Raw genomic sequence first — 72,089 nt, forward strand, 5'->3', positions numbered from 1 at the left:
CTCATCAAATTTGATGCTCATAAATGTCATTAAAAACTCTTGAACTGATGAGATAAAGGCACATATGTTCATCTATATTGTATTCTCAGCTTACGAACTGGGTGCAAGTTTCTGTGGTGCCAGTGGAGTTAACAATTGCATTTTAATTTATCTGGTCTTCCCACATTGTTCTTTTCAATCTCTTCCACCCTCATTTCTCATCAAGAAGTGAATAGGTGAACCCCAGGAAAACTGACTTAAATAATGGGATATTCAGTATTACTTTCTATCGCATTTCAAAACACTGGAGCCAGTGGGTGACACGTTGATTCATTTTATCACTTTGAAAGTAAAGTCACCTGGGACCCAAGTAAATTTGGCAAATTGGCTCCAGAATTGGCTGAGTGGCAGGAAGCAGTGGGTGATGGTCGAGGGGTTTTATTCTGACTGGAAGCTGTTTGTGTTTTTTTTATTCGTTCATGGGATGTGGGCATTGCTGGCTGGGCCAGCATCTATTGCCCATCCCTGAGGGTATTTAAGAGTCACCCACATTTATTATATGAACAATTTAGACATGAATGTAGGAGGGTTGATCAGTAAGTTTGGGGATGATGTGAAAATTGGTGGGGTGGTAAATAGTGAGGAAGATAGTCTGAGATTGCAGGAAAATATAGACTGGCTGGTCAGATGGGCAAATGGAATTCAATGGAAATAGTGTGGGGTGATGCGTTTGGGCAGGACAAACAAGGGAAGAGAATAGGTGATAAACGGCAGGGCCCTGGGAACCACTGAGGATCAGAGGGACTTGATGCATGTACACCGGTCCCTTAAGGTCGCAGGGCAGGTGGATAAAGTGGTTAAAAGGCATGTGGTATACTTGCCTTTACTAGCCAAGGCATAGAGTTTAAGAGCAGAGAGGTTTTGCTGGAACCGTGTAAGGCGTTGGTTAGGCCACAGCTAGAGTATTGTGTGCACTTCTGGATTTCACATTTTAGGAAGGATGTGATAGCACTGGAAAGGATGCAGAGGAGGTTTACCAGAATGTTGCCTGAACAGAAGAGTGTAATATTCCTCTAAATTGAAAATCCAATCGAAAGAGCCAAGGCCCAATGTATGTGACATCACAAATTTTGCAATGAATAAGATAAACCATAAAACAGTGATTTAGCAATGGTAAACTTGAATCGGAAAAGCTGAGAACAAACCTGCGGAGTTGATCAGAGCCTGAAAAGCACAGAACCAAACCACCGATGGCCAAAAATAGAAGCATGGATTCTTATTGTATCAAAGGACACAATCGCTAGGCTTGTATTTTTTAAATCGTATAAAGATTACTGGCAAAATCTAATGGAGATTGTTGATTTGAATATTTGTTCTTGGAATTTGTGAAATAAAGAAAGAATTCATTAGCCAAAGCGCTGTGTACTTCAGTGTTCATAACAATAGATAAACAAAATAAAATTGTTAAGCTACCGTCATGTTCCATTTATCGGCAAAATGAAAAAGAAAACAAACTTTTAAGTAACAAATTGTTTATGTTAAAAATCATTAGTGCCTCAACAGAAAATTGTTGATGTGCTTTGAAAGGCTAAATTCTTGGTAAATATGAAACAGGCTTCTTTTTTAAAAAAAAAATGGCTCTTGCTCTGAATGCACACTTTCCATTTATCTATCCCTGCGAGATAATTATTACCAGACATCGCTTCACAAATATTTCTGTTCATCGAGGCAAATTAACAGAAATATACTTGTCCTCCGATGTGTTTTCTTGGCCACTGTGTGGTGCTGTTGGATTACAATGGTACAATGATGTGTGCTGCTTACTCAAGTTAAGATACGGAGCAGAATGTTATGTGGCCGCGTGGGCAGGCGAGCCCCCAACTTGGAAGCACGTGAAATACCGTGTGATGATGTTGGGCGCGTATCCCGACATCCCCACGCACCCGCATGATATTTCAGCGGGCGCAGGTACAGCTCGGTTCCCTGTCCACCGGCAATTATGGGGCCACTTGAAAGGAGTATCTCTCCAATTGACCACGATATTATGTTGCCTGTGGGATTTTTAAGTTCGAATACCCGCCAATCCGTTCTTGCGGTTTTCTCATCCAACGGCCCGATAAAAGGGGGCTGGAGCAAAGGCTGGCTGAAGAGTTAAAGGTTTTTGAGAGTGAGGTGAAGGTTTGGTTTGGAGCATTTTCAGTGTTGGCTCTGCGTTCTGTGGAGGGTTCAGCAAATAGTCTGGAGCTTTCAGACATTGCTGTCCTCTGACGTCGAGACTTAGGTCCCTCTGTCGCCCTCCATGCACGGGTCTGCCTCATTTGCAGGTGGGTCTAGTCTACTTAACAGAGAGCACCTCCTCTGAGGAAGTGAATGGGACAAAGGGAGATGTGGCCAGGTGGTCGCAGGCATCACCTCAGAACAGAGGTTCAGGCACAGCGTGCCCAGGGCCAGCAGGGAGGACCAGGAAGATGTCCCCATTGAGGCGCGACGACTGCTGCTAGGGTATACAGGCAGTGAGCTAACTACCTGGACATAACCGAGGTCCAGTGCCCAGGAGGCTTCAGCTTTCAAGGGATGCCGTCACAATCAGATGATTGGGCCTCCAATTGAGTGGGTGGACACCAAATGCCCGTGGCTCTCAAGGTTACCATGGCACTGAATTTTGATGCCACCAGATCCGTCCAGGGCTCAGTGGCTGATCTTTGCAGAGTCTCGCAGTCAGCTGCACACAGCTGAATCAAGCTGGTGCCTGACACTCTGTTCAGGCGGGTGAGAACATTCATCCATTTCAGGATGGATCAAGTCAGCCAGGCTGAGCGGGCCAGACGCTTTGCTGCAATTACTGAGTTCCACCACATTGAGCGTGCCATCAATTGCACCCAGGTGGTCATCAAGGTGCCAGCCGACTAGCCGGGCGCCTTTGTCAACAGGAAAGGGTTGCACTCCATGAACGTTTGGATAGTTTGTGGCCACAAGACCCAGATTGTACAGGTCTGTGCAAGGTACCCTGGCAGCTCCCACAATGCCTATATTCTACATCACTCACAAGTGCCAAGGTTGGTTGTGGTTCCAGCTCACCTCAACAGTTGGTTGATTGGTGACAGGAGTTACCCCCCCCCCCCCCACTGGAAAGGTGGCCAATGATGCCTCTCAGCCACTTAAGATAGAGGCAAAGGAGAGATTCAATCGCTGTCATGTGTCCACAAGGGTGGTAGTGGAGAGGACCATTGTTCTGCTGAACATAAGGAAGATAAATGCCTGGACCGATCTGGGGGCGCCCTGCAGTATCCGCCCGAGAGAGTGTTGCGCATTGTCGTTATCTGATCTTCATAATATCGTCATCTTGAGGGGGAAACCACTGGGACTAGGAAGACGCTGAGACTATTGCTCCTGCCTCAGATGAGGAAAGCGATGCTGAGTCGGATGCAGGGGTCGGGCAGCCAAAGGCGAGGACAAAGAGGCTGAAATCGGAAACATCCAGGGAGTCAGGGACACCAGTGAAGCCTTGAACTTTTTTCTCAGCTAGGTTGGTGTGCCTTGCCTTCAGTCTGAGTCCATAGGCACCACTTCCACCCCAAACACCTCACATTTAACCATTCCATTCAACCAATGCAGCATCACAGCCTTGGTAATAAAGTTTGATACCACAGACATCTATCACCAAGCGTTGATGAGGCCGAAAGCAATTAAGCACACACGACATTATGGCTTGTGAGCAAGTAACATTTTATGAGAATAACATTGGCTTAAAACAAAGCAAAAGCATCCAATCGGATCATTTTTAAACTCAAGTGTTATGAAAGGAAAACATAAGCTTCCGGGGAAAACGCTTGGATGTGTTCACTATGTCTTAAAGCTTATGTTTGCAGGTGCTAAGTCTCGGTGCCCCCGCAACCCACCCCCCACCCACACTTGCTGACAGCAGCATTAGAGACAGGCTACTGACTGTGGTGCCCTGATCGCATAGATGACCTTGGTAGTTGTCCTCTGGCCGGAGGGGCATGAGCAAGCTCCGCCTTGGAGAGTGTGCTCAGTGACATGGTCGGACTCTCCTCAGTTGCAATGGACTCGGAGAATGGTGTGGCAGAGAAGCTGAGGAACCGCTGCATTCGTGCCGGATGCTGTGAGACGAGACCACAGAGACGACAGCCAGCTCTTCCGCCATTATGAGATGTGTCCTCACCTCCAAGCTCACCAAGAAAGGATGGGCACACATCTGGGAGATGTGTGCCCATCTCCCAACACTGGCAATGACCTCCTGAGGTCGGTGCCTGTGAGAGGGTTTGTAGGTGCCAGAGCAAATCCATAAATCCCTCATTGTATTGCTGGAGCTGCCTCTCCATGAGAGTCAACACTCTCTCAATGTATGAGGCTGTGTGCTTGAAACTAAGGGTCAACACAGTGCTGGCAAGAGGATACGAAGGGTCATGGGAGATGTGCATGTGTGTGTGGCATAGGCTGGCATTTTCTCATTGAATCCCGACAGAACAGAAGGCCATTTGGCCCACCGAGTCTGCACCCACCCTCCAAAAGAGCACCCTACCTAGGGCCAATCCCTCGGCTTATCCCCGTAACCCCACTTAGCCTTTGGACACTAAGGGGCAATTTATGGGTGTCCAGTCCACCTAACCTGCATGCCTTTGGATTGATGAGGCTTGTGGAGTGTATGGGTGGGGAGGTTGAATGGTGTGAGGGCGTGTGGGCTAGAGGGTGTCTTTTCTTTTAATTTTTGTTTTTGCAGTTGGGGCAAAGTGCCAGAGCACTGGGATCAGATTTTGCCCAACACTTCTGTGCCCCTAGCAGTCCCTGCGATGCCTGTGATCTTTCTGTGAGTGAAGGATCCTGACTCCCATAGAGCATGACTTCCAGGCCCCTGGAATTCAAATCTAGACTTCTGGGTCACTTTTTGGGAATCGGGTTCACGGAACTGGGAATTGTACAGACCCGGCAGGAGAGCAAAAATTCAGGCCCAGGTTCCATTAATTTATTAACCTGGTGCTCTTTAATCTCATGTTTGCGTGTTTAAAACCCTCCCTGTCTCTATTGCTTCCTCAAGTTCTATAACCCCAGCCCCATTTCTCCACCACCATCACGCCAACATCCCTCCTTTCCACTGACCCTGTACCTTCTCCGTTCACCCCATCAGTGTTTGTTTAGTTGTCCAAGTCCAGGTTCTGGAATTCTCTCCATTATCTCCAGCCGGCGGCCATCTTTCTTTCTCAGTGATGTCGCTGTGAAGATCTTGGGATATTTTTCCAAATTAAAGTCTCCATTAAAATGTAAATTATTGTTGAAATATTGTAATGATGAGCATTGTGGTGAATGTATTACTGCGACCATTCACCTTTGTGTTACATTACATTACTGTATTATGTTGATGCCCTTGTGGGCTCCCACCTATGGCCCACCATTGTATTACATTACATTGTATTATGTTGGTGCCCTTGTGGGCTCCGCCAATGGCTCGGCCCCCTCGGGCAAGGTATATAGATCTGTAGCCTGTACAAAGAACAAAGAACAAAGAAATGTACAGCACAGGAACAGGCCCTTCGGCCCTCCAAGCCCGTGCCGACCATACTGCCCGACTAAACTACAATCTTCTACACTTCCTGGGTCCGTATCCTTCTATTCCCATCCTATTCATATATTTGTCAAGATGCCCCTTAAATGTCCCTATCGTCCCTGCTTCCACTACCTCCTCCGGTAGTGAGTTCCAGGCACCCACTACCCTCTGCGTAAAAAACTTGCCTCGTACATCTACTCTAAACCTTGCCCTTCTCACCTTAAACCTATGCCCCCTAGTAATTGACCCCTCTACCCTGGGGAAAAGCCTCTGACTATCCACTCTGTCTATGCCCCTCATAATTTTGTATACCTCTATCAGGTCGCCCCTCAACCTCCTTCGTTCCAGTGAGAACAAACCAAGTTTATTCAATCGCTCCTCATAGCTTATGCCCTCCATACCAGGCAACATTCTGGTAAATCTCTTCTGCACCCTCTCTAAAGCCTCCACATCCTTCTGGTAGTGTGGCGACCAGAATTGAACACTATACTCCAAGTGTGGCCTAACTAAGGTTCTATACAGCTGCAACATGACTTGCCAATTCTTATACTCAATGCCCCGGCCAATGAAGGCAAGCATGCCGTATGCCTTCTTGACTACCTTCTCCACCTGTGTTGCCCCTTTCAATGACCTGTGGACCTGTACTCCTAGATCTCTTTGACTTTCAATACTCTTGAGGGTTCTACCATTCACTGTATATTCCCTACCTGCATTAGCCCTTCCAAAATGCATTACCTCACATTTGTCCGGATTAAACTCCATCTGCCATCTCTCCGCCCAAGTCTCCAGACAATCTAAATCCTGCTGTATCCTCAGACAGTCCTCATCGCTATCCGCAATTCCACCAACCTTTGTGTCGTCTGCAAACTTACTAATCAGACCAGTTACATTTTCCTCCAAATCATTTATATATACTACAACGAGCAAAGGTCCCAGCACTGATCCCTGTGGAACACCACTGGTCACAGCCCTCCAATTAGAAAAGCATCCCTCCATTGCTACTCTCTGCCTTCTATGGCCTAGCCAGTTCTGTATCCACCTTGCCAGTTCACCCCTGATCCCGTGTGACTTCACCTTTTGTACTAGTCTACCATGAGGGACCTTGTCAAAGGCCTTACTGAAGTCCATATAGACAACATCTACTGCCCTACCTGCATCAATTATCTTAGTGACCTCCTCGAAAAACTCTATCAAGTTAGTGAGACACGACCTCCCCTTCACAAAACCGTGCTGCCTCTCACTAATACGTCCATTTGCTTCCAAATGGGAGTAGATCCTGTCTCGAAGAATTCGCTCCAGTAATTTCCCTACCACTGAAGTAAGGCTCACCGGCCTGTAGTTCCCGGGATTATCCTTGCTACCCTTCTTAAACAGAGGAACAACATTGGCTATTCTCCAGTCCTCCGGGACATCCCCTGAAGACAGCGAGGATCCAAAGATTTCTGTCAAGGCCTCAGCAATTTCCTCTCCAGCCTCCTTCAGTATTCTGGGGTAGATTCCATCCGGCCCTGGGGACTTATCTACCTTAATATTTTTTAAGACACCCAACACCTCGTCTTTTTGGATCACAATGTGACCCAGGCTATCTACACCCCCTTCTCCAGACTCAACATCTACCAATTCCTTCTCTTTGGTGAATATGTAGGCGGCACTCAGTACAGAGCAGTCGCAGGCAGGCACAGTTCTAACTGATTAAAACCACTGTTCACTTCAACTCTCCGTCTCGTGTGAATTGATGGTCACATCAATTTAATCAGCTACAATATCGCGATGGAAGCAGCCCTCAAACCTGATCGATTGGAACTCGACCCTCAGGCAGCAGAAGCCAAAGGAATTTTTTCACACTGGTTCCGCTGTTTTGAAGCTGACCTCGCCGCCTCCTCCTCGCCCTCCATCACCAAGGAATCCTCCACGCCCGGGTGAGCCACAGGATCTCCGTGCAGATCGAGGAAGCGACCCCATACGCAGACGCGGTCGCGATCCTGAAAAGGCAGTACGTGAGGCTGGTGAACGAAGTGTTCGCGCAGCCTCCCCTTACCATTCGTCGTCAACGCTCCGGGGAACCCCTGGAAGAATACCTGCGCGACCTGAAGGTACTAGCGCGAAACTGCAACGACAAGGATGTCACTGCCTCGCAACATATGGAACTCGCCATCCGGGACGCCTATGTGGCTGGAGTCCGGTCCAACTACATCAGACAGCGCCTGCTCGAAAAGGGCGCCCTCGACCCAGAAGAGACGGTGAAACTATCCACCTCCTTAGAAGTAGCTTTTCAGAGCCTCAATGCTTTCCCCTCTGACCATGCAATCCCCTCGTGGACACCAGACCAGAGGGTGCCCCAGGCCTGTGCCGCTTGGCTGCCCGCCCAACCCAGGGGCCTGCCCTGCTATTTCTGCGGCCAGAACCAGAACCTCAGGCAGCGCTGCCCGGCTCGGAACGCGACCTGTAGCGACTGCGGCCAAAGTCTGCCTGGCCAGATCCAAAGCTCCTAAATCACAGGCCCAACTTTCAGACTCACAGGCCCGCAGACGCCGCAGCGTGGCTGCATGCCTGCCGGTACCGCCCCCTTTGGACGCGTCATCAGCCTCGTGCTGTCCGTGGGGGCAGGCATCTTTAACCCGACCCGACACGTGCGACTCATGGGGGCCGCCATCTTCAACGCCGCCCGACACGTGCGACCGATGGGGGCCGCCAACTTGGCCGCCATCTCTAATACCACCCGACACGTGCGACCGACGAGGGAAGCCATCTTGGGACCACCCCACCACCTCCAACCACGCCGGCTTCCCGCAGCTCGGCGCTGTCACCCTCGACCAGTCACGGCCCAAGCACCTCAGGAACTCGATGATGACCGTCCAGGTCAATGGGCACGAAACGCCCTGCCTGTTTGACTCTGGGAGCACAGAGAGCTTTGTACATCCAGACACGGTAAGGCGCTGTTCTCTCCAAATTTCCCCCACATTCCAAACAATCTCCCTCGCTTCCGGATCACATTCGGTGCAGATCCGGGGGTACTGTGTTGTGAACCTTGCGATACTGGGCGCAGAGTACGCCAATTTCAAACTATATATCCTCCCCGACCTCTGCTCTCCTCTCCTGTTGGGAATGGACTTCCAGTGCAACTTCAGGAGCCTGACCCTGAAGTTCGGCGGACCCCTATCCCCTCTCACCGTATGTAGCCTCACGACTCTTAAGGTCGCTCCTCCCCCGCTCTTCGCGAACCTCATCGCCGACTGTAAACCCGTCGCCACCAGGAGCAGGCGATACAGTGCCCAGGACAGGACTTTTATCAAGTCAGAGTTCCAGCGGCTCTTGAGGGAGGGAGTCATCGAGGCCAGTAATAGCCCCTGGAGAGCTCAGGTGGTGGTCGTCAGGACCGGGGAAAAGAACCGGATGGTTGTAGACTACAGCCAAACCATAAACCGGTACACGCAACTCGATGCGTAGCCCCTTCCCTGGATAGCGGACATGGTGAATCAGATTGGACACTAACGGGTATTCTCCATGGTAGATCTGAAGTCCGCATACCACCAGCTTCCAATCCGCCCGGAAGATCGCCACCACATGGCCTTTGAGGCAGACAGCCGCCTCTTCCACTTCCTCCGGGTCCCTTTGGCGTCACCAATGGGGTCTCGGTCTTCCAAAGAATGATGGACCAAATGGTGGACAAGTACGGGCTGCGGGCCACATTTCCGTACTTGGACAACATCACCATCTGCGGCCATGATCAGCAGGACCACGACGCCAACCTTCAGAAGTTTCTCCAAACCGCCCAAGCCCTCAATCTCACCTATAACGAGGAGAAATGCATTTTCCACACAACCCGACTGGCCATCCTCAGCTATGTCGTGGAAAACGGAGTCCTAGGGTCCGACCCCGACAGCATGCGCCCCCTCCTGAAATTCCCCCTTCCCCACTGCCCCAAGGCCCTGAAAAGATGCCTCAGGTTCTTTTCGTATTATGCCCAGTGGGTCCCCAACTATGCGGACAAAGCCCGCCCACTGATCAAAGCCACCATCTTCCCCCTGACGACCGAGGCCCGCCAGGCCTTCAGCCGCATCAAGGCAGATATTACCACAGCCGCGATGCGCGCGGTGGACGGGTCCATCCCCTTCCAGGTGGAGAGCGACCAGTCAGGCAGGCCCATAGCATTTTCTTCCCGTACTCTCAACACCTCTGAGATTCGACACTCCTCAGTCGAAAATGAAGCTCAAGCCATTGTGGAAGCCATGCGGCATTGGAGGCACTACCTGGCTGGTAGGAGGTTCACCCTCGTCACCAATCAACAGCCGGTTGCCTTCATGTTCAACAATACACAGCGGGGCAAGATCAAGAATGATAAAATCTTGAGGTGGAGGATCGAACTCTCCACCTATAACTACAATATTGTATATCGTCCAGGGAAGCTCAACGAGCCCCCAGATGCCCTGTTCCGTGGCACATGCGCCAGCATGCAAGATGACCGACTCTGGGCCATACACAATGACCTCTGTCACCCGGGGGTCACCCGGCTTCTCCACTTCATCAAGGCCCGCAACCTGCCTTACTCCACTGAGGAGGTCAGGGCCATGACCAGGGACTGCCAAATCTGCATGGAGTGTAAGCCGCACTTCTATCAACCACATAAGGCCCACCTGGTGAAGGCATCCCGGCCCTTTGAGCGCCTCAGCATCGATTTCAAAGGGCCCTCCCCTCCACGGACCTCAACGCGTATTTTCTTAACGTCGTTGACGAGTACTCCCGTTTGCCCTTTGCAATCCCATGCCCCGACATGACCGCGGTCACTGTCATTAAGGCCCTGCATAGTATCTTCACCCTGTTCGGTTTCCCCACTTACGTCCACAGTGACCGGGGCTCCTCGTTTATGAGCGACGAACTGCATCAGTACCTGTTCGGTAAGGGCATCACCTCGAGCAGGACTACCAGTTACAATCCCCGGGGAAACGGGGAGGCAGAGAGGGAGAACGCGACGGTATGGAAGGCCATCCTTCTGGCCCTCAGGTCTAGGAGTCTCCCAGTTTCCCGCTGGCAGGAGGTCCTCCCCAACGCGCTCCACTCCATTAGTTCACTCCTTTACACAGCCACGAACGAGAACCCTCATTAACGCTTGTTTGTTTTCCCCAGGAAATCCACCTCCGGGGTCTCGCTTCCATCCTGGCTGATGACACCGGGGCCTGTCCTCCTCCGAAAGCACGTGAGGAGCCATAAGTCCGCCCCCCTGTTCGAGAGGGTCCAGCTCCTTCACGTCAACCCCCAATATGCCTACATGGCACCACGGCGGCCGACAAGACACAGTCTCCCTCCGGGACCTGGCACCCGCCGGTTCCCCTGCGACCGTCACCTACCCACCCACCCCCCCACCCTACACCGAACACCGCCCCTGCCCCTATATGGCCTACACCCCCCCCTCCCCCCATCGCCGACTTACAGGGATGAATCTCCAGAAGACATGCTCCCGGAGTCAACACCCGTGCCCGCAGTGACGAGTTCAACACTCGTGCCCGCAGGGAAATCAGAGCTCAGGCGATCGCAGCGAACGATCAAGGCGTCGGACAGACTCGACCTGTGAGCCCACTTCACCCCCGCTGAATTTTTAACCGGGGGTGAATGTGGTGAATGTATTACTGCGACCATTCACCATTGTGTTACATTACATTACTGTATTATGTTGTTGCCCTTGTGGGCTCCACCTATGGCCCACCATTGTGTTACATTACATTTCACTGTATTATGTCGGTGCCCTTGTGGGCTCCGCCCCCTCAGGGGAGGTATATAGATCTGTAGCCTGTAGGCGGCACTCAGTACAGAGCAGTCACAGGCAGGCACAGTTCTAGCTGATTAAAACCACTGTTCACTTCAACTCTCTGTTTTGTGTCAATTGATGGTCGCATCAAGCATGCTGTTTCTCTTGAAAATATTCACTTGGTTTGGAACTGAAAAGAGTGTTTGTGAACTTGAGTGCCCTCAAGGAACTTCTGCTTTTAATGATGAATGGTTTGTTCTGAAGGGTTGCGCATTTAAATTATGTGGTGCGTCTGAATGCTTACAGATGTTGTCTCACGAGAATATAAACACATACTTAGTTTGTCTTGCAGCTCTTTTCAAACAGCTGTCCATGACCGCGATGCTCATCTGTCTCATGTGGGGGGTGTTCAGTTTCAAAACTGCGCTCTCCACCACCAGCACCCCCACAGACTCCCCCACATTTCCCTCAGTGCCCCCCCACACCTTTCCCCCCACACTGCCACCACTACCCACTGCCCCAACACACAGTCCAGTCATGTGTCTTGTCCTGTGTATTGCAGGATCTGGAGATGAGGCAGGCCCCACCCCTGACCCCAACCACAAACCCAGGTGGAGAGCAGCAAGGAGGAGGAGGAGGAACTGGACACCAATGGAAGCCCTCGACCCGCAGTCCGGTGTTGGAGGTAGAGGGGGCCGTGTGCGGGGATGTGTAGATGGTGAAAAGGTGGTGATGGGTGTGAGGGTGGTGACACACTTGCCATGGGGAACCGCAATTCAGTGAGGTCTCGCTTGCTCGCCTGATGCTGACCTCCACCTCAGTGACTGTCCTCTCCCCAGGCCCACAGATACGGTCCAGTACTGTTGCTCTTTTTAACCTTAGTCTATTTGCTCTGAATACGTCACCTTTGCTCACGAGTCGCCAGGTATCTTTATGATACCGCCACGTGGTTCAAGTTCAGGTTATGATTAATAATACAGCACACCGCTTAGTAAGGATTAAAACAACGGTCATTTATTATATACAACAAGCAATATTAATACCCTAATACTACTTTCTATATAATAAACCTATCACTACTGGCCAATACTTAACTTAGGAAGAGCCCACCAGGTCAGGGAAACGAATGGCTTGTCCAATCAAATCTGGCCCGCGGGATTCAAAAGGGTGCTACAGGTCGGTGGCTAGGTGTCTCTGCCGGATAGCGATCGCTGGATTCAAACTTACTGTTGCCGGTTGCTGTTCTTGCGAAGGTCTCGAGAAGGCAAAGAGGAGAGAAATCTGAACTTGGACCCTCACTTTTATAGGGCCCAGGGGCTTCCCGCCTCCCGGGGCGACCCTTGACCCTGAGTCCCAAGTGATTGGACCTGTCCCCAATCTCTGGGGTCGATGTGTCCAATGGTGAGGCGATTCCTCGATCGGGGGTGGTCGCTCACCTGTCTTTGTTTCGGCCACTGCAGGCGCCGACAGGTCTGGCCCGGTATTCAATTGCTAATATGTTGCAATTGTTCCCGGGGATAGCCGATTTAACTGTGGATGTCTGAATAGATGGGCTGCAAACAGTCCTGAATGCAACTGCAAATACCTGGGTTGATGGGCTGTTGATAGCCCTGAGTATCGATCTGGGCTAACTTCCCAGAGCCGAATATGCAATACTGTCTGCAGCTGCCTGCTTGTGTCTTCTTAGATGCTTTTCCCAGCAGTCTTTCGGGTTAGCCATTTCAAACTGGGTTTTGGCCAGATTAATCGGAACGCAGCCATTTTACGTGGCTACAGTGCCCGCTGCTCAGCTGGGGTGATGGGCTTCAGGTCCAAGACACCCCAGAGTACCAGCCCGGGGACGACGCTGACTTTCCGTCATAGCTGTCTCCAACACCCTCCAGCATCCCAGAGACACTCACTTCAGTTGGGCACCTTAGGGAAGAGGCTCCTGGAGTAACATCGTGTGAGCACCACAATTGTGTCGCTGTTCAGCAGGTGGAGGTAGAAACTCCAGAGGAGGCAGACATTCGGAGGGTGGAGTCCCCCAGGGACTAGCTGGACGGGATTTGGGCTTCTGGAAAGGACGGTCTCATCGATAGTGGAGATGCAGTCGCAGAGCCAGGGACTGCATGAGGGGATGTCGCCAACCTTGCAGTGCATGCAGATGCAGTTGGAGGAGTCAATCCGCACGCAGAAGCAGAAGGCGGTGCTGACCATGTGTGCCACCCAGGCCAACGGCACACAGGTGGTGTCCATGGGTGGACGCCTTGGGGGCGAAGGTTGTGGCCATGGGTCAGGATGTCCAGGGCCTGGGCACTCTTGGGCGATGGCCGAAGCCCAGGACTTGGCTGCCCTATCACAGGCAGCCATGTACTAGATCTACCTGGAGTTTGCAGCGGAGCACCAGCGCATGGCCCAGTCACGGTGGGCCATGGCTGAGGGCGTCAGCTGCATTGCAATGTGGCACAGGCCCAGAGGAAATTGGTGGCACAGTTGCAGCGTGATATGGTGCAGTCCCAGAGAGAGGTGGTCCACTCCTTGTGCTCCATGACCATGAGTATCGAGACCCTGGTCGGGGTGGGCATGGACCTCCAGGACTGGCAATGCCAGGTGGTGGGGGAGCCTCAGGAGTTAGCTCTACTCGCACTCTGGTCCCATGGAGTAGCCCGGAACCATCGGGCATCCCGAGGGAGGAGGAGGTGATGGGGCCCATGCCAGTGACTCCCGCAGGGGAGGTATCGGAATAGCACAGCGCCACGGACTCCCCCCTCCCTGGCTCGTTGGTGGGCGGAAGGCAGCACAGGGTGGCCCCACACCACTGAGCAGCAACCAGGCCCATCCAGACCTGGTTACCCCAAAGGGGACCCAGGTCACAGGGCATGAATCGCCGCAGGCCACCTCCACTCTTGATGTACCACCTGCGGATCCAACTAGATGTAGCATTCGGGCCTGTAAAGCCAGAAAGGTAGACACCAATTAAGTTGGCATGGGTGCAGCACACATGATAGTGAGAGGGGCTAGGGCACAAAGCTGTATATATATGTTCACTTGTTCACATTAAACATATGTTCACATCTTTACAACCTGCCTCAGTGCTCTGTCAGAAGGGTGTAAAGGATGGGGTGGGCTGGTGTGGGCTAACCGCAAAGGGGGTGCAAGGGGCTGGAATGGGCGCACGTTAGAGGTAGGCTTAGCACAGAAACCCCAGTTCAGCCAGCGCTCACCGCTCGTGTCCCACACCCATCCCCCTCGCCTCCCCACCATTCCCACCTCCGCCACCCCAAAAATTCAATGGGACCATGTGATGGATTGGCCAACTTGCATTCAGGGATCACCCAGATGGATGGTGGAAAATGCTACCGTGGGCAGGAGTCAGACACTGTTGAACGATGCGGAGCACCAGAGCTCAACCCAGGGTGGGTCGTCATCATCCTCCATCCATGGGCCAGACCCGCTGTTACTTCCAATCCAGGGTCCACACCCCGTATTGAGGCAGGTAGGATTCATGGAGAGAGTTGCAAGAAGGGGAGTTGTGCAGAGAGGGTGATCATGGGAGGGGGTTCATGGGAGTTGGTGGTCTGCCGGGGGGTTGGAGGTTGGAATAGGATGTCTGTATTGCTGGCCAGGCCCCCTAGTCGGTGAACCTGCGGTCTCCAGTACCTGTCCAGTCTCCATGTCCTGCCCTTCCTCGCCCTCTCCCACATCCCCCTCGTCGGACGAGGACAGGCGTTCATCCCCCTCTGCTGTGCGATGTTGTGGAGGATGCAGCAGGCCACCACGATGTGGGAGGCCCTCCTAGCGCTATACTGGAGGGTCCCACCAGAACGGTCCAGACACCTGAAACGCATCTTCAGGATGCCGGCACCGCTCGATCACGCCCATGGTCATGTCATGGGTGCCGTTGTAGCAGGTCTCCGCATCAGTCTGTGGGCGTCATCAGCCACGGTTCCAGTGGATAACCACTGTCACCCAGAATCCAGCCTCATCCGGGGCAGGGGGTGGGGGGGAACCTCGAAGATGTCAAGAACCGTTGAGTGTACGAGGATGAAGGTGCAGTGCACACCGCCCGGGTAATGGGTGTGCAGACGTGCATGATGCACAGCTCATGGTCACACACCAGCTACACGTTCACCGAGTGAAACCCATTTCAGTTTGTGAGGACTGGCCTGGCATGGGCCAGTGCTCATAGGGCGACATGCATCCTGTCGATCAAGCTCTGGACCTGGGGCATCTTGGCGATGTCAGTGAACCCTGCTGCCTGGGCATCCTTGTGGGCTCGGTCCACATTGAATTTGATGTATTGAGGCGACCGGGCATATAGAGCCTCCGTGATGGCGTGGATGCACATGTTCACCAAATGTGTAATTATAAATTTCTATTTTCTGCAATATTATTAGAAATTATCTCCAAAAGTCATCAATAAGGTGAACCACGAAAGATTAATGTGCAACGAATCAAAGAGTGACAGAAGGGTCGGGGTGGGGGGAGTGTAATTTATCACCATAGATTGATTAATGGACAGCGAGCGCAGAGTGAGTATAAACGTGACATTTTCCAGTTGAAAGGCTGTGACTACTGGAATACTGCAGCATAGTTGCTGGGTTTCAGTCATTTAACATCCATACTGAAGACTTAGACAAAGAGACCAAGAGTAATATATCGAAGCTTGCTGATAATATGAAGTTAGGATTGAACACAAGCTGTGAGGACACAAAGAGACTCAAAAGAAATAGTAAGAGATATAGACAGGTTAAGTGAGTAGTCAACAAGGCAGCAACTGTATGTAATGTGGGGAAGGGGTGTGTAATGTGAGGCCATTCACTTTAAAAGGTGTGAAAAGTGCACATACTGATGTTCAGCAGGACTTGAGTTGCTCGTACAAGGAAGAGTTGGCTGTGTTGCACCTGGAGCACATTCCCCACTATTCTGGGAGAATAACCGGACATCTCTTAGATGGGATTTGAGTCGGGTGCCACCTGGATCACGATGCCCCCAGCCTGTTGCACCTGAGGCAATCTGGTTCACGTCTTCACGGGCTGTGAACCAGATTTGCATATTTAAATAAGAATTAAATATGCGTGATGAGTTTAAAGCCGGATTTCCCTGGCTCCTGGCATTCTCTGCTGCCCACCATCCCCGGTGGCATAGCTGGGGCTGCTGGGAATCACTATTGGTCGCCACCACCAGAGACCAGACGTCATTAACAGGCATGGGGAGGGAGGGGGCGGGGGGTGCACGGAGGCCATTGGAGTCCTCAAGTTGTCGATATACTGGCCCAGGCCAGTAAATAAAGGAATGTCCTGGCAATGTACCCAGCACTTCCCCTCGTCCTGGCACCCTGGCAGTGCTAGCCTGGCACATCCAGGGTTCCAGATTGGCCCTGCTCAGGGGCCATGGGACCAGAGGGTGGGGCCAAGAGGGGCCAGGGCCATAAAGGGTGCAGCATGAAAGGAGGGCATTGCAAGATATGAAGGGGGGCATGAAGGGGATGGGGCATTTGGCGATCTCATAGCAGGGTGTCACTCACCTAGTTGGGGAGTGAGGTGCTGGTACAGGCGATTGGGGTTGATCTGATGCCGGCGAGAAATGGTGTCTGATTAGAGACCCAATGGGAGGCCCCAATGTGTTGATGCCAGCAATCCCTGGCGGGGAGATTTTCTGGTCCCACTGGCAACGCTCCCCCGCCCGCACGTTTCCCGTGTTTTTGATTGCTTCCTATGTGATAACTTAATATCTCTTCACAGCAGAAAATTGAACTTTGCTCAATCCAACAAATAAAGTAGAATACCACAGATCGAATATATATAATAATCGCTTATTGTCACAAATAGGCTTCAATGAAGTTACTGTGAAAATGATTTAGAGTGTCATATTGTGGCAATAGCTTGCATTCTGTCAGAAAATTGTAAGTGCTCCTTTTAAGAAAGTTAAAAAATTTCTAATAATAATAATCTTTATTGTCAAAGTAGGCTTACATTAACACTGCAACAAAGTTACGGTGAAAATCCCCTAGTTGCCACACTCCGGCCCCTGTTTGGGTGCACAGAGGGAGAATTCAGAATGTCCAATTCACCTCACAAGCACGTCTCACGGGACTTGTGGGAGGAAACCGGAGCACCCTGAGGAAACCCACGCAGACACCGGGAGAACGTGCAGACATCGCACAGACAGTGACTCAAACCAGGATTTGAACCGGGGTCCCTGGCGCTCTGAAGCAAAAGTGCTAACCACTGTGCTACCGTGCTGCCCTTCCCAAATATTGCAATAAATTAATTTTGTATCAATGCCAAACTACATTGATTCGGAGTTTGTGGGATTTCTTGTTCAGGTAAGGAAATCTGAAACATTGGGTGGGATTTTCCAGTCGTGCCAGCGGGTGGGGAGCTTGGAGGGCGGGGGGATCTTAATTTGGCGTGACGCCAACAACCCGTATCCAGCTAGCGGGGTGAACTTTACCGTTTATGCTCCCAGGACATCAAAGGCAGGTTAAAGATGGATCGAGCTTCCAGACGAATCATGTTAGGATGTCCTTTTTGCGTGCAGAAGAATAAAAGGCCACCCCACTGTAATGAAGGTTCCTCACACAAATTAGGTTACCCATCAGTGAGAGGTTAGAGCGTTCACACTCACAATGGCGCACACATGGTGGGCACCGGATGAGGCTGGAGTCTTCCATGATTAACAGTGAGTTTCCGCTGCATTGTCATTATTGGGGAGCGACTCTGAGTGCCAGATTGTGCTTGAGAGTGGCCGGTGGCAGTGCAAGTTGCCTAAGTAATGGAGGAAGGGTTGGTGGGGAAAGGTGGAGCAGTTGTCAGGCAAAGCAGGGAGGGATAGTACAGGCTGTATAGTCCTTCAACTATGACATCAGAATTTCAGCCCCATAAGGTGATTTCCTGCTTCCAAGATTCAGTGAAATATTGGGGATGCATATGTAATGTAAAAGGTAAAGTCGCCATGGTCCCAGATGACCATAGGCTGCTTTCCCCTTTGAGGGGGAGAGATGACCGGTGTGAGTTAACCTGAAGATCACCACACCTCAAGCGAGAGGCAATGCTGAGAAAGCAGGGCCTTCGCGAATATGAAATGTAACAGCACAAGGGTCACGTATTGGCCAAACCAGATGTTTTTTTTTACAACAATCATTCGATTTTTAATGCCAACTGCTGTGGTAGGATTCGAACCTTAGTCATCAGAACACTCCCCTGGGTCTCTGGATTACTAGTCCAGTGACAATATTGCTACGCCACCTCGTCCCCTCCTCTCTCCAAAGGCACTGTCTTACTGTCTGCGCACTTCAAGCATTTTCTGTTCATAATTAAGATTTACAGCACCTGCAATGTTTCACTTCAGAATTACCGTGTGGGTTTGGCTCCAAACAAACAGGCCTACTATTTACATAAATGCTGTCCACATGGTTTTATTGTTAGTGCATGTAGCACTCGAAGCACATTTTAAAAAGTCAGTATTACCAGTTACTTGCATGTTTTCAATCCAGTTGATGTACTCGTTCAGTGACCTAAGGCATTTTCTGTGTCTGAGGCATGGGCTTAATCAACCACTTTGTTTCAAATGTCATATTTTTAAATCAGATGGAAATGAGATGAAAACTGTTGAATTGCAGCACAACATTTTGACTGATATAATTGTTGACCTGCATTCCTGTAAACATAGAACATAGAACATTACAGCGCAGTACAGGCCCTTCGGCCCTCGATGTTGCGCCGACCTGTGAAGCCACTCTAAAGCCCATCTACACTGTTCCCTTATCATCTATATGTCTATCCAATGACCATTTGAATACCCTTAGTGTTGGCGAGTCCACTACTGTTGCGGATGACACTCCACGCCCTTACTACTCTCTGAGTAAAGAACCTACCTCTGACATCTGTCCTATATCTATCTCCCCTCAATTTAAAGCTATGTCCCCTCGTGCTAGACATCACCATCCGAGGAAAAGGCTCTCACTGTCCACCCTATCTAATCCTCTGATCATCTTGTATACCTCAATTAAGTCACCTCTTAACCTTCTTCTCTCCAACGAAAACAGCCTCAAGTCCCTCAGCCTTTCCTCATAAGATCTTCCCTCTATACCAGGCAACATTCTGGTAAATCTCCTCTGCACCCTTTCCAATGCTTCCACATCCTTCCTATAATGCGGCGACCAGAATTGCACACAATACTCCAAATGCGGCCGCACCAGAGTTTTGTACAGCTGCAACATGACCTCATGGATCCGAAACTCAATCCCTCTGCCAATAAAAGCTAACACACCGTACACCTTCTTAACAACCCTCTCAACCTGGGTGGCAACTTTCAGGGATCTATGTACATGGACACCGAGATCTCTCTGCTCATCCACACTGCCAAAAATCTTACCATTAGCCCAGTACTCTGTCTTCCTGTTATTCCTTCCAAAATGAAACAGCTCACACTTTTCTGCATTAAACTCCATTTGCCACCTCTCAGCCCAGCGCTGCAGCTTATCTATGTCCCTCTGTAACTTGTAACATCCTTCCGCACTGTCCACAACTCCACCGACTTTAATGTCATCTGCAAATTTCCTCACCCATCCTTCTACGCCCTCCTCAGGTCATTTATAAAAATGGCAAACCGCAGTGGCCCCAAAACAGATCCTTGTGGTACACCACTAGTAACTGGACTCCAGTCTGAACACTTCCCATCAACCACCACCCTTTGTCTTCTTCCAGCTAGACAATGTCTGATCCAAACTGCTAAATCTCCCTGAATCTCCATGCTTCCGTATTTTCTGCAGTAGCCTACCATGGGGAACCTTACCAAATGCTTTACTGAAATCCATATACACCACATCAACTGCTTTACCCTCATCCACCTGTTTGGTCACCTTCTCAAAGAACTCAATAAGGTTTGTGAGGCACGACCTACCCTTCACAAAACCGTGTTGTCTAATCAAATTATTCCTTTCCAGATGATTATACACCCTATCTCTTTTAAACCTTTCCAAGATTTTCAAGATTTTGCCCACAACAGAAGTAAGGCTCACTGGTCTATAGTTACCGGGGTTGTCTCTACTCCCCTTCTTGAACAAGGGGACAACATTTGCTATCCTCCAATCTTCTGGCACTATTCCTGTAGACAAAGATGACTTAAAGATCAAAGCCAAAGGCTCAGCAATCTCCTCCCTAGCTTCCCAGAGAATCCGAGGATAAATCCCATCCGGCCCAGGGGACTTATCTATTTTTACACTTTCCAGAATTGTTAACACCTCCTCCTTATGTCGTTGGTACCTATGTGGACCATGACTTGGGGCTGCTCCCCCTCCCCCTTCAGGATCCCGAAAACATGATCCGAGACATCACGGACCCTGGCACCTGGGAGGCAACACACCAACCGCGGGTCTCTCTCGTTCCCACAGAATCTCCTATCTATCCCCCTAACTATGGAGTCTCCAATGACTAATGCTCTGCTCCTCTCCCCCCCTGCCATTCTGAGCAACAGGGACAGACTCTGTGCCAGAGACTTGTACCCATGGCTTACCACTGGTAAGTCCCCCTCCCCCCCCAACAGTATCCAATGTGGTATACTTCCCAAGATGGCGCCGGAGCGAGGCGACTCTCTGTGAGCTCTCCCAAACAGATCCACTTTTTACTTAACTTATACTCATTCTAATCTTTTAAAAATTAATTCTAAAACTAGCATTATTACTAACCTCTCTCTTTTATCCTCTCTTGCCGGCTTGAACATCCTCCGAGGCCCTTGGAGACCTTTTGATCCGACCCGACCTGACCTCCGCGACCTGGAAGAAGATCGGGCCCAAACCGGAAGTGACCTTGGTTTGGAGCCGACCCGGACCTCGGAGCTCCCAACCCGGCCTAACTACCGACGCCAGCCCCCGGATCGCCTTGCCCAGTCCCCAGAGCTCCCAACCCGACCCCCGACAGCAAGACCCGGCCCAACGCGATCCCCAGAGACCCGCCCAGCGACCCGACCCGGAGAGGCCCGCCCAACAACCCGACCTACCTGGAGATGGAAGAAAGAAAAATCCACGTGGAGGCCCGACCGGGCCTACTTCAAGATCCGACCCCAGGAGCGCCCAGGGAGGGAACAGACCACAAGATCCAGCCCAACCTGCCTCAGGAAGTCCCTGCCCATGACCCAGGACCCCCAAAACGGCAGAGACCCCGCGCGAACACCCAAACGCGCTGCAAGGTATTCCCGCGCCCGCAGAACGCCGGGACCCATCCGGATCGCAAACATGCCACCCTAGCAACCCCTCTACCTCAACCAGCACCCGGGACCCTGCCAGATGCGACCCCAGATACGTAAACAGCACCCTGGTCCCCGCCAGCGCCCTGGACCCCTCCAGATGCAACCACCCACCTTCCACAAGAGCTGACGTCTCCCATCGGATCCCAGGATCGTCCAGCAGCAGCCGCTGACTGAGGAAGCGAGGGAAACACGGTGGTCTTCAGGTTAGACTGAAGCAACGCGGTTTCAAGACCCCTCTCCCCAGCATACTCCTGGCAAACGTCCAAGTGATCGAAAACAAGCTGGATGAACTTAACGCCAGACTTACCTCTCAGAGGGAAGTAAGAGACTGCTGTGTGCTCTGTTTCACAGAGACATGGCTCACCCCCGCCTAACTGGACTGTGCCATACAACCTGAGGGCTTCTCAATTCCCCGGGTGGACCGCACGGCATCATCAGGTAAAGCGAAGGGTGGAGTGGTTTGCCTCCTCATCAACTCCTCCTGGTGCTTGGATGTGGCGACTCTGGCGACCTACTGCTCCCCGGACCTGGAATGCCTGACCGTGAAGTGCCGCCCATATTATCTTCCACGTGAGTTCACTTCAGCCATCATCACGGCGGTCTACATCCCACCCCAGGCAGTAGTGAGGAAGGCGCTGGACGAACTAGACACAGTAACAAACAACTACGAAACAGAAGACCCGGATGCCTTGTTCATCATGGCCGGAGACTTCAACAAGGCCAACCTCAAGAGTGTACTGCCAAACTAAACAACATAACGGGCTACAAAGCGAAGCCGAACAGTATCTCTGGCAGCAGCGCACCCCTCCCCGATGAACTCAATGCATTCTATGCTCGGTTCGAGCAGGTAACCAACAATCCGCTGTCGAGTGCCCAAGCAGCCCATAATTCACCCATACCCACCGCCACAGCTTCCGAAGTCAGATTGGCCTTCCTGAAAGTGAACCCTCGGAAGGCGACAGGCCCGGACGGGATCCCTGGTCGTGCACTCAGAGCCTGCGCGGACCAGCTGGCAGAGGTATTCGTGGACATCTTTAACCTGTCCCTACTCCACTCCGAGGTCCCCACCTGCTTCAAGAAGACCACCATCATACCGAATGAATGAAATGAAAAATGAAAAGTCGCTTATTGTCACAAGTAGGCTTCAATGAAGTTACTGTGAAAAGCCCCTAGTCGCCACATTCCGGCGCCTGTTCGGGGAGGCTGGTATGGGAATCGAACCGTGCTGCTGGCCTGCTTTAAAAGCCAGCGATTTAGCCCAGTGAGCTAAACCAGCCCCGGTACCAAAGACGAACCAGGCAACGTGCCTCAATGACTACCGACCAGTGGCCCTGACTCCAGTCGTAATGAAGTGCTTCGAGAGGTTGATCATGAAGCGCATCACCTCCATACTCCCAGAACGCCTTGATCCACTGCAATTCGCATACCGCTGCAACCGGTCCACATCAGATACCATTTCCCTGGCCCTACACTCATCCCTAGAGCATCTCGAAAACAAGGACTCCTACATCAGACTGCTATTTATTGACTACAGCTCCGCCTTCAACACCATAATCCCAGCCAAGCTCATATCAAAGCTCCAAAACCTAGGACTTGGCTCCCCACTCTGCAACTGGATCCTCGATTTTCTGACCAACAGACCACAATCAGTAAGAATGAACAACAACACCTCCTCCGCAATAGTCCTCAATACCGGCGCCCCACAAGGCTGTGTACTTAGCCCCCTACTCTACTCCCTGTACACACACAACTGCATGGCAAAACTTGATTCCAACTCCATCTACAAGTTTGCTGACGATACGACCATAGTGGGCCGGATCTCGAATAACGACGAGTCCGAATACAGGAGGGAGATAGAGAATCTAGTGAAGTGGTGTAGCGACAACAATCTCTCCCTCAATGCCAGCAAAACTAAAGAGCTGGTAATTGACTTCAGGAAGCAAAGTACTGTACACACCCCTGTCAGCATCAACGGGGCCGAGGTGGAGATGGTTAGCAGTTTCAAATTCCTAGGGGTGCACATCTCCAAAAATCTGTCCTGGTCCACCCACATCGACGCTACCACCAAGAAAGCACAACAGCGCCTATACTTCCTCAGGAAACTAAGGATATTTGGCATGTCCACATTAACCCTGACCAACTTTTACAGATGCACCATAGAAAGCATCCTATCGGGCTGTATTACAGCCTGGTATGGCAACTGCTCGGCCCAGGACTGCAAGAAACTTCAGAGAGTCATGAACACCGCCCAGTCCATCACACAAAGCTGCCTCCCATCCATTGACTCCATCTACACCTCCCGCTGCCTGGGGAAAGCGGGCAGCATAATCAAAGATCCCTCCCACCCGGCTTACTCACTCTTCCAACTTCTTCCATCGGGCAGGAGATACAGAAGTCTGAGAACACGCACGAACAGACTCAAAATCAGCTTCTTCCCCACTGTCACCAGACTCCTAAATGACCCTCTTATGGACTGACCTCATTAACACTGTATGCTTCATCCGATGCCAGTGCTTATGTAGTTACATTGTATGTGTTGTGTTGCCCTATTATGTATTTTCTTTTATTCCCTTTTCTTCTCATGTACTTAATGATCTGTTGAGCTGCTGGCAGAAAAATACTTTTCACTGTACCTCGGTACACGTGACAATAAACAAATCCAATCCAATCCAATCCTTATTACTAAGGGGAACGACCACAGGGGATCCTTGTACTAACTGCTTCCTCCCAGCCCCTCTCACCGTCACCCATCTATCTTTATTCTTCGGAGTAACTACATCCCTGAAGCTTCTATCTATGACCACCTCTGCCTCCCGAATGATCCGAAGTTCATCCAGCTCCAGTTCCCTAATGCGGTTTCTGAGGAGCTGGAGATGGGTGCACTTCCCACAGATGAAATCAGCAGGTACACTGATGGCGCCCCTCACCTCAAACATTCTGCAGGAGGAACATTGCACTACCTTCCCTGCCATCCCCTCTAGATAAAAAAAGAAAAAGAAAGAAAGAAAAAGCTTACCTGTTATTCACGCCCCTTCTCAGCAAGCACTCACTCAGCAACCTCTGCGCCCCGCACGATAACACCTGAGGGAAAATAAAATACCAATCACCAGCAAATCCCTTACCTGCAGGCTGTGACGTCACAATTCAACTTGTTTCTACTTCTACCTGCCCTCGAGCGGTTGTTTTTTTTTGGTTGGAGGAGGGGGTAGGGAGGGAAACAGTGAAGAAGTGTTTCGGGTTCAAGTGCCACTTGACAACAGCTCCTCCACAAACCACCTTCAAGTTAGAGTGACCGCACCGGACGTATGCAAATTTTCCCCGAAACAGCTAATCAGCAGCTCCGCTCTACTGCCCTCTGCTGGATGCTTGCCTTCACTTGAACAGCCAGGGTCTCTTGCACAGGTACACCTTCAAGTTAGAGTGACCGCACCAGACGTATGCAAATTCTCCCCGCAACAGCCAATCAACAGCTCCGCTCTACTGCCCTCTGCTGGATGCTTGTCTTCACTTGAACAGCTAGGGTCTCTCACACAGGTACACGTTCAAGTTAGAGTGACCGCACCGGATGTATGCAAATTTCCCCCGCAACAGCCAATCAACAGCTCCGCTCTAATGCCCTCTGCTGGATGCTTGTCTTCACTTGAACAGCTAGGATCTCTTGCACACGTACACCTTCAAGTTAGAGTGACCGCACCAGACATATGCAAATTTTCCCCGCAACAGCCAACCAGCAGCTCCGCTCTACTGCCCTCTGCTGGATGTTTGTCTTCACTTGAACAGCTAGGGTCTCTTGCACAGGTACACCTTCAAGTTAGAGTGACCGCACCGGATGTATGCAAATTTTCCCCGCACCAGCCAATCAGCAGCTCAGCTCTACTGCCCTCTGCTGGATGCTTGTCTTCACTTGAACAGCCAGGGTCTCTTGCACAGGTACACCTTCAAGTTAGAGTGACCTAATAGAGTGTAGCGCATTGGGGTGCGCATTCCTGGACCGCAGGGTCAGTCGGGCGGTCTTTCAGACCATCGCGTTCTCCCTCTCCACCTGCCCATTTCCCCTGGGGTTATAACTGGTAATCCTGCTCGAGGCGATGCCCTTACTGAGCAGGTACTGATGCAGTTCATCGCTCATGAATGACGAGCCCCGGTCACTGTGGACATAATTGGGGAAACCAAACAGGGTGAAGACACTATGTAGGGCTTTAATGACGGTGGACGTGGTCACGTCAGGGCAAGGGATTGCAAAGGGGAAGTGGGAGAACTCATCAATAATATTGAGGAAATATGTATTGCGGTTATTGGAGGGGAGGGGCCCTTTGAAATCGATACTGAGGCGCTCAAAGGGCCGGGATGCCTTTACCAGGTGGGCCTTATCTGGTCGACAGAAGTGCGGCTTACACTCCGCACATATCTGGCAGTCCCTGGTCATGGCTCTGACCTCCTCGGTGGAGTAAGGCAGGTTGCAGGCCTTGCTATAGTGGATAAGCCAGGTGACCCCCGGGTGGCAGAGGTCATCGTGGATAGCCCGTAGTCGGTCGTTTTGTACGCTGGCGCATGTGCCGTGGGACAGGGTATCTGTAATCGTAATTATAGGTGGAGAGTTCGATCCTCCACCTCAAGATCTTATCGTTCTTGATTTTGCCCCGGTGTGTATTATCGAACATGAAGGCTACCGATCGTTGGTCGGTGACGAGGGTAAACCTCCTACCAGCGAGTTACTGCCTCCAGTGCCGTAAGGCTTCCACGATGGCTTGGGCCTCTTTTACGACTGAGGAGTGCCGAATTTCGGAGGTGGTGAGGATGCGCGAAAAAAGCACGACAGGTCTGCCTGCTTCATTGATGGTAGCGGCGAGAGCGACCTCTGATGCGTTGCTCTCCACCTGGAAGGGGACGGACTCGTCCACCGCACGCTTTGGCGATGTCTGCCTTGATGCAGCTGAAGGCCTGGCGGGCCTCAGTCGCCAGTGGGAAGATGGTGGCCTTGATTAGTGGGCGGGCTTTGTCCGCATAGTTGGAGACCCACTGGGCATAATATGAAAAGAACCCGGGGCACCTCTTCAGGGCCTTGGGACAGTGGGGGAGGGGGAGTTGCAGGAGGGGGCGCATACGGTCAGGGTCGGGTCCTCGAACCCTGTTTTCCATGATGTAGTCTGGTTTAGCACACTGGGCTAAATCGCTGGCTTTTAAAGCAGACCAAGGCAGGCCAGCAGTAGGGTTCAATTCCCGTACCAGCCTCCCCGAACAGGCGCTGGAATGTGGCAACTAGGGGCTTTTCACAGTAACTTCATTTGAAGCCTACTTGTGACAATAAGCAATTTTCATTTCATTTTTCATTTCATTTCAGGATAGCTAGTCTGGTTGTGCGGAAAACGCATTTCTCCTTGTTGTACGTGAGGTTTAAGGTTTGGGCAGTTTGGAGAAAACTGTGGAGGTTGGCGTCGTGGTCCTGCTGATCATGGCCACAGATGGTGACATTGTCCAAGTACGGAAATGTGACCCGCAGCCTTACCGGTCCACCATTTGGTCCATTGTTCTTTGGAACACCAAAACCCTGTTCGTGACACCAAAGGGGACCTGGAGGAAGTGGATAAGGCGACCGTCTGCCTCAAAAGCCGTGTAGTGGCGGTCCTCCGGGCAGATTGGGAGCTGGTGGTATGCCGACTTCAGATCCACCGTGGAGAACACCCGGTAGTGTGCGTTCTGGTTTACCATGTCTGCAATCCGGGGAAGGGGGTACGCATCGAATTGCGTGTACCAGTTTATGGTTTGACTGTAATCTACAACCATCCGGTTCTTTTCCCCGGTCTTGACGACCACCACCTGAGCTCTCCAGGGGCTATTGCTGGCCTCGATGACTCCCTCCCACAAGAGTCACTGGACCTCGGACCTGATAAAAGTCCTGTCCTGTATGCTATACCGCCCGCTTCTGGTGGCGACTGGTTTGCAGTCGGCGGTGAGGTTTGCAAAGAATGGGGCAGGGTCGACTTTTAGGGTCGCGAGGCTGCATATGGTGAGTGGGGGTAGGGGCTCCCGAACTTCAGGGTTAGGCTCCTGAGGTTGCATTGGAAATCTAGTCCCAATAGCAGAGGAGCGCAGAGGTCTGGGAGCACATATAATTTAAAATTGGCGTACTCGGCGCCCTGTATTGCTAGGGTTGTAGTAGTGCGCCCTCGGATTTGCATCGAGTGCGACCCAGAGGCGAGGGAGATGGTTTGGTGCGTCGGGAAAATTGGAAGCGAACAGCGCCTTACCATATCCGGGTGAATGAAGCTCCCTGTGCTCCCAGAGTCGAAAAGGCAAGGTGTCTCGTACCCGTTTACCCGGACGGCCATCATGGAGCTCCGGAGGTGCTTGGGTCCCGACTGGTCCAGGGTGACCGCGCTGAGTTGCGGGTAGCCGGCGTGGTCGCTGGTGCTGGGTCGGTTCCGCGATGGCTGCCCTTGTTGATCGTACGCGTCGAGCGGCGTAGTAGATGGCGGCCAAGATGGCGGCCCCCGTTGGTCGAGCGTGGTGGGCGGTGAGGAAGATGGCGTCCAAGATGGCGGCCCCCATGGATCGCTCGTGGCTGGCCGCGTGGGGGAGGATGGCCAAGATGGCGGCCCCCGTGAGTCGCACGTGCTGTGAGGGCTGGAAGATGGCTGCCCCCACGATAGCACGAGGCTGATGACGCGTCTATAGGGGGTGGAGTCGGCAGACACGCTGCCACACTGCGGGGTCTGCGGGCCTGTAAGTCTGAGGATCGGGCCTGTGAGTTAGAGTTCTTGGACCTGGCCAGGCAAACTTTTCTCCCGCAGCTGCTGCAGTTCGCGTTACGGGCCTGGCAGTGCTGCCAGAGGTGTTGGGACTGGCCGCAGAAATAGCAGGGTAGCCCCCCATGGTGGGCGTGCGGCAGTGCGGCACAGGCCTGGGGTAGTCTTTGGTCGGGGGTCCAAGAGGGGGTCGCGTGGTCAGCCGGGAACGCGTTAAGGCACTGGAACGCTACTTCCAGAGAGAAGGCTAACTTTACCGTCTGATGCAGGTCCAGGGCCCCCTTTTCGAGTAGGCACTGTCTCATGTAGTTGGACCGGACTCCCGCCACATAGACGTCTCGGACGGCGAGTTCCATATGTTGAGTGGCCGTGACGGCCTGGTAGTTGCAGCTGCGTGCGAGGACTTTGAGGTCGCGTAGGTAGTCTCCTAGTGATTCCCCGGGGCGCTGGCGGCGAGACCTAGTTCACAGGCCATACATAGAGGCATTCGAGCATCGTGAGGGTGTCTGCGTAGGAGGAGGCCTCGTCGAGTTGAACAGAGATTCGATGGCTCTCCCATGCGTGGAGGAGACTCAGCTTCTGTTCGTCGGTGACGGAAGGCGTGGAGGAAGCAGCGGAGCCTGTGCGAAAAAATTTATTTCGCCTCCGCGGCCTGCGGATCGAGTTCCAGTCGGCCAGGTTTGAGGGTCGATTCCATCGTTGCATTTAAGTTGATTAAATTGATGCGACCATCAATTCACTCAAGACGGGAGTAAACCGTGGCTTTAATCAACTTAGAACAGCGCCTGCCTGCGACTGATCCAATACTGAGAACCGCCTACAGGTCGACTGCTCTTTATGCCTCCCTTCAAGGGGAGGAGCCATGGGCGGAGCCCATACAGGCCCCAACATGTTCCCCTATGGATACTGCCATACAATGGCCCATAGGAGGAGCCCACAAGGGCAACAGCATAGCACAGATACAAATACAAGGGCAACAGCACAGATACAAATACAATGGTGGATTATTGGCATAATACATTCACCACAATGTGGAAGTTCATTCCTGGAAATTCCCATTCATTCTTACATCAGATTTCAATTATGTTGGATTAGACCCAATGGGTAGCATGTGGATAAAATTAGAGACTGGATGACATTCTAATCTAACATTAATGTAAACATTTATTCACCATGAATAAACATCCTTTGATTTATGTTAATTGAATTGCTACAGATCATCAGGTCACTAGGACTCTGCTTTCTGAATATCAGTTCCTCACATTGAAGAGGAGTAAACACATCGGAAGGAGATTACTTCATTGCAGGGAATAAATCACTCCAGTCGTTCATATTGGAAAAGAATTAGTCATGATTATTTATAGTTTTTAACAGTGCTTTTATTGTGCATTTTCTCTTGAATATTGGCTGTAATTTTTGGGTCAATGAAGTCCGACTTTTCACGTTTGCCTTTGAAGTCTCATTGATTCTTGAAATTCCACAGCATATGGGCCAAGTGCTAGAAATAGATAGGTGTTTGATGGCTGTCACGGATACGATGGGCGGAAGGACTTCTTTCTGTACTGTATGACTCTGTGACTCTTTCTACCCAACTCACAAAGCCAAACTCTCCACAACGATCGGAGGTATCATTGACCAAGATGAAGCGCACAAAGGGAATTTGCCACAATAACCAAAACTTTCATTTGTACCTCTCATGTAATTAAACATCCCAAAGAGGGTTACAGATCATTACAAACAAATTTTGTCACCAAGCCACTGAAGACAATATGAATGCAGGTGACCAAAAACATGGTGTAAAAGATAGGTTTGAAGGAGCATCTTATAGGAGAAAAGACAGATATGGAGAGCTGGAGAGACAGATATAGAGAGCTGGAGAGGCAGATATGGAGAGCTGGAGAGACAGGTATAGAGAGATGGACAGACAGATACAGAGAGCTGGAGAGACAGGTATAGAGAGCTGGAGAGACAGGTATAGAGAGCTGGAGAGACAGGTATAGAGAGCTGGGGAGAAAGATATAGAGAGCTGGAGAGACAAATATGGAGAGCTGGAAAGACAGATATGGAGAGCTGGAGAGACAGATATGGAGAGCTGGAGAGACAGATAGAGAGAGCTGGAGAGACAGGTATAGAGAGCTGGAGAAACAGATATAGAGAGCTGGAGAGACAGATACAGAGAGCTGGAGAGACAGATATAGAGAGCTGGAGAGACAGATATAGAGAGCTAGAGAGACAGGTATAGAGAGCTGGAGTAACAGATACAGAGAGCTGCAAAGACAGATATAGATAGCTGGAGAGACAGATACAGAGAGCTGCAAAGACAGATACAGAGAGCTGCAAAGACAGATACAGAGAGCTGCAAAGACAGATATAGAGAGCTGGAGAGACAGATATCGAGAGCTGGGGAGACAGGTATAGAGAGCTGGAGAAACAGATATAGAGAGCTGGAGAGACAGATACAGAGAGCTGCAAAGACAGATATAGATAGCTGGAGAGACAGATTCAGAGAGCTGCAAAGACAGATATGAAGAGCTGGAGAGACAGATATGGAGAGCTGGAGAGACAGATATAGAGAGCTGGAGAGACAGATAGAGAGAGCTGGAGAGACAGGTATAGAGAGCTGGAGAAACAGATATAGAGAGCTGGAGAGACAGATATAGAGAGCTGGAGAGACAGATATAGAGAGCTGGAGAGTCAGATATAGAGAGCTGGAGAGACAGATATAGAGAGCTGGAGAGACAGATATGGAGAGCTGGAGAGACAGATATAGAGAGCTGGAGAGACAGGTATAGAGAGCTGGAGTGACAGGTATAGAGAGCTGGAGAGACAGATATAGGGAGCAGGAGAGACAGGTATAAAGAGCTGGAGAGACAGATATAGAGAGCTGGAGAGACAGGTATAGAGAGCAGGAGAAACATATATAGAGAGCTGGAGAGAAAGGTATATGGAGTTGGAGAAACAGATATAGTGAGCTGGAAAGACAGATATGGAGAGCTGGAGAGACAGATATAGAGAGCTGGAGAGACAGATATAGAGAGCTGGAGAGACAGATATAGAGAGCTGGAGAGACAGGTATAGAGAGCTGGAGAAACAGATATAGAGAGCTGGAGAGACAGATACAGAGAGCTGCAAAGACAGATATAGAGAGCTGGAGAGACAGATATGGAGAGCTGGAGAGACAGATATGGAGAGCTGGAGAGACAGCGATAGAGAGCTGGAGAAACAGATATAGAGAGCTGGAGAGACAGATACAGAGAGCTGCAAAGACAGATATAGAGAGCTGGAGAGACAGATTCAGAGAGCTGCAAAGACAGATATGGAGAGCTGGAGGGACAGATATAGAGAGCTGGAGAGACAGATATAGAGAGCTGGAGAGACAGGTATAGAGAGCTGGAGAGACAGATACAGAGAGCTGGAGAGACAGGTATAGAGAGCTGGAGAAACAGATATAGAGAGCTGGAGAGACAGATACAGAGAGCTGCAAAGACAGATATGGAGAGCTGGAGAGACAGATATAGAGAGCTGGAGAGACAGATACAGAGAGCTGCAAAAACAGGTACGGAAAGCTGGAGAGACAGATATAGAGAGCTGGAGAGACAGATATAGAGAGCTGGAGAGACAGATATAGAGAGCTGGAGAGTCAGATATAGAGAGCTGGAGAGACAGATATAGAGAGCTGGAGAGACAGATATGGAGAGCTGGAGAGACAGATATAGAGAGCTGGAGAGACAGGTATAGAGAGCTGGTGTGACAGGTATAGAGAGCTGGAGAGACAGATATAGGGAGCTGGAGAGACAGATATAGAGAGCAGGAGAGACAGGTGTAAAGAGCTGGAGAGACAGATATAGAGAGCAGGAGAGACAAGTATAGAGAGCTGGAGAAACATATATAGAGAGCTGGAGAGACAGGTATATGGAGCTGGAGAAACAGATATAGTGAGCTGGAGAGACAGATATGGACAGATGGAGAGACAGATATAGAGAGCTGGAGAGACAGATATAGAGAGCTGGAGAGACAGATATAGAGAGCTGAAGAGTCAGATATAGAGAGCTGGAGAGACAGATATAGAGAGCTGGAGCGACAGATATGGAGAGCTGGAGAGACAGATATAGTGAGCTGGAGAGACAGGTATAGAGAGCTGGAGTGACAGGTATAGAGAGCTGGAGAGACAGATAGAGGGAGCAGGAGAGACAGGTATAAAGAGCTGGAGAGACAGATATAGAGAGCTGGAGAGACAGGTATAGAGAGCAGGAGAAACATATATAGAGAGCTGGAGAGAAAGGTATATGGAGTTGGAGAAACAGATATAGGGAGCAGGAGAGACAGGTATAGAGAGCTGGGGAGACAGATATAGAGAGCTGGAAAGACAGATATGGAGAGCTGGAGAGACAGATATAGAGAGCTGGAGAGACAGATATAGAGAGCTGGAGAGACAGATATAGAGAGCTGGAGAGACAGGTATAGAGAGCTGGAGAAACAGATATAGAGTGCTGGAGAGACAGATACAGAGAGCTGCAAAGACAGATATAGAGAGCTGGAGAGACAGATATGGAGAGCTGGAGAGACAGATATGGAGAGCTGGAGAGACAGGTATAGAGAGCTGGAGAAACAGATATAGAGAGCTGGAGAGACAGATACAGAGAGCTGCAAAGACAGATATAGAGAGCTGGAGATACAGATTCAGAGAGCTGCAAAGACAGATATGGAGAGCTGGAGGGACAGATATAGAGAGCTGGAGAGACAGATATAGAGAGCTGGAGAGACAGGTATAGAGAGCTGGAGAGACAGATACAGAGAGCTGGAGAGACAGGTATAGAGAGCTGGAGAAACAGATATAGAGAGCTGGAGAGACAGATACAGAGAGCTGCAAAGACAGATATGGAGAGCTGGAGAGACAGATATAGAGAGCTGGAGAGACAGATACAGAGAGCTGCAAAAACAGGTACGGAAAGCTGGAGAGACAGATATAGAGAGCTGGAGAGACAGATATAGAGAGCTGGAGAGACAGATAGAGAGCTGGAGAGTCAGATATAGAGAGCTGGAGAGACAGATATAGAGAGCTGGAGAGACAGATATGGAGAGCTGGAGAGACAGATATAGAGAGCTGGAGAGACAGGTATAGAGAGCTGGTGTGACAGGTATAGAGAGCTGGAGAGACAGATATAGGGAGCTGGAGAGACAGATATAGAGAGCAGGAGAGACAGGTGTAAAGAGCTGGAGAGACAGATATAGAGAGCAGGAGAGACAAGTATAGAGAGCTGGAGAAACATATATAGAGAGCTGGAGAGACAGGTATATGGAGCTGGAGAAACAGATATAGTGAGCTGGAGAGACAGATATGGACAGATGGAGAGACAGATATAGAGAGCTGGAGAGACAGATATAGAGAGCTGGAGAGACAGATATAGAGAGCTGAAGAGTCAGATATAGAGAGCTGGAGAGACAGATATAGAGAGCTGGAGCGACAGATATGGAGAGCTGGAGAGACAGATATAGTGAGCTGGAGAGACAGGTATAGAGAGCTGGAGTGACAGGTATAGAGAGCTGGAGAGACAGATAGAGGGAGCAGGAGAGACAGGTATAAAGAGCTGGAGAGACAGATATAGAGAGCTGGAGAGACAGGTATAGAGAGCAGGAGAAACATATATAGAGAGCTGGAGAGAAAGGTATATGGAGTTGGAGAAACAGATATAGGGAGCAGGAGAGACAGGTATAGAGAGCTGGGGAGACAGATATAGAGAGCTGGAAAGACAGATATGGAGAGCTGGAGAGACAGATATAGAGAGCTGGAGAGACAGATATAGAGAGCTGGAGAGACAGATATAGAGAGCTGGAGAGACAGGTATAGAGAGCTGGAGAAACAGATATAGAGTGCTGGAGAGACAGATACAGAGAGCTGCAAAGACAGATATAGAGAGCTGGAGAGACAGATATGGAGAGCTGGAGAGACAGATATGGAGAGCTGGAGAGACAGGTATAGAGAGCTGGAGAAACAGATATAGAGAGCTGGAGAGACAGATACAGAGAGCTGCAAAGACAGATATAGAGAGCTGGAGATACAGATTCAGAGAGCTGCAAAGACAGATATGGAGAGCTGGAGGGACTGATATAGAGAGCTGGAGAGACAGATATAGAGAGCTGGAGAGACAGGTATAGAGAGCTGGAGAGACAGATACAGAGAGCTGGAGAGACAGGTATAGAGAGCTGGAGAAACAGATATAGAGAGCTGGAGAGACAGATACAGAGAGCTGCAAAGACAGATATGGAGAGCTGGAGAGACAGATATAGAGAGCTGGAGAGACAGATACAGAGAGCTGCAAAAACAGGTACGGAAAGCTGTAGAGACAGATATAGAGAGCTGGAGAGACAGATATAGAGAGCTGGAGAGACAGATAGAGAGCTGGAGAGTCAGATATAGAGAGCTGGAGAGACAGATATAGAGAGCTGGAGAGACAGATATGGAGAGCTGGAGAGACAGATATAGAGAGCTGGAGAGACAGGTATAGAGAGCTGGTGTGACAGGTATAGAGAGCTGGAGAGACAGATATAGGGAGCTGGAGAGACAGATATAGAGAGCAGGAGAGACAGGTGTAAAGAGCTGGAGAGACAGATATAGAAAGCTGGAGAGACAAGTATAGAGAGCTGGAGAAACATATATAGAGAGCTGGAGAGACAGGTATATGGAGCTGGAGAAACAGATATAGTGAGCTGGAGAGACAGATACAGAGAGCTGCAAAGACAGATATAGAGAGCTGGAGAGACAGATATGGAGAGCTGGAGAGACAGATATAGAGAGCTGGAGAGACAGATATAGAGAGCTGGAGAGACAGATATGGAGAGCAGGAGAGACAGATATAGAGAGCTGGAGAGACAGATATAGAGAGCTGGAGAGACAGGTATAGAGAGCTGGAGAGACAGATACAGAGAGCTGCAAAGACAGATATGGAGAGCTGGAGAGACAGATATGGAGAGCTGGAGAGACAGATATCGAGAGCTGGAGAGACAGATATAGAGAGCTGGAGAGACAGGTATAGAGAGCTGGAGAGACAGATACAGAGAGCTGCAAAGACAGATATGGAGAGCTGGAGAGACAGATATGGAGAGATGGAGAGACAGATATAGAGAGCTGGAGAGACAGATATAGAGAGCTGGAGAGACAGATATAGAGAGCTGAAGAGTCAGATATAGAGAGCTGGAGAGACAGATATAGAGAGCTGGAGCGACAGATATGGAGAGCTGGAGAGACAGATATAGTGAGCTGGAGAGACAGGTATAGAGAGCTGGAGTGACAGGTATAGAGAGCTGGAGAGACAGATAGAGGGAGCAGGAGAGACAGGTATAAAGAGCTGGAGAGACAGATATAGAGAGCTGGAGAGACAGGTATAGAGAGCAGGAGAAACATATATAGAGAGCTGGAGAGAAAGGTATATGGAGTTGGAGAAACAGATATAGGGAGCAGGAGAGACAGGTATAGAGAGCTGGGGAGACAGATATAGAGAGCTGGAAAGACAGATATGGAGAGCTGGAGAGACAGATATAGAGAGCTGGAGAGACAGATATAGAGAGCTGGAGAGACAGATATAGAGAGCTGGAGAGACAGGTATAGAGAGCTGGAGAAACAGATATAGAGAGCTGGAGAGACAGATACAGAGAGCTGCAAAGACAGATATAGAGAGCTGGAGAGACAGATATGGAGAGCTGGAGAGACAGATATGGAGAGCTGGAGAGACAGGTATAGAGAGCTGGAGAAACAGATATAGAGAGCTGGAGAGACAGATACAGAGAGCTGCAAAGACAGATATAGAGAGCTGGAGATACAGATTCAGAGAGCTGCAAAGACAGATATGGAGAGCTGGAGGGACAGATATAGAGAGCTGGAGAGACAGATATAGAGAGCTGGAGAGACAGGTATAGAGAGCTGGAGAGACAGATACAGAGAGCTGGAGAGACAGGTATAGAGAGCTGGAGAAACAGATATAGAGAGCTGGAGAGACAGATACAGAGAGCTGCAAAGACAGATATGGAGAGCTGGAGAGACAGATACAGAGAGCTGCAAAAACAGGTACAGAAAGCTGGAGAGACAGATATAGAGAGCTGGAGCGACAGATATAGAGAGCTGGAGAGACAGATAGAGAGCTGGAGAGTCAGATATAGAGAGCTGGAGAGACAGATATAGAGAGCTGGAGAGACAGATATGGAGAGCTGGAGAGACAGATATAGAGAGCTGGAGAGACAGGTATAGAGAGCTGGTGTGACAGGTATAGAGAGCTGGAGAGACAGATATAAAGAGCTGGAGAGACAGATATAGAGAGCTGGAGAGACAGGTATAGAGAGCAGGCGAAACATATATAGAGAGCTGGAGAGAAAGGTATATGGAGTTGGAGAAACAGATATAGGGAGCAGGAGAGACAGGTATAGAGAGCTGGGGAGACAGATATAGAGAGCTGGAAAGACAGATATGGAGAGCTGGAGAGACAGATATAGAGAGCTGGAGAGACAGATATAGAGAGCTGGAGAGACAGATATAGAGAGCTGGAGAGACAGGTATAGAGAGCTGGAGAAACAGATATAGAGTGCTGGAGAGACAGATACAGAGAGCTGCAAAGACAGATATAGAGAGCTGGAGAGACAGATATGGAGAGCTGGAGAGACAGATATAGAGAGCTGGAGAGACAGGTATAGAGAGCTGGAGAAACAGATATAGAGAGCTGGAGAGACAGATACAGAGAGCTGCAAAGACAGATATAGAGAGCTGGAGATACAGATTCAGAGAGCTGCAAAGACAGATATGGAGAGCTGCAGGGACAGATATAGAGAGCTGGAGAGACAGATATAGAGAGCTGGAGAGACAGGTATAGAGAGCTGGAGAGACAGATACAGAGAGCTGGAGAGACAGGTATAGAGAGCTGGAGAAACAGATATAGAGAGCTGGAGAGACAGATACAGAGAGCTGCAAAGACAGATATGGAGAGCTGGAGAGACAGATATAGAGAGCTGGAGAGACAGATACAGAGAGCTGCAAAAACAGGTACGGAAAGCTGGAGAGACAGATATAGAGAGCGGGAGAGACAGATATAGAGAGCTGGAGAGACAGATAGAGAGCTGGAGAGTCAGATATAGAGAGCTGGAGAGACAGATATAGAGAGCTGGAGAGACAGATATGGAGAGCTGGAGAGACAGATATAGAGAGCTGGAGAGACAGGTATAGAGAGCTGGTGTGACAGGTATAGAGAGCTGGAGAGACAGATATAGGGAGCTGGAGAGACAGATATAGAGAGCAGGAGAGACAGGTGTAAAGAGCTGGAGAGACAGATATAGAAAGCTGGAGAGACAAGTATAGAGAGCTGGAGAAACATATATAGAGAGCTGGAGAGACAGGTATATGGAGCTGGAGAAACAGATATAGTGAGCTGGAGAGACAGATACAGAGAGCTGCAAAGACAGATATAGAGAGCTGGAGAGACAGATATGGAGAGCTGGAGAGACAGATATAGAGAGCTGGAGAGACAGATATAGAGAGCTGGAGAGACAGATATGGAGAGCAGGAGAGACAGATATAGAGAGCTGGAGAGACAGATATAGAGAGCTGGAGAGACAGGTATAGAGAGCTGGAGAGACAGATACAGAGAGCTGCAAAGACAGATATGGAGAGCTGGAGAGACAGATATGGAGAGCTGGAGAGACAGATATCGAGAGCTGGAGAGACAGAAATAGAGAGCTGGAGAGACAGGTATAGAGAGCTGGAGAGACAGATACAGAGAGCTGCAAAGACAGATATGGAGAGCTGGAGAGACAGATATGGAGAGATGGAGAGACAGATATAGAGAGCTGGAGAGACAGATATAGAGAGCTGGAGAGACAGATATAGAGAGCTGAAGAGTCAGATATAGAGAGCTGGAGAGACAGATATAGAGAGCTGGAGCGACAGATATGGAGAGCTGGAGAGACAGATATAGTGAGCTGGAGAGACAGGTATAGAGAGCTGGAGTGACAGGTATAGAGAGCTGGAGAGACAGATAGAGGGAGCAGGAGAGACAGGTATAAAGAGCTGGAGAGACAGATATAGAGAGCTGGAGAGACAGGTATAGAGAGCAGGAGAAACATATATAGAGAGCTGGAGAGAAAGGTATATGGAGTTGGAGAAACAGATATAGGGAGCAGGAGAGACAGGTATAGAGAGCTGGGGAGACAGATATAGAGAGCTGGAAAGACAGATATGGAGAGCTGGAGAGACAGATATAGAGAGCTGGAGAGACAGATATAGAGAGCTGGAGAGACAGATATAGAGAGCTGGAGAGACAGGTATAGAGAGCTGGAGAAACAGATATAGAGAGCTGGAAAGACAGATACAGAGAGCTGCAAAGACAGATATAGAGAGCTGGAGAGACAGATATGGAGAGCTGGAGAGACAGATATGGAGAGCTGGAGAGACAGGTATAGAGAGCTGGAGAAACAGATATAGAGAGCTGGAGAGACAGATACAGAGAGCTGCAAAGACAGATATAGAGAGCTGGAGATACAGATTCAGAGAGCTGCAAAGACAGATATGGAGAGCTGGAGGGACAGATATAGAGAGCTGGAGAGACAGATATAGAGAGCTGGAGAGACAGGTATAGAGAGCTGGAGAAACAGATATAGAGAGCTGGAGAGACAGATACAGAGAGCTGCAAAGACAGATATGGAGAGCTGGAGAGACAGATATAGAGAGCTGGAGAGACAGATACAGAGAGCTGCAAAAACAGGTACGGAAAGCTGGAGAGACAGATATAGAGAGCTGGAGCGACAGATATAGAGAGCTGGAGAGACAGATAGAGAGCTGGAGAGTCAGATATAGAGAGCTGGAGAGACAGATATAGAGAGCTGGAGAGACAGATATGGAGAGCTGGAGAGACAGATATAGAGAGCTGGAGAGACAGGTATAGAGAGCTGGTGTGACAGGTATAGAGAGCTGGAGAGACAGATATAAAGAGCTGGAGAGACAGATATAGAGAGCTGGAGAGACAGGTATAGAGAGCAGGCGAAACATATATAGAGAGCTGGAGAGAAAGGTATATGGAGTTGGAGAAACAGATATAGGGAGCAGGAGAGACAGGTATAGAGAGCTGGGGAGACAGATATAGAGAGCTGGAAAGACAGATATGGAGAGCTGGAGAGACAGATATAGAGAGCTGGAGAGACAGATATAGAGAGCTGGAGAGACAGATATAGAGAGCTGGAGAGACAGGTATAGAGAGCTGGAGAAACAGATATAGAGTGCTGGAGAGACAGATACAGAGAGCTGCAAAGACAGATATAGAGAGCTGGAGAGACAGATATGGAGAGCTGGAGAGACAGATATAGAGAGCTGGAGAGACAGGTATAGAGAGCTGGAGAAACAGATATAGAGAGCTGGAGAGACAGATACAGAGAGCTGCAAAGACAGATATAGAGAGCTGGAGATACAGATTCAGAGAGCTGCAAAGACAGATATGGAGAGCTGGAGGGACAGATATAGAGAGCTGGAGAGACAGATATAGAGAGCTGGAGAGACAGGTATAGAGAGCTGGAGAGACAGATACAGAGAGCTGGAGAGACAGGTATAGAGAGCTGGAGAAACAGATATAGAGAGCTGGAGAGACAGATACAGAGAGCTGCAAAGACAGATATGGAGAGCTGGAGAGACAGATATAGAGAGCTGGAGAGACAGATACAGAGAGCTGCAAAAACAGGTACGGAAAGCTGGAGAGACAGATATAGAGAGCGGGAGAGACAGATATAGAGAGCTGGAGAGACAGATAGAGAGCTGGAGAGTCAGATATAGAGAGCTGGAGAGACAGATATAGAGAGCTGGAGAGACAGATATGGAGAGCTGGAGAGACAGATATAGAGAGCTGGAGAGACAGGTATAGAGAGCTGGTGTGACAGGTATAGAGAGCTGGAGAGACAGATATAGGGAGCTGGAGAGACAGATATAGAGAGCAGGAGAGACAGGTGTAAAGAGCTGGAGAGACAGATATAGAAAGCTGGAGAGACAAGTATAGAGAGCTGGAGAAACATATATAGAGAGCTGGAGAGACAGGTATATGGAGCTGGAGAAACAGATATAGTGAGCTGGAGAGACAGATACAGAGAGCTGCAAAGACAGATATAGAGAGCTGGAGAGACAGATATGGAGAGCTGGAGAGACAGATATAGAGAGCTGGAGAGACAGATATAGAGAGCTGGAGAGACAGATATGGAGAGCAGGAGAGACAGATATAGAGAGCTGGAGAGACAGATATAGAGAGCTGGAGAGACAGGTATAGAGAGCTGGAGAGACAGATACAGAGAGCTGCAAAGACAGATATGGAGAGCTGGAGAGACAGATATGGAGAGCTGGAGAGACAGATATCGAGAGCTGGAGAGACAGAAATAGAGAGCTGGAGAGACAGGTATAGAGAGCTGGAGAGACAGATACAGAGAGCTGCAAAGACAGATATGGAGAGCTGGAGAGACAGATATGGAGAGATGGAGAGACAGATATAGAGAGCTGGAGAGACAGATATAGAGAGCTGGAGAGACAGATATAGAGAGCTGAAGAGTCAGATATAGAGAGCTGGAGAGACAGATATAGAGAGCTGGAGCGACAGATATGGAGAGCTGGAGAGACAGATATAGTGAGCTGGAGAGACAGGTATAGAGAGCTGGAGTGACAGGTATAGAGAGCTGGAGAGACAGATAGAGGGAGCAGGAGAGACAGGTATAAAGAGCTGGAGAGACAGATATAGAGAGCTGGAGAGACAGGTATAGAGAGCAGGAGAAACATATATAGAGAGCTGGAGAGAAAGGTATATGGAGTTGGAGAAACAGATATAGGGAGCAGGAGAGACAGGTATAGAGAGCTGGGGAGACAGATATAGAGAGCTGGAAAGACAGATATGGAGAGCTGGAGAGACAGATATAGAGAGCTGGAGAGACAGATATAGAGAGCTGGAGAGACAGATATAGAGAGCTGGAGAGACAGGTATAGAGAGCTGGAGAAACAGATATAGAGAGCTGGAAAGACAGATACAGAGAGCTGCAAAGACAGATATAGAGAGCTGGAGAGACAGATATGGAGAGCTGGAGAGACAGATATGGAGAGCTGGAGAGACAGGTATAGAGAGCTGGAGAAACAGATATAGAGAGCTGGAGAGACAGATACAGAGAGCTGCAAAGACAGATATAGAGAGCTGGAGATACAGATTCAGAGAGCTGCAAAGACAGATATGGAGAGCTGGAGGGACAGATATAGAGAGCTGGAGAGACAGATATAGAGAGCTGGAGAGACAGGTATAGAGAGCTGGAGAGACAGATACAGAGAGCTGGAGAGACAGGTATAGAGAGCTGGAGAAACAGATATAGAGAGCTGGAGAGACAGATACAGAGAGCTGCAAAGACAGATATGGAGAGCTGGAGAGACAGATATAGAGAGCTGGAGAGACAGATACAGAGAGCTGCAAAAACAGGTATGGAAAGCTGGAGAGACAGATATAGAGAGCTGGAGAGACAGATATAGAGAGCTGGAGAGACAGATAGAGAGCTGGAGAGTCAGATATAGAGAGCTGGAGAGACAGATATAGAGAGCTGGAGAGACAGATATGGAGAGCTGGAGAGACAGATATAGAGAGCTGGAGAGACAGGTATAGAGAGCTGGTGTGACAGGTATAGAGAGCTGGAGAGACAGATATAGGGAGCTGGAGAGACAGATATAGAGAGCAGGAGAGACAGGTGTAAAGAGCTGGAGAGACAGATATAGAAAGCTGGAGAGACAAGTATAGAGAGCTGGAGAAACATATATAGAGAGCTGGAGAGACAGGTATATGGAGCTGGAGAAACAGATATAGTGAGCTGGAGAGACAGATACAGAGAGCTGCAAAGACAGATATAGAGAGCTGGAGAGACAGATATGGAGAGCTGGAGAGACAGATATAGAGAGCTGGAGAGACAGATATAGAGAGCTGGAGAGACAGATATGGAGAGCAGGAGAGACAGATATAGAGAGCTGGAGAGACAGATATAGAGAGCTGGAGAGACAGGTATAGAGAGCTGGAGAGACAGATACAGAGAGCTGCAAAGACAGATATGGAGAGCTGGAGAGACAGATATGGAGAGCTGGAGAGACAGATATCGAGAGCTGGAAAGACAGATATAGAGAGCTGGAGAGACAGGTATAGAGAGCTGGAGAGACAGATACAGAGAGCTGCAAAGACAGATATGGAGAGCTGGAGAGACAGATATGGAGAGATGGAGAGACAGATATAGAGAGCTGGAGAGACAGATATAGAGAGCTGGAGAGACAGATATAGAGAGCTGGAGAGACAGGTATATGGAGCTGGAGAAACAGATATAGTGAGCTGGAGAGACAGATACAGAGAGCTGCAAAGACAGATATAGAGAGCTGGAGAGACAGATATGGAGAGCTGGAGAGACAGATCTAGAGAGCTGGAGAGAGAGATATAGAGAGCTGGAGAGACTGGTATAGAGAGCTGGAGAGACAGGTATAGAGAGCTGGAGAGACAGATACAGAGAGCTGCAAAGACAGATATGGAGAGCTGGAGGGACAGATATGGAGAGCTGGAGAGACAGGTATAGAGAGCTGGAGAGACAGATACAGAGAGCTGGAGAGACAGATATGGAGAGCTGGAGAGACAGATATAGCGAGCTGGAGTGACAGGTACAGAGAGATGCAAAGACAGATATGGAGAGCTGGAGAGACAGATATAGCGAGCTGGAGTGACAGATATAGAGAGCTGCAAAGACAGATATGGAGAGCTGGAGAGACAGATATAGAGAGCTGGAGAGACAGATACAGAGAGCTGCAAAGACAGATATGGAGAGCTGGATAGACAGATATAGAGAGCTGGGGAGACAGATATGGAGAGCTGGAGAGACAGATATAGAGAGCTGGAGAGACAGATATCGAGAGCTGGAGAAACAGGTATAGAGAGCTGGAGAGTCAGGAATAGAGAGCTGGAGAGACAGATATAGAGAGATGGAGAGACAGATATAGAGAGCTGGAGAGACAGGTATAGAGAGCTGGAGAGACAGATACAGAGAGCTGCAAAGACAGATATGGAGAGCTGGAGAGACAGATATGGAGAGCTGGAGAGACAGATATCGAGAGCTGGAGAGACAGATATAGAGAGCTGGAGAGACAGGTATAGAGAGCTGGAGAGACAGATACAGAGAGCTGCAAAGACAGATATGGAGAGCTGGAGAGACAGATATGGAGAGATGGAGAGACAGATATAGAGAGCTGGAGAGACAGATATAGAGAGCTGGAGAGACAGATATAGAGAGCTGGAGAGACAGGTATATGGAGCTGGAGAAACAGATATAGTGAGCTGGAGAGACAGATACAGAGAGCTGCAAAGACAGATATAGAGAGCTGGAGAGACAGATATGGAGAGCTGGAGAGACAGATCTAGAGAGCTGGAGAGAGAGATATAGAGAGCTGGAGAGACTGGTATAGAGAGCTGGAGAGACAGGTATAGAGAGCTGGAGAGACAGATACAGAGAGCTGCAAAGACAGATATGGAGAGCTGGAGGGACAGATATGGAGAGCTGGAGAGACAGGTATAGAGAGCTGGAGAGACAGATACAGAGAGCTGGTGAGACAGATATGGAGAGCTGGAGAGACAGATATAGCGAGCTGGAGAGACAGGTACAGAGAGATGCAAAGACAGATATGGAGAGCTGGAGAGACAGATATAGCGAGCTGGAGTGACAGATATAGAGAGCTGCAAAGACAGATATGGAGAGCTGGAGAGACAGATATAGAGAGCTGGAGAGACAGATACAGAGAGCTGCAAAGACAGATATGGAGAGCTGGAGAGACAGATATAGAGAGCTGGGGAGACAGATATGGAGAGCTGGAGAGACAGATATAGAGAGCTGGAGAGACAGATATAGAGAGCTGGAGAAACAGGTATAGAGAGCTGGAGAGACAGGAATAGAGAGCTGGAGAGACAGGTATAGAGGGCTGCAAAGACAGATATGGAGGGCTGGAGAGACAGATATAGAGAGCTGGAGAGACAGATATAGAGAGCTGGAGTGACAGATATAGAGAGCTGGAGAAACAGGTATAGAGAGCTGGAGAGACAGGTATAAAGAGCTGGAGAGACAGGCATAGAGAGCTGGAGAGACAGATATAGAGAGCTGGAATGACAGGTATAGAGAGCTGGAGAGACAGATATAGAGAGCTGGAGAGACAGATATAGAGAGCTGGAAAGACAGATATGGAGAGGTGGAGAGACAGATATGGAGAGCTGGAAAGACAGATATAGAGAGCTGGAGGGACAGATATAGAGAGCTGGAGTGACAGATATAGAGAGGTGGAGAGACAGATACAGAGTGCTGGAGAGACAGATACAGAGAGCTGCAAAGACAGATATAGAGAGCTGGAGAGACAGATTCAGAGAGCTGCAAAGACAGATATGGAGAGCTGGAGGGACAGATATGGAGAGCTGGGGAGACAGATATAGAGAGCTGGAGAGACAGGGATAGAGAGCTGGAGAGACAGATACAGAGAGCTGGAGAGACAGGTATAGAGAGCTGGAGAAACAGATATAGAGAGCTGGAGAGACAGATACAGAGAGCTGCAAAGACAGATATGGAGAGCTGGAGGGACAGATATGGAGAGCTGGGGAGACAGATATAGAGAGCTGGAGAGACAGGGATAGAGAGCTGGAGAGACAGATACAGAGAGCTGGAGAGACAGGTATAGAGAGCTGGAGAAACAGATATAGAGAGCTGGAGAGACAGATACAGAGAGCTGCAAAGACAGATATGGAGAGCTGGAGAGACAGATATAGGGAGCTGGAGAGACAGATATAGAGAGCTGGAGAGACAGTTACAGAGAGCTGGAGAGACAGGTATAGAGAGCTGGAGAAACAGATATAGAGAGCTGGAGAGACAGATACAGAGAACTGCAAAGACAGATATAGAGAGCTGGAGAGACAGATACAGAGAGCTGCAAAGACAGATACGGAGACCTGGAGAGACAGATATAGAGAGCTGGAGAGACAGGTATAGAGAGCTGGAGAAACAGATATAGAGAGCTGGAGAGACAGATATGGACAGCTGGAGAGACAGATATAGAGAGCTGTAGAGACAGATATAGAGAGCTGGAGAGACAGATATAGAGAGCTGGAGAGCCAGATATAGAGAGCTGGAGAGACAGAATTAGAAAGCTGGAGAGACATATATGGAGAGCTGGAGAGACAGATATAGAGAGCTGGAGAGACAGGTATAGAGAGCTGGAGAGACAGATATAGGGAGCTGGAGAGACAGATATAGAGAGCAGGAGAGACAGGTATAAAGAGCTGGAGAGACAGATATAGAGAGCTGGAGAGACAGGTATAGAGAGATGGAGAAACATATATAGAGAGCTGGAGAGACAGGTATAGAGAGCTGGTGTGACAGATACAGAGAGCTGGAGAGACAGGTATAGAGAGCTGCAGAATCAGATATGGAGAGCTGGAGAGACAGATACAGAGAGCTGCAAAGACAGATATAGAGAGCTGGAGAGACAGATATAGAGAGCTGGAGTGACAGATATAGAGAGCTGGAGAAACAGGTATAGAGAGCTGGAGAGACAGATATAGAGAGCTGGAGAGACAGGTATAGAGAGCTGGAGAGACAAGTATAGAGAGCTGGAGAGACAGATATAGAGAGCTGGAATGACAGGTATAGAGAGCTGGAGAGACAGATATCGAGAGCTGGAGAGACAGGTATAGAGAGCCGCAGAATCAGATATGGAGAGCTGGAGAGACAGATACAGAGAGCTGCAAAGACAGATATAGAGAGCTGGAGAGACAGATACAGAGAGCTGCAAAGACAGATACGGAGACCTGGAGAGACAGATATAGAGAGCTGGAGAGACAGGTATAGAGAGCTGGAGAAACAGATATAGAGAGCTGGAGAGACAGATATGGACAGCTGGAGAGACAGATATAGAGAGCTGTAGAGACAGATATAGAGAGCTGGAGAGACAGATATAGAGAGCTGGAGAGCCAGATATAGAGAGCTGGAGAGACAGAATTAGAAAGCTGGAGAGACAGATATGGAGAGCTGGAGAGACAGATATAGAGAGCTGGAGAGACAGGTATAGAGAGCTGGTATGACAGGTACAGAGAGCTGGAGAGACAGATATAGGGAGCTGGAGAGACAGATATAGAGAGCAGGAGAGACAGGTATAAAGAGCTGGAGAGACAGATATAGAGAGCTGGAGAGACAGGTATAGAGAGATGGAGAAACATATATAGAGAGCTGGAGAGACAGGTATAGAGAGCTGGTGTGACAGATACAGAGAGCTGGAGAGACAGGTATAGAGAGCTGCAGAATCAGATATGGAGAGCTGGAGAGACAGATACAGAGAGCTGCAAAGACAGATATAGAGAGCTGGAGAGACAGATATAGAGAGCTGGAGTGACAGATATAGAGAGCTGGAGAAACAGGTATAGAGAGCTGGAGAGACAGATATAGAGAGCTGGAGAGACAGGTATAGAGAGCTGGAGAGACAGGTATAGAGAGCTGGAGAGACAGATATAGAGAGCTGGAATGACAGGTATAGAGAGCTGGAGAGACAGATATCGAGAGCTGGAGAGACAGATATAGAGAGCTGGAAAGACAGATATGGAGAGGTGGAGAGACAGATATGGCGAGCTGGAAAGACAGATATAGAGAGCTGGAGAGACAGATTTGGAGAGCTGGAGAGACAGGTATAGAGAGCTGGAGAGACAGATATAGGGAGCAGGAGAGACAGGTATAAAGAGCTGGAGAGACAGATATAGAGAGCTGGAGAGACAGGCATAGAGAGCTGGAGAAACAGATATAGAGAGCTGGAGAGACAGATTCAGAGAGCTGCAAAGACAGATATGGAGAGCTGGAGAGACAGATATGGAGAGCTGGAGAGACAGATATAGAGAGCTGGAGAGACAGGTATAGAGAGCTGGTGTGACAGATACAGAGAGCTGGAGAGACAGGTATAGAGAGCTGCAGAATCAGATATGGAGAGCTGGAGAGACAGATACAGAGAGCTGCAAAGACAGATATAGAGAGCTGGAGAGACAGATATAGAGAGCTGGAGTGACAGATATAGAGAGCTGGAGAAACAGGTATAGAGAGCTGGAGAGACAGATATAGAGAGCTGGAGAGACAGGTATAGAGAGCTGGAGAGACAGGTATAGAGAGCTGGAGAGACAGATATAGAGAGCTGGAATGACAGGTATAGAGAGCTGGAGAGACAGATATCGAGAGCTGGAGAGACAGATATAGAGAGCTGGAAAGACAGATATGGAGAGGTGGAGAGACAGATATGGCGAGCTGGAAAGACAGATATAGAGAGCTGGAGAGACAGATTTGGAGAGCTGGAGTGACAGATATAGAGAGGTGGAGAGACAGATATAGAGAGCTGGAGAGACAGATACAAAGAGCTGCAAAGTCAGATATAGAGAGCTGGAGAGACAGATTCAGAGAGCTGCAAAGACAGATATGGATAGCTGGAGGGACAGATATGGAGAGCTGGAGAGACAGATATAGAGAGCTGGAGAGACAGGTATAGAGAGCTGGAGAGACAGATACAGAGAGCTGGAGAGACAGGTATAGAGAGCTGGAGAAACAGATATAGAGAGCTGGAGAGACAGATACAGAGAGCTGCAAAGACAGATATGGAGAGCTGGAGAGACAGATATAGGGAGCTGGAGAGACAGATATAGAGAGCTGGAGAGACACGTATAGAGAGCTGGAGAAACAGATATAGAGAGCTGGAGAGACAGATACAGAGAGCTGCAAAAACAGACATAAAGAGCTGAAGAGACAGATACAGAGAGCTGCAAAGACAGATACGGAGACCTGGAGAGACAGATATAGAGAGCTGGAGAGACAGGTATAGAGAGCTGGAGAAACAGATATAGAGAGCTGGAGAGACAGATATGGACAGCTGGAGAGACAGATATAGAGAGCTGGAGAGACAGATATAGAGAGCTGGAGAGACAGATATAGAGAGCTGGAGAGCCAGATATAGAGAGCTGGAAAGACAGAATTAGAGAGCTGGAGAGACAGATATGGAGAGCTGGAGAGACAGATATAGAGAGCTGGAGAGACAGGTATAGAGAGCTCGTGTGACAGGTATAGAGAGCTGGAGAGACAGACATAGGGAGCTGGAGAGACAGATATAGAGAGGAGGAGAGACAGGTATAAAGAGCTGGAGAGACAGATATAGAGAGCTGGAGAGACAGGTATAGAGAGCTGGAGAAACAGATATAGAGAGCTGGAGAGACAGGTATAGAGAGCTGGAGAGACAGATATAGGGAGCAGGAGAGACAGGTATAAAGAGCTGGAGAGACAGATATAGAGAGCTGGAGAGACAGGCATAGAGAGCTGGAGAAACAGATATGGAGAGCTGGAGAGACAGATACAGAGAGCTGCAAAGACAGATATAGAGAGCTGGAGAGACAGATTCAGAGAGCTGCAAAGGGAGATATGGAGAGCTGGAGAGACAGATATGGAGAGCTGGAGAGACAGACATAGAGAGCTGGAGAGACCGGTATGGAGAGCTGGTGTGACAGATACAGAGAGCTGGAGAGACAGGTATAGAGAGCTGCAGAATCAGATATAGAGAGCTGGAGAGACAGATACAGAGAGCTGCAAAGATAGATATAGAGAGCTGGAGAGACAGATACAGAGAGCTGCAAAGACAGATACGGAGACCTTGAGAGAAAGATATAGAGAGCTGGAGAGACAGGTATAGAGAGCTGGAGAAACAGATATAGAGAGCTGGAGAGACAGACATGGACAGCTGGAGAGACAGATATAGGGAGCTGGAGAGACAGATATAGAGAGCTGGAGAGACAGATATAGAGAGCTGGAGAGACAGATATAGAGAGCTGGAGAGACAGATATGGAGAGCTGGAGAGACAGATATAGAGAGCTGGAGAGACAGGTATAGAGAGCTGATGTGACAGGTATAGAGAGCTGGAGAGACAGATATAGGGAGCTGGAGAGACAGATACAGAGAGCAGGAGAGACAGGTATAAAGAGCTGGAGAGACAGATATAGAGAGCTGGAGAGACAGGTATAGAGAGCTGGAGAAACATATATAGAGAGCTGGAGAGACAGGTATATGGAGCTGGAGAAACAGATATAGTGAGCTGGAGAGACAGATACAGCGAGCTGCAAAGACAGATATAGAGAGCTGGAGAGACAGATATGGAGAGCTGGAGAGACAGATATAGAGAGCTGGAGAGACAGATATAGAGAGCTGGAGAGACAGATATAGAGAGCTGGAGAGACAAGTATATGGACCCGGAGAAACAGATATAGAGAGCTGGAGAGACAGATACAGAGAGCTGCAAAGACAGATATAGAGAGCTGGAGAGACAGATATAGAGAGCTGGAGAGACTGGTATAGAGAGCTGGAGAGACAGGTATAGAGAGCTGGAGAGACAGATACAGAGAGCTGCAAAGACAGATATGGAGAGCTGGAGAGACAGATATGGAGAGCTGGAGAGGCAGATATAGAGAGCTGGAGAGACAGTATAGATAGCTGGAGAGACAGATACAGAGAGCTGGAGAGACAGATATGGAGAGCTGGAGAGACAGATATAGAGAGCTGGGGAGACAGATATAGAGAGCTGCAAAGACAGATATGGAGAGCTGGAGAGACAGATATAGAGAGCTGGAGAGACAGATACAGAGAGCTGCAAAGACAGATATGGAGAGCTGGAGAGACAGATATAGAGAGCTGGAGAGACAGATATGGAGAGCTGGAGAGACAGATATAGAGAACTGGAGAGACAGATATAGAGAGCCGGAGAAACAGGTATAGAGAGCTGGAGAGACAGGTATAGAGAGCTGGAGAGACAGGTAGAGGGCTGCAAAGACAGATATGGAGAGCTGGAGAGACAGATATAGAGCTGGAGAGACAGATATAGAGAGCTGGAGTGACAGATATAGAGAGCTGGAGAAACAGGTATAGAGAGCTGGATGACAGGTATAGAGAGCTGGAGAGACAGGTATAGAGAGCTGGAGAGACAGGTTTTGAGAGCTGGAGAGACAGATATAGAGAGCTGGAATGACAGGTATAGAGAGCTGGAGAGACAGATATAGAGAACTGGAGAGACAGATATAGAGTGCTGGAAAGACAGATATGGAGAGGTGGAGAGACAGATATGGAGAGCTGGAAAGACAGATATAGAGAGCTGGAGAGACAGATATAGAGACCTGGAGAGACAGATATAGAGAGGTGGAGAGACAGATATAGAGAGCTGGAGAGACAGATTCAGAGAGCTGCAAAGACAGATATGGAGAGCTGGAGGGACAGATATGGAGAGCTGGAGAGACAGATATAGGGAGCTGGAGAGACAGATATAGAGAGCTGGAGAGACAGATATAGAGAGCTGGAGAGACAGATATAGAGAGCTGGAGAGACAGATATGGAGAGCTGGAGAGACAGATATAGAGAGCTGGAGAGACAGGTATAGAGAGCTGATGTGACAGGTATAGAGAGCTGGAGAGACAGATATAGGGAGCTGGAGAGACAGATACAGAGAGCAGGAGAGACAGGTATAAAGAGCTGGAGAGACAGATATAGAGAGCTGGAGAGACAGGTATAGAGAGCTGGAGAAACATATATAGAGAGCTGGAGAGACAGGTATATGGAGCTGGAGAAACAGATATAGTGAGCTGGAGAGACAGATACAGCGAGCTGCAAAGACAGATATAGAGAGCTGGAGAGACAGATATGGAGAGCTGGAGAGACAGATATAGAGAGCTGGAGAGACAGATATAGAGAGCTGGAGAGACAGATATAGAGAGCTGGAGAGACAAGTATATGGACCCGGAGAAACAGATATAGAGAGCTGGAGAGACAGATACAGAGAGCTGCAAAGACAGATATAGAGAGCTGGAGAGACAGATATAGAGAGCTGGAGAGACTGGTATAGAGAGCTGGAGAGACAGGTATAGAGAGCTGGAGAGACAGATACAGAGAGCTGCAAAGACTAATATGGAGAGCTGGAGAGACAGATATGGAGAGCTGGAGAGGCAGATATAGAGAGCTGGAGAGACAGTATAGATAGCTGGAGAGACAGATACAGAGAGCTGGAGAGACAGATATGGAGAGCTGGAGAGACAGATATAGAGAGCTGGGGAGACAGATATAGAGAGCTGCAAAGACAGATATGGAGAGCTGGAGAGACAGATATAGAGAGCTGGAGAGACAGATACAGAGAGCTGCAAAGACAGATATGGAGAGCTGGAGAGACAGATATAGAGAGCTGGAGAGACAGATATGGAGAGCTGGAGAGACAGATATAGAGAACTGGAGAGACAGATATAGAGAGCCGGAGAAACAGGTATAGAGAGCTGGAGAGACAGGTATAGAGAGCTGGAGAGACAGGTAGAGGGCTGCAAAGACAGATATGGAGAGCTGGAGAGACAGATATAGAGCTGGAGAGACAGATATAGAGAGCTGGAGTGACAGATATAGAGAGCTGGAGAAACAGGTATAGAGAGCTGGATGACAGGTATAGAGAGCTGGAGAGACAGGTATAGAGAGCTGGAGAGACAGGTTTTGAGAGCTGGAGAGACAGATATAGAGAGCTGGAATGACAGGTATAGAGAGCTGGAGAGACAGATATAGAGAACTGGAGAGACAGATATAGAGTGCTGGAAAGACAGATATGGAGAGGTGGAGAGACAGATATGGAGAGCTGGAAAGACAGATATAGAGAGCTGGAGAGACAGATATAGAGACCTGGAGAGACAGATATAGAGAGGTGGAGAGACAGATATAGAGAGCTGGAGAGACAGATACAGAGAGCTGCAAAGACAGATATAGAGAGCTGGAGAGACAGATTCAGAGAGCTGCAAAGACAGATATGGAGAGCTGGAGGGACAGATATGGAGAGCTGGAGAGACAGATATAGAGAGCTGGAGAGACAGGTATAGAGAGCTGGAGAGACAGATACAGAGAGCTGGAGAGACAGGTATAGAGAGCTGGAGAAACAGATATAGAGAGCTGGAGAGACAGATACAGAGAGCTGCAAAGACAGATATGGAGAGCTGGAGAGACAGATATAGGGAGCTGGAGAGACAGATATAGAGAGCTAGAGAGACAGGTATAGAGAGCTGGAGAAACAGATATAGAGAGCTGGAGAGACAGATACAGCGAGCTGCAAAGACAGATATAGAGAGCTGGAGAGACAGATGCAGAGAGCTGCAAAGACAGATACGGAGACCTTGAGAGACAGATATAGAGAGCTGGAGAGACAGGTATAGAGAGCTGGAGAAACAGATATAGAGAGCCGGAGAGACAGATATGGACAGCTGGAGAGACAGATATAGAGAGCTGGAGAGACAGATATAGAGAGCTGGAGAGACAGATATAGAGAGCTGGAGAGACAGATATGGAGAGCTGGAGAGACAGATATAGAGAACTGGAGAGACAGGTATAGAGAGCTGGTGTGACAGGTATAGAGAGCTGGAGAGACAGATATAGGGAGCTGGAGAGACAGATATAGAGAGCAGGAGAGACAGGTATAAAGAGCTGGAGAGACAAGTATATGGACCCGGAGAAACAGATATAGAGAGCTGGAGAGACAGATACAGAGAGCTGCAAAGACAGATATAGAGAGCTGGAGAGACAGATATAGAGAGCTGGAGAGACTGGTATAGAGAGCTGGAGAGACAGGTATAGAGAGCTGGAGAGACAGATACAGAGAGCTGCAAAGACAGATATGGAGAGCTGGAGAGACAGATATGGAGAGCTGGAGAGGCAGATATAGAGAGCTGGAGAGACAGTATAGATAGCTGGAGAGACAGATACAGAGAGCTGGAGAGACAGATATGGAGAGCTGGAGAGACAGATATAGAGAGCTGGGGAGACAGATATAGAGAGCTGCAAAGACAGATATGGAGAGCTGGAGAGACAGATATAGAGAGCTGGAGAGACAGATACAGAGAGCTGCAAAGACAGATATGGAGAGCTGGAGAGACAGATATAGAGAGCTGGAGAGACAGATATGGAGAGCTGGAGAGACAGATATAGAGAACTGGAGAGACAGATATAGAGAGCCGGAGAAACAGGTATAGAGAGCTGGAGAGACAGGTATAGAGAGCTGGAGAGACAGGTAGAGGGCTGCAAAGACAGATATGGAGAGCTGGAGAGACAGATATAGAGCTGGAGAGACAGATATAGAGAGCTGGAGTGACAGATATAGAGAGCTGGAGAAACAGGTATAGAGAGCTGGATGACAGGTATAGAGAGCTGGAGAGACAGGTATAGAGAGCTGGAGAGACAGGTTTTGAGAGCTGGAGAGACAGATATAGAGAGCTGGAATGACAGGTATAGAGAGCTGGAGAGACAGATATAGAGAACTGGAGAGACAGATATAGAGTGCTGGAAAGACAGATATGTAGAGGTGGAGAGACAGATATGGAGAGCTGGAAAGACAGATATAGAGAGCTGGAGAGACAGATATAGAGACCTGGAGAGACAGATATAGAGAGGTGGAGAGACAGATATAGAGAGCTGGAGAGACAGATACAGAGAGCTGCAAAGACAGATATAGAGAGCTGGAGAGACAGATTCAGAGAGCTGCAAAGACAGATATGGAGAGCTGGAGGGACAGATATGGAGAGCTGGAGAGACAGATATAGAGAGCTGGAGAGACAGGTATAGAGAGCTGGAGAGACAGATACAGAGAGCTGGAGAGACAGGTATAGAGAGCTGGAGAAACAGATATAGAGAGCTGGAGAGACAGATACAGAGAGCTGCAAAGACAGATATGGAGAGCTGGAGAGACAGATATAGGGAGCTGGAGAGACAGATATAGAGAGCTAGAGAGACAGGTATAGAGAGCTGGAGAAACAGATATAGAGAGCTGGAGAGACAGATACAGCGAGCTGCAAAGACAGATATAGAGAGCTGGAGAGACAGATGCAGAGAGCTGCAAAGACAGATACGGAGACCTTGAGAGACAGATATAGAGAGCTGGAGAGACAGGTATAGAGAGCTGGAGAAACAGATATAGAGAGCCGGAGAGACAGATATGGACAGCTGGAGAGACAGATATAGAGAGCTGGAGAGACAGATATAGAGAGCTGGAGAGACAGATATAGAGAGCTGGAGAGACAGATATGGAGAGCTGGAGAGACAGATATAGAGAACTGGAGAGACAGGTATAGAGAGCTGGTGTGACAGGTATAGAGAGCTGGAGAGACAGATATAGGGAGCTGGAGAGACAGATATAGAGAGCAGGAGAGACAGGTATAAAGAGCTGGAGAGACAGATATAGAGAGCTGGAGAGACATGTATATGGAGCTGGAGGAACAGATATAGTGAGCTGGAGAGACAGATACAGAGAGCTGCAAAGACAGATATAGAGAGCTGGAGAGACAGATATGGAGAGCTGGGGAGACAGATATAGAGAGCTGGAGAGACAGATATAGAGAGCTGGAGAGACAGGTATAGAGAGCTGGAGAGACAGATATAGGGAGCAGGAGAGACAGGTATAAAGAGCTGGAGAGACAGATATAGAGAGCTGGAGAGACAGGCATAGAGAGCTGGAGAAACAGATATAGAGAGCTGGAGAGACAGATACAGAGAGCTGCAAAGACAGATAAAGAGAGCTGGAGAGACAGATTCAGAGAGCTGCAAAGACAGATATGGAGAGCTGGAGAGACAGATATGGAGAGCTGGAGAGACAGATATAGAGAGCTGGCGAGACAGGTATAGAGAGCTGGGAGACAGATAGAGAGAGCTGGAGTGACAGGTATAGAGAGCTGCAGAATCAGATATAGAGAGCTGGAGAGACAGATACAGAGAGCTGGAGAGACAGATATGGAGAGCTGGAGAGACAGATATAGAGAGCTGGGGAGACAGATATAGAGAGCTGCAAAGACAGATATGGAGAGCTGGAGAGACAGATATTGAGAGCTGGAGAGACAGATACAGAGAGCTGCAAAGACAGATATGGAGAGCTGGAGAGACAGATATAGAGAGCTGGAGAGACAGATATGGAGAGCTGGAGAGACAGATATAGAGAACTGGAGAGACAGATATAGAGAGCCGGAGAAACAGGTATAGAGAGCTGGAGAGACAGGTATAGAGAGCTGGAGAGACAGGTAGAGGGCTGCAAAGACAGATATGGAGAGCTGGAGAGACAGATATAGAGCTGGAGAGACAGATATAGAGAGCTGGAGTGACAGATATAGAGAGCTGGAGAAACAGGTATAGAGAGCTGGATGACAGGTATAGAGAGCTGGAGAGACAGGTATAGAGAGCTGGAGAGACAGGTTTTGAGAGCTGGAGAGACAGATATAGAGAGCTGGAATGACAGGTATAGAGAGCTGGAGAGACAGATATAGAGAACTGGAGAGACAGATATAGAGTGCTGGAAAGACAGATATGGAGAGGTGGAGAGACAGATATGGAGAGCTGGAAAGACAGATATAGAGAGCTGGAGAGACAGATATAGAGACCTGGAGAGACAGATATAGAGAGGTGGAGAGACAGATATAGAGAGCTGGAGAGACAGATACAGAGAGCTGCAAAGACAGATATAGAGAGCTGGAGAGACAGATTCAGAGAGCTGCAAAGACAGATATGGAGAGCTGGAGGGACAGATATGGAGAGCTGGAGAGACAGATATAGAGAGCTGGAGAGACAGGTATAGAGAGCTGGAGAGACAGATACAGAGAGCTGGAGAGACAGGTATAGAGAGCTGGAGAAACAGATATAGAGAGCTGGAGAGACAGATACAGAGAGCTGCAAAGACAGATATGGAGAGCTGGAGAGACAGATATAGGGAGCTGGAGAGACAGATATAGAGAGCTAGAGAGACAGGTATAGAGAGCTGGAGAAACAGATATAGAGAGCTGGAGAGACAGATACAGCGAGCTGCAAAGACAGATATAGAGAGCTGGAGAGACAGATACAGAGAGCTGCAAAGACAGATACGGAGACCTGGAGAGACAGATATAGAGAGCTGGAGAGACAGGTATAGAGAGCTGGAGAAACAGATATAGAGAGCTGGAGAGACAGATATGGACAGCTGGAGAGACAGATATAGAGAGCTGGAGAGACAGATATAGAGAGCTGGAGAGACAGATATAGAGAGCTGGAGAGACAGATATGGAGAGCTGGAGAGACAGATATAGAGAACTGGAGAGACAGGTATAGAGAGCTGGTGTGACAGGTATAGAGAGCTGGAGAGACAGATATAGGGAGCTGGAGAGACAGATATAGAGAGCAGGAGAGACAGGTATAAAGAGCTGGAGAGACAGATATAGAGAGCTGGAGAGACATGTATATGGAGCTGGAGGAACAGATATAGTGAGCTGGAGAGACAGATACAGAGAGCTGCAAAGACAGATATAGAGAGCTGGAGAGACAGATATGGAGAGCTGGGGAGACAGATATAGAGAGCTGGAGAGACAGATATAGAGAGCTGGAGAGACAGGTATAGAGAGCTGGAGAGACAGATATAGGGAGCAGGAGAGACAGGTATAAAGAGCTGGAGAGACAGATATAGAGAGCTGGAGAGACAGGCATAGAGAGCTGGAGAAACAGATATAGAGAGCTGGAGAGACAGATACAGAGAGCTGCAAAGACAGATAAAGAGAGCTGGAGAGACAGATTCAGAGAGCTGCAAAGACAGATATGGAGAGCTGGAGAGACAGATATGGAGAGCTGGAGAGACAGATATAGAGAGCTGGCGAGACAGGTATAGAGAGCTGGGTGACAGATAGAGAGAGCTGGAGTGACAGGTATAGAGAGCTGCAGAATCAGATATAGAGAGCTGGAGAGACAGATACAGAGAGCTGGAGAGACAGATATGGAGAGCTGGAGAGACAGATATAGAGAGCTGGGGAGACAGATATAGAGAGCTGCAAAGACAGATATGGAGAGCTGGAGAGACAGATATAGAGAGCTGGAGAGACAGATACAGAGAGCTGCAAAGACAGATATGGAGAGCTGGAGAGACAGATATAGAGAGCTGGAGAGACAGATATGGAGAGCTGGAGAGACAGATATAGAGAACTGGAGAGACAGATATAGAGAGCCGGAGAAACAGGTATAGAGAGCTGGAGAGACAGGTATAGAGAGCTGGAGAGACAGGTAGAGGGCTGCAAAGACAGATATGGAGAGCTGGAGAGACAGATATAGAGCTGGAGAGACAGATATAGAGAGCTGGAGTGACAGATATAGAGAGCTGGAGAAACAGGTATAGAGAGCTGGAAAGACAGGTATAGAGAGCTGGAGAGACAGGTATAGAGAGCTGGAGAGACAGGTTTTGAGAGCTGGAGAGACAGATATAGAGAGCTGGAATGACAGGTATAGAGAGCTGGAGAGACAGATATAGAGAACTGGAGAGACAGATATAGAGTGCTGGAAAGACAGATATGGAGAGGTGGAGAGACAGATATGGAGAGCTGGAAAGACAGATATAGAGAGCTGGAGAGACAGATATAGAGACCTGGAGAGACAGATATAGAGAGGTGGAGAGACAGATATAGAGAGCTGGAGAGACAGATACAGAGAGCTGCAAAGACAGATATAGAGAGCTGGAGAGACAGATTCAGAGAGCTGCAAAGACAGATATGGAGAGCTGGAGGGACAGATATGGAGAGCTGGAGAGACAGATATAGAGAGCTGGAGAGACAGGTATAGAGAGCTGGAGAGACAGATACAGAGAGCTGGAGAGACAGGTATAGAGAGCTGGAGAAACAGATATAGAGAGCTGGAGAGACAGATACAGAGAGCTGCAAAGACAGATATGGAGAGCTGGAGAGACAGATATAGGGAGCTGGAGAGACAGATATAGAGAGCTAGAGAGACAGGTATAGAGAGCTGGAGAAACAGATATAGAGAGCTGGAGAGACAGATACAGCGAGCTGCAAAGACAGATATAGAGAGCTGGAGAGACAGATACAGAGAGCTGCAAAGACAGATACGGAGACCTGGAGAGACAGATATAGAGAGCTGGAGAGACAGGTATAGAGAGCTGGAGAAACAGATATAGAGAGCTGGAGAGACAGATATGGACAGCTGGAGAGACAGATATAGAGAGCTGGAGAGACAGATATAGAGAGCTGGAGAGACAGATATAGAGAGCTGGAGAGACAGATATGGAGAGCTGGAGAGACAGATATAGAGAACTGGAGAGACAGGTATAGAGAGCTGGTGTGACAGGTATAGAGAGCTGGAGAGACAGATATAGGGAGCTGGAGAGACAGATATAGAGAGCAGGAGAGACAGGTATAAAGAGCTGGAGAGACAGATATAGAGAGCTGGAGAGACATGTATATGGAGCTGGAGGAACAGATATAGTGAGCTGGAGAGACAGATACAGAGAGCTGCAAAGACAGATATAGAGAGCTGGAGAGACAGATATGGAGAGCTGGGGAGACAGATATAGAGAGCTGGAGAGACAGATATAGAGAGCTGGAGAGACAGGTATAGAGAGCTGGAGAGACAGATATAGGGAGCAGGAGAGACAGGTATAAAGAGCTGGAGAGACAGATATAGAGAGCTGGAGAGACAGGCATAGAGAGCTGGAGAAACAGATATAGAGAGCTGGAGAGACAGATACAGAGAGCTGCAAAGACAGATAAAGAGAGCTGGAGAGACAGATTCAGAGAGCTGCAAAGACAGATATGGAGAGCTGGAGAGACAGATATGGAGAGCTGGAGAGACAGATATAGAGAGCTGGCGAGACAGGTATAGAGAGCTGGGTGACAGATAGAGAGAGCTGGAGTGACAGGTATAGAGAGCTGCAGAATCAGATATAGAGAGCTGGAGAGACAGATACAGAGATCTGAAAAGACAGATATAGAGAGCTGGAGAGACAGATTCAGAGAGCTGCAAAGACAGATATGGAGAGCTGGAGGGACAGATATGGAGAGCTGGAGAGACAGATATAGAGAGCTGGAGAGACAGGTATAGAGAGCTGGAGAGACAGATACAGAGAGCTGGAGAGACAGGTATAGAGAGCTGGAGAAACAGATATAGAGAGCTGGAGAGACAGATACAGAGAGCTGCAAAGACAGATATAGAGAGCTGGAGAGACAGATACAGAGAGCTGCAAAGACAGATACGGAGACCTGGAGAGACAGATATAGAGAGCTGGAGAGACAGGTATAGAGAGCTGGAGAAACAGATAAAAAGAGCTGGAGAGACAGATATGGACAGCTGGAGAGACAGATATAGAGAGCTGGAGAGACAGATATAGAGAGCTGGAGAGACAGATATAGAGAGCTGGAGAGACAGATATGGAGAGCTGGAGAGACAGATATAGAGAGCTGGAGAGACAGGTATAGAGAGCTGGTGTGATAGGTATAGAGAGCTGGAGAGACAGATATAGGGAGCTGGAGAGACAGATATAGAGAGCAGGAGAGACAGGTATAAAGAGCTGGAGAGACAGATATAGAGAGCTGGAGAGACAGGTATAGAGAGCTGGAGAAACATATATAGAGAGCTGGAGAGACAGGTATATGGAGCTGGAGAAACAGATATAGTGAGCTGGAGAGACAGATACAGAGAGCTGCAAAGACAGATATAGAGAGCTGGAGAGACAGATATGGAGAGCTGGGGAGACAGATATAGAGAGCTGGAGAGACAGATATAGAGAGCTGGAGAGACAGGTATAGAGAGCTGGAGAGACAGATATAGGGAGCAGGAGAGACAGGTATAAAGAGCTGGAGAGACAGATATAGAGAGCTGGAGAGACAGGCATAGAGAGCTGGAGAAACAGATATAGAGAGCTGGAGAGACAGATACAGAGAGCTGCAAAGACAGATATAGAGAGCTGGAGAGACAGATTCAGAGAGCTGCAAAGACAGATATGGAGAGCTGGAGAGACAGATATGGAGAGCTGGAGAGACAGATATAGAGAGCTGGAGTGACAGGTATAGAGAGCTGGGTGACAGTTAGAGAGAGCTGGAGTGACAGGTATAGAGAGCTGCAGAATGAGATATAGAGAGCTGGAGAGACAGGTATAGAGAGCTGGAGAAACAGATATAGAGAGCTGGAGAGACAGATATGGACAGCTGGAGAGACAGATATAGAGAGCTGGAGAAACAGATATAGAGAGCTGGAGAGACAGATATAGAGAGCTGGAGAGACAGATATAGAGAGCTGGAGAGACAGATATGGAGAGCTGGAGAGACAGATATAGAGAGCTGGAGAGACAGGTATAGAGAGCTGATGTGACAGGTATAGAGAGCTGGAGAGACAGATATAGGGAGCTGGAGAGACAGATATAGAGAGGAGTAGAGACAGGTATAAAGAGCTGGAGAGACAGAAAAAGACAGCTGGAGAGACAGGTATAGAGAGCTGGAGAAACATATATAGAGAGCTGGAGAGACAGGTATATGGAGCTGGAGAAACAGATATAGTGAGCTGGAGATACAGATACAGAGAGCTGCAAAGACAGATAAAGAGAGCTGGAGAGACAGATATAGAGAGCTGGAGAGACAGATATAGAGAGCTGGAGAGACAGATATGGACAGCTGGAGAGACAGATATAGAGAGCTGGAGAAACAGATATAGAGAGCTGGAGAGACAGATATAGAGAGCTGGAGAGACAGATATAGAGAGCTGGAGAGACAGATATGGAGAGCTGGAGAGACAGATATAGAGAGCTGGAGAGACAGGTATAGAGAGCTGATGTGACAGGTATAGAGAGCTGGAGAGACAGATATAGGGAGCTGGAGAGACAGATATAGAGAGCAGGAGAGACAGGTATAAAGAGCTGGAGAGACAGAAAAAGACAGCTGGAGAGACAGGTATAGAGAGCTGGAGAAACATATATAGAGAGCTGGAGAGACAGGTATATGGAGCTGGAGAAACAGATATAGTGAGCTGGAGATACAGATACAGAGAGCTGCAAAGACAGATAAAGAGAGCTGGAGAGACAGATATAGAGAGCTGGAGAGACAGATATAGAGAGCTGGAGAGACAAGTATATGGAGCTGGAGAAACAGATATAGTGAGTTGGAGAGACAGATACAGAGAGCTGCAAAGACAGATATAGAGAGCTGGAGAGACAGATATGGAGAACTGGAGAGACAGATATAGAGAGCTGGAGAGACAGATATAGAGAGCTGGAGAGACTGGTATAGAGAGCTGGAGAGACAGGTATAGAGAGCTGGAGAGACAGATACAGAGAGCTGCAAAGACAGATATGGTGAGCTGGAGAGACAGATATGGAGAGCTGGAGAGACAGATATAGAGAGCTGGAGAGACAGGTATAGAGAGCTGGAGAGACAGATACAGAGAGCTGCAAAGACAGATATAGAGAGCTGGAGAGACAGATATAGAGAGCTGCAAAGACAGACACGGAGACCTGGAGAGACAGATATAGAGAGCTGGAGAGACAGGTATAGAGAGCTGGAGAAACAGATATAGAGAGCTGGAGAGACAGATATGGACAGCTGGAGAGACAGATATAGAGAGCTGGAGAGACAGATATAGAGAGCTGGAGAGACAGATATAGAGAGCTGGAGAGACAGATATAGAGAGCTGGAGAGACAGATATGGAGAGCTGGAGAGACAGATATAGAGAGCTGGAGAGACAGGTATAGAGAGCTGATGTGACAGGTATAGAAAGCTGGAGAGACAGATATAGGGAGCCAGAGAGACAGATATGGAGAGGTGGAGAGACAGATATGGAGAGCTGGAAAGACAGATATAGAGAGCTGGAGAGACAGATATAGAGAGCTAGAGTGACAGATATAGAGAGGTTGAGAGACAGATATAGAGAGCTGGAGAGACAGATACAGAGAGCTGCAAAGACAGATATAGAGAGCTGGAGAGACAGATTCAGAGAGCTGCAAAGACAGATATGGAGAGCTGGAGGGACAGATATGGAGAGCTGGAGAGACAGATATAGAGAGCTGGAGAGACAGGTATAGAGAGCTGGAGAGACAGATACAGAGAGCTGGAGAGACAGGTATAGAGAGCTGGGGAAACAGATATAGAGAGCTGGAGAGACAGGTATAAAGAGCTGGAGAGACAGATATAGAGAGCTGGAGAGACAGGCATAGAGAGCTGGAGAAACAGATATAGAGAGCTGGAGAGACAGATACAGAGAGCTGCAAAGACAGATATAGAGAGCTGGAGAGACAGATTCAGAGAGCTGCAAAGACAGAAATGGAGAGCTGGAGAGACAGATATGGAGAGCTGGAGAGACAGATATAGAGAGCTGGAGAGACAGGTATAGAGAGCTGGGTGACAGATAGAGAGAGCTGGAGTGACAGGTATAGAGAGCTGCAGAATCAGATATAGAGAGCTGGAGAGACAGATACAGAGAGCTGCAAAGACAGATATAGAGAGCTGGAGAGACAGATACAGAGAGCTGCAAAGACAGATACGGAGACCTGGAGAGACAGATATGGACAGCTGGAGAGACAGATATAGAGAGCTGGTGAAATAGATATAGAGAGCTGGAGAGACAGATATAGAGAGCTGGAGAGACAGATATAGAGAGCTGTAGAGACAGATATGGAGAGCTGGAGAGACAGATATAGAGAGCTGGAGAGACAGGTATAGAGAGCTGATGTGACAGGTATAGAGAGCTGGAGAGACAGATATAGAGAGCTGGAGAGACAGATATGGACAGCTGGAGAGACAGATATAGAGAGCTGGTGAAACAGATATAGAGAGCTGGAGAGACAGATATAGAGAGATGGAGAGACAGATATAGAGAGCTGGAGAGACAGATATGGAGAGCTGGAGAGACAGATATAGAGAGCTGGAGAGGCAGGTATAGAGAGCTGATGTGACAGGTATAGAGAGCTGGAGAGACAGATATAGGGAGCTGGAGAGACAGGTATAGAGAGCAGGAGAGACAGGTATAAAGAGCTGGAGAGACAGAAAAAGACAGCTGGAGAGACAGGTATAGAGAGCTGGAGAAACATATATAGAGAGCTGGAGAGACAGGTATATGGAGCTGGAGAAACAGATATAGTGAGCTGGAGATACAGATACAGAGAGCTGCAAAGACAGATAAAGAGAGCTGGAGAGACAGATATAGAGAGGTTGAGAGACAGGTATAGAGAGCTGGAGAGACAAGTATATGGAGCTGGAGAAACAGATATAGTGAGCTGGAGAGACAGATACAGAGAGCTGCAAAGACAGATATAGAGAGCTGGAGAGACAGATATGGAGAACTGGAGAGACAGATATAGAGAGCTGGAGAGACAGATATAGAGAGCTGGAGAGACTGGTATAGAGAGCTGGAGAGACAGGTATAGAGAGCTGGAGAGACAGATACAGAGAGCTGCAAAGACAGATATGGTGAGCTGGAGAGACAGATATGGAGAGCTGGAGAGACAGATATAGAGAGCTGGAGAGACAGGTATAGAGAGCTGGAGAGACAGATACAGAGAGCTGCAAAGACAGATATAGAGAGCTGGAGAGACAGATACAGAGAGCTGCAAAGACAGATACGGAGACCTGGAGAGATAGATATAGAGAGCTGGAGAGACAGGTATAGAGACCTGGAGAAACAGATATAGAGAGCTGGAGAGACAGATATGGACAGCTGGAGAGACAGACATAGAGAGCTGGAGAGACAGATATAGAGAGCTGGAGAGACAGATATAGAGAGCTGGAGAGACAGATATAGAGAGCTGGAGAGACAGATATGGAGAGCTGGAGAGACAGATATAGAGAGCTGGAGAGACAGGTATAGAGAGCTGATGTGACAGGTATAGAGAGCTGGAGAGACAGATATAGGGAGCCGGAGAGACAGATATGGAGAGGTGGAGAGACAGATATGGAGAGCTGGAAAGACAGATATAGAGAGCTGGAGAGACAGATATAGAGAGCTAGAGTGACAGATATAGAGAGGTTGAGAGACAGATATAGAGAGCTGGAGAGACAGATACAGAGAGCTGCAAAGACAGATATAGAGAGCTGGAGAGACAGATTAAGAGAGCTGCAAAGACAGATATGGAGAGCTGGAGGGACAGATATGGAGAGCTGGAGAGACAGATACAGAGAGCTGCAAAGACAGATATAGAGAGCTGGAGAGACAGATACAGAGAGCTGCAAAGACAGATACGGAGACCTGGAGAGACAGATATGGACAGCTGGAGAGACAGATATAGAGAGCTGGTGAAACAGATATAGAGAGCTGGAGAGACAGATATAGAGAGCTGGAGAGACAGATATAGAGAGCTGGAGAGACAGATATGGAGAGCTGGAGAGACAGATATAGAGAGCTGGAGAGACAGGTATAGAGAGCTGATGTGACAGGTATAGAGAGCTGGAGAGACAGATATAGTGAGCTGGAGAGACAGATATGGACAGCTGGAGAGACAGATATAGAGAGCTGGTGAAACAGATATAGAGAGCTGGAGAGACAGATATAGAGAGCTGGAGAGACAGATATAGAGAGCTGGAGAGACAGATATGGAGAGCTGGAGAGACAGATATAGAGAGCTGGAGAGACAGGGAAAGAGAGCTGATGTGACAGGTATAGAGAGCTGGAGAGACAGATATAGGGAGCTGGAGAGACAGATATAGAGAGCAGGAGAGACAGGTATAAAGAGCTGGAGAGACAGAAAAAGACAGCTGGAGAGACAGGTATAGAGAGCTGGAGAAACATATATAGAGAGCTGGAGAGACAGGTATATGGAGCTGGAGAAACAGATATAGTGAGCTGGAGATACAGATACAGAGAGCTGCAAAGACAGATAAAGAGAGCTGGAGAGACAGATATAGAGAGCTGGAGAGACAGATATAGAGAGCTGGAGAGACAAGTATATGGAGCTGGAGAAACAGATATAGTGAGCTGGAGAGACAGATACAGAGAGCTGCAAAGACAGATATAGAGAGCTGGAGAGACAGATATGGAGAACTGGAGAGACAGATATAGAGAGCTGGAGAGACAGATATAGAGAGCTGGAGAGACTGGTATAGAGAGCTGGAGAGACAGATATAGAGAGCTGGAGAGACAGATATAGAGAGCTGGAGAGACAGATATAGAGAGCTGGAGAGACAGATATGGAGAGCTGGAGAGACAGATATAGAGAGCTGGAGAGACAGGTATAGAGAGCTGATGTGACAGGTATAGAGAGCTGGAGAGACAGATATAGGGAGCCGGAGAGACAGATATGGAGAGGTGGAGAGACAGATATGGAGAGCTGGAAAGACAGATATAGAGAGCTGGAGAGACAGATATAGAGAGCTAGAGTGACAGATATAGAGAGGTTGAGAGACAGATATAGAGAGCTGGAGAGACAGATACAGAGAGCTGCAAAGACAGATATAGAGAGCTGGAGAGACAGATTCAGAGAGCTGCAAAGACAGATATGGAGAGCTGGAGGGACAGATATGGAGAGCTGGAGAGACAGATATAGAGAGCTGGAGAGACAGGTATAGAGAGCTGGAGAGACAGATACAGAGAGCTGGAGAGACAGGTATAGAGAGCTGGAGAAACAGATAAAGAGAGCTGGAGAGACAGATACAGAGAGATGCAAAGACAGATATGGAGAGCTGGAGAGACAGATATAGGGAGCTGGAGAGACAGATATAGAGAGCTGGAGAGACAGGTATAGAGAGCTGGTGTGACAGGTATAGAGAGCTCGAGAGACAGATATGGGGAGCTGCCGAGACAGATATAGAGAGCAGGAGAGACAGGTATAAAGAGCTGGAGAGACAGATACAGAGAGCTGCAAAGACAGATATAGAGAGCTGGAGAGACAGATATAGAGAGCTGGAGTGACAGGTATAGAGAGCTGGAGAAACAGGTATAGAGAGCTGGAGAGACAGATATAGAGAGCTGGAGAGACAGGTATAGAGAGCTGGAGAGACAGGTATAGAGAGCTGGAGAGACAGATATAGAGAGCTGGAATGACAGGTATAGAGAGCTGGAGAGACAGATATCGAGAGCTGGAGAGACAGATATAGAGAGCTGGAAAGACAGATATGGAGAGGTGGAGAGACAGATATGGCGAGCTGGAAAGACAGATATAGAGAGCTGGAGAGACAGATTTGGAGAGCTGGAGTGACAGATATAGAGAGGTGGAGAGACAGATATAGAGAGCTGGAGAGACAGATACAGAGAGCTGCAAAGACAGATATAGAGAGCTGGAGAGACAGATACAGACAGCTGCAAAGACAGATATGGAGAGCTGGAGGGACAGATATGGAGAGCTGGAGAGACAGATATAGAGAGCTGGAGAGACAGGTATAGAGAGCTGGAGAGACAGATACAGAGAGCTGGAGAGACAGGTATAGAGAGCTGGAGAAACAGATATAGAGAGCTGGAGAGACAGATACAGAGAGCTGCAAAGACAGATATGGAGAGCTGGAGAGACAGATATAGGGAGCTGGAGAGACAGATATAGAGAGCTGGAGAGACACGTATAGAGAGCTGCAGAAACAGATATAGAGAGCTGGAGAGACAGATACAGAGAGCTGCAAAGACAGATATAGAGAGCTGAAGAGACAGATACAGAGAGCTGCAAAGACAGATACGGAGACCTGGAGAGACAGATATAGAGAGCTGGAGAGACAGGTATAGAGAGCTGGAGAAACAGATATAGAGAGCTGGAGAGACAGATATGCACAGCTGGAGAGACAGATATAGAGAGCTGGAGAGACAGATATTGAGAGCTGGAGAGACAGATATAGAGAGCTGGAGAGCCAGATATAGAGAGCTGGAGAGACAGAATTAGAGAGCTGGAGAGACAGATATGGAGAGCTGGAGAGACAGATATAGAGAGCTGGAGAGACAGGTATAGAGAGCTGGAGAGACAGATATAGGGAGCAGGAGAGACAGGTATAAAGAGCTGGAGAGACAGATATAGAGAGCTGGAGAGACAGGCATAGAGAGCTGGAGAAACAGATATAGAGAGCTGGAGAGACAGATACAGAGAGCTGCAAAGACAGATATAGAGAGCTGGAGAGACAGATTCAGAGAGCTGCAAAGAGAGATATGGAGAGCTGGAGAGACAGATATGGAGAGCTGGAGAGACAGATATAGAGAGCTGGAGAGACAGGTATGGAGAGCTGGTGTGACAGATACAGAGAGCTGGAGAGACAGGTATAGAGAGCTGCAGAATCAGATATAGAGAGCTGGAGAGACAGATACAGAGAGCTGCAAAGATAGATATAGAGAGCTGGAGAGACAGATACAGAGAGCTGCAAAGACAGATACGGAGACCTGGAGAGACAGATATAGAGAGCTGGAGAGACAGGTATAGAGAGCTGGAGAAACAGATATAGAGAGCTGGAGAGACAGATATGGACAGCTGGAGAGACAGATATAGGGAGCTGGAGAGACAGATATAGAGAGCTGGAGAGACAGATATAGAGAGCTGGAGAGACAGATATAGAGAGCTGGAGAGACAGATATGGAGAGCTGGAGAGACAGATATACAGAGCTGGAGAGACAGGTATAGAGAGCTGATGTGACAGGTATAGAGAGCTGGAGAGACAGATATAGAGAGCTGGAGAGACTGGTATAGAGAGCTGGAGAGACAGGTATAGAGAGCTGGAGAGACAGATACAGAGAGCTGCAAAGACAGATATGGAGAGCTGGAGAGACAGATATAGAGAGCTGGAGAGACAGGTATAGAGAGCTGGAGAAACATATATAGAGAGCTGGAGAGACAGGTATATGGAGCTGGAGAAACAGATATAGTGAGCTGGAGAGACAGATACAGAGAGCTGCAAAGACAGATATAGAGAGCTGGAGAGACAGATATGGAGAGCTGGAGAGACAGAAATAGAGAGCTGGAGAGACAGATATAGAGAGCTGGAGAGACAGATATAGAGAGCTGGAGAGACAAGTATATGGAGCTGGAGAAACAGATATAGAGAGCTGGAGAGACAGATACAGAGAGCTGCAAAGACAGATATAGAGAGCTGGAGAGACAGATATGGAGAACTGGAGAGACAGATATAGAGAGCTGGAGAGACAGATATAGAGAGCTGGAGAGACTGGTATAGAGAGCTGGAGAGACAGGTATAGAGAGCTGGAGAGACAGATACAGAGAGCTGCAAAGACAGATATGGAGAGCTGGAGAGACAGATATGGAGAGCTGGAGAGGCAGAATTAGAGAGCTGGAGAGACAGTATAGATAGCTGGAGAGACAGATACAGAGAGCTGGAGAGACAGATATGGAGAGCTGGAGAGACAGATATAGAGAGCTGGGGAGACAGATATAGAGAGCTGCAAAGACAGATATGGAGAGCTGGAGAGACAGATATAGAGAGCTGGAGAGACAGATACAGAGAGCTGGAGAGACAGATATGGAGAGCTGGAGAGACAGATATAGAGAACTGGAGAGACAGATATAGAGAGACGGAGAAACAGGTATAGAGAGCTGGAGAGACAGGTATAGAGAGCTGGAGAGACAGGTAGAGGGCTGCAAAGACAGATATGGAGAGCTGGAGAGACAGATATAGAGAGCTGGAGAGACAGATATAGAGAGCTGGAGTGACAGATATAGAGAGCTGGAGAAACAGGTATAGAGAGCTGGATGACAGGTATAGAGAGCTGGAGAGACAGGTATAGAGAGCTGGAGAGACAGGTTTTGAGAGCTGGAGAGACAGATACAGAGAGCTGCAAAGACAGATATAGAGAGCTGGAGAGACAGATATGGAGAACTGGAGAGACAGATATAGAGAGCTGGAGAGACAGATATAGAGAGCTGGAGAGACAGATATAGAGAGCTGGAGAGACAGATATAGAGTGCTGGAAAGACAGATATGGAGAGGTGGAGAGACAGATATGGAGAGCTGGAAAGACAGATATAGAGAGCTGGAGAGACAGATATAGAGACCTGGAGTGACAGATATAGAGAGGTGGAGAGACAGATATAGAGAGCTTGAGAGACAGATACAGAGAGCTGCAAAGACAGATATAGAGAGCTGGAGAGACAGATTCAGAGAGCTGCAAAGACAGATATGGAGAGCTGGAGGGACAGATATGGAGAGCTGGAGAGACAGATATAGAGAGCTGGAGAGACAGGTATAGAGAGCTGGAGAGACAGATACAGAGAGCTGGAGAGACAGGTATATAGAGCTGGAGAAACAGATATAGAGAGCTGGAGAGACAGATACAGAGAGCTGCAAAGACAGATATGGAGAGCTGGAGAGACAGATATAGGGAGCTGGAGAGACAGATATAGAGAGCTAGAGAGACAGGTATAGAGAGCTGGAGAAACAGATATAGAGAGCTGGAGAGACAGATACAGAGAGCTGCAAAGACAGATATAGAGAGCTGGAGAGACAGATACAGAGAGCTGCAAAGACAGATACGGAGACCTGGAGAGACAGATATAGAGAGCTGGAGAGACAGGTATAGAGAGCTGGAGAAACAGATATAGAGAGCTGGAGAGACAGATATGGACAGCTGGAGAGACAGATATAGAGAGCTGGAGAGACAGATATAGAGAGCTGGAGAGACAGATATAGAGAGCTGGAGAGACAGATATGGAGAGCTGGAGAGAATGATATAGAGAGCTGGAGAGACAGGTATAGAGAGCTGGTGTGACAGGTATAGAGAGCTGGAAGACAGATAAAGGGAGCTGGAGAGATAGATATAGAGAGCAGGAGAGACAGGTATAAAGAGCTGGAGAGACAGATATAGAGAGCTGGAGAGACAGGTATAGAGAGGTGGAGAAACATATATAGAGAGCTGGAGAGACAGGTATATGGTGCTGGAGAAACAGATATAGTGAGCTGGAGAGACAGATACAGAGAGCTGCAAAGACAGATATAGAGAGCTGGAGAGACAGATATGGAGAGCTGGGGAGACAGATATAGAGAGCTGGAGAGACAGATATAGAGAGCTGGAGAGACAGGTATAGAGAGCTGGAGAAAGAGATATAGAGAGCTGGAGAGACAGATACAGAAAGCTGCAAAGACAGATATAGAGAGCTGGATAGACAGATACAGAGAGCTGCAAAGACAGATACGGAGACCTGGAGAGACAGATATAGAGAGCTGGAGAGACAGGTATAGAGGGCTGGAGAAACAGATATAGAGAGCTGGAGAGACAGATATGGACAGCTGGAGAGACAGATATAGAGAGCTGGAGAGACCGATATAGAGAGCTGGAGGGACAGATATAGAGAGCTGGAGAGACAGATATAGAGAGCTGGAGAGACAGATATAGAGAGCTGGAGAGACAGATATGGAGAGCTGGAGAGACAGATATAGAGAGCTGGAGAGACAGGTATAGAGAGCTGGTGTGACAGGTATAGAGAGCTCGAGAGACAGATATGGGGAGCTGCCGAGACAGATATAGAGAGCAGGAGAGACAGGTATAAAGAGCTGGAGAGACAGATACAGAGAGCTGCAAAGACAGATATAGAGAGCTGGAGAGACAGATATAGAGAGCTGGAGTGACAGGTATAGAGAGCTGGAGAAACAGGTATAGAGAGCTGGAGAGACAGATATAGAGAGCTGGAGAGACAGGTATAGAGAGCTGGAGAGACAGGTATAGAGAGCTGGAGAGACAGATATAGAGAGCTGGAATGACAGGTATAGAGAGCTGGAGAGACAGATATCGAGAGCTGGAGAGACAGATATAGAGAGCTGGAAAGACAGATATGGAGAGGTGGAGAGACAGATATGGCGAGCTGGAAAGACAGATATAGAGAGCTGGAGAGACAGATTTGGAGAGCTGGAGTGACAGATATAGAGAGGTGGAGAGACAGATATAGAGAGCTGGAGAGACAGATACAGAGAGCTGCAAAGACAGATATAGAGAGCTGGAGAGACAGATACAGACAGCTGCAAAGACAGATATGGAGAGCTGGAGGGACAGATATGGAGAGCTGGAGAGACAGATATAGAGAGCTGGAGAGACAGGTATAGAGAGCTGGAGAGACAGATACAGAGAGCTGGAGAGACAGGTATAGAGAGCTGGAGAAACAGATATAGAGAGCTGGAGAGACAGATACAGAGAGCTGCAAAGACAGATATGGAGAGCTGGAGAGACAGATATAGGGAGCTGGAGAGACAGATATAGAGAGCTGGAGAGACACGTATAGAGAGCTGCAGAAACAGATATAGAGAGCTGGAGAGACAGATACAGAGAGCTGCAAAGACAGATATAGAGAGCTGAAGAGACAGATACAGAGAGCTGCAAAGACAGATACGGAGACCTGGAGAGACAGATATAGAGAGCTGGAGAGACAGGTATAGAGAGCTGGAGAAACAGATATAGAGAGCTGGAGAGACAGATATGCACAGCTGGAGAGACAGATATAGAGAGCTGGAGAGACAGATATTGAGAGCTGGAGAGACAGATATAGAGAGCTGGAGAGCCAGATATAGAGAGCTGGAGAGACAGAATTAGAGAGCTGGAGAGACAGATATGGAGAGCTGGAGAGACAGATATGGAGAGCTGGAGAGACAGATATAGAGAGCTGGAGAGACAGGTATGGAGAGCTGGTGTGACAGATACAGAGAGCTGGAGAGACAGGTATTGAGAGCTGCAGAATCAGATATAGAGAGCTGGAGAGACAGATACAGAGAGCTGCAAAGATAGATATAGAGAGCTGGAGAGACAGATACAGAGAGCTGCAAAGACAGATACGGAGACCTGGAGAGACAGATATAGAGAGCTGGAGAGACAGGTATAGAGAGCTGGAGAAACAGATATAGAGAGCTGGAGAGACAGATATGGACAGCTGGAGAGACAGATATAGGGAGCTGTCGAGACAGATATAGAGAGCTGGAGAGACAGATATAGAGAGCTGGAGAGACAGATATAGAGAGCTGGAGAGACAGATATGGAGAGCTGGAGAGACAGATATACAGAGCTGGAGAGACAGGTATAGAGAGCTGATG

The sequence above is a fragment of the Scyliorhinus torazame genome, chromosome 22, assembly GCF_047496885.1.
Source record: "Scyliorhinus torazame isolate Kashiwa2021f chromosome 22, sScyTor2.1, whole genome shotgun sequence".
In the NCBI taxonomy this organism is placed as follows: domain Eukaryota; kingdom Metazoa; phylum Chordata; class Chondrichthyes; order Carcharhiniformes; family Scyliorhinidae; genus Scyliorhinus; species Scyliorhinus torazame.